The sequence below is a fragment of the Dufourea novaeangliae genome, unplaced genomic scaffold (assembly GCF_001272555.1).
Source record: "Dufourea novaeangliae isolate 0120121106 unplaced genomic scaffold, ASM127255v1 scaffold141, whole genome shotgun sequence".
Classification (NCBI taxonomy): Eukaryota; Metazoa; Arthropoda; class Insecta; order Hymenoptera; family Halictidae; genus Dufourea; species Dufourea novaeangliae.
The window spans coordinates 1,447,553-1,513,800 of record NW_015374017.1 but is presented as its reverse complement, the minus strand read 5'-3'; the positions used below and the strand labels follow the sequence as shown (position 1 = coordinate 1,513,800).

The 66,248-nt window shown below is 37.6% G+C and overlaps 7 protein-coding genes across 10 annotated transcripts in view; 4 read left to right on the top strand and 3 right to left on the bottom strand.

Annotated features, from left to right (window-relative positions):
• The first annotated feature begins 11,939 nt into the window (after positions 1–11,939).
• Positions 11,940–15,557, top strand: LOC107188824 (alpha-N-acetylgalactosaminidase). The gene is made up of 8 exons (XM_015577188.1): positions 11,940–12,205; positions 12,694–12,855; positions 13,819–13,993; positions 14,068–14,242; positions 14,326–14,420; positions 14,493–14,852; positions 14,987–15,151; positions 15,242–15,557. Exons 2-8 carry the CDS (start codon positions 12,695–12,697, stop codon positions 15,428–15,430), a joined length of 1,320 nt encoding a protein of 439 aa, XP_015432674.1. The 5' UTR covers positions 11,940–12,205; position 12,694; the 3' UTR covers positions 15,431–15,557.
• Positions 15,558–15,599: 42 nt separating this feature from the next.
• LOC107188825 (phosphoribosylformylglycinamidine synthase) lies at positions 15,600–21,941 on the bottom strand. The gene is given in 19 exon segments (XM_015577189.1): positions 15,600–15,826; positions 16,070–16,351; positions 16,457–16,618; positions 16,745–16,924; positions 16,995–17,211; positions 17,285–17,550; positions 17,629–17,827; positions 17,899–18,126; positions 18,243–18,368; positions 18,454–18,690; positions 18,775–19,121; positions 19,206–19,436; positions 19,503–19,763; positions 19,843–19,955; positions 20,019–20,409; positions 20,479–20,629; positions 20,704–20,845; positions 20,922–21,203; positions 21,897–21,941. Coding segments are annotated over 18 exon segments (3,981 nt in total). The 5' UTR covers positions 21,191–21,203; positions 21,897–21,941; the 3' UTR covers positions 15,600–15,647.
• Positions 21,942–22,348: 407 nt separating this feature from the next.
• LOC107188841 (mediator of RNA polymerase II transcription subunit 25) lies at positions 22,349–27,634 on the bottom strand. Of its 4 annotated transcripts, none has more exons than XM_015577212.1 (15): positions 27,577–27,634; positions 26,738–26,869; positions 26,597–26,642; positions 26,331–26,455; positions 26,046–26,265; positions 25,380–25,974; positions 24,624–24,940; positions 24,294–24,475; positions 24,056–24,218; positions 23,787–23,978; positions 23,520–23,714; positions 23,130–23,315; positions 22,993–23,052; positions 22,801–22,914; positions 22,349–22,718 (listed from the first exon to the last, which is right to left on the bottom strand). In XM_015577212.1, exons 2-15 carry the CDS (start codon positions 26,857–26,859, stop codon positions 22,572–22,574), a joined length of 2,664 nt encoding a protein of 887 aa, XP_015432698.1. In that variant the 5' UTR covers positions 26,860–26,869; positions 27,577–27,634; the 3' UTR covers positions 22,349–22,571. The 4 variants fall into 4 exon arrangements, with proteins under 4 accessions (XP_015432698.1, XP_015432699.1, XP_015432697.1 ...); XM_015577213.1 differs by lacking the exon at positions 27,577–27,634 and adding an exon at positions 27,330–27,459; XM_015577211.1 differs by lacking the exon at positions 27,577–27,634 and adding an exon at positions 27,180–27,237.
• Positions 27,635–28,597: 963 nt separating this feature from the next.
• Positions 28,598–34,329, top strand: LOC107188845 (retinoblastoma-like protein 1). Its single transcript, XM_015577220.1, has 8 exons — positions 28,598–28,735; positions 29,632–30,163; positions 30,251–30,547; positions 31,030–31,128; positions 31,641–31,738; positions 31,829–32,209; positions 32,287–33,681; positions 33,859–34,329. The coding sequence occupies exons 1-8, from the start codon at positions 28,598–28,600 to the stop codon at positions 34,042–34,044; spliced, it is 3,126 nt and encodes a 1,041-aa protein (XP_015432706.1). The 3' UTR covers positions 34,045–34,329.
• Positions 34,330–36,494: 2,165 nt separating this feature from the next.
• LOC107188887 lies at positions 36,495–37,719 on the top strand. The gene is made up of 3 exons (XM_015577272.1): positions 36,495–36,656; positions 36,741–37,326; positions 37,390–37,719. Exons 1-3 carry the CDS (start codon positions 36,511–36,513, stop codon positions 37,717–37,719), a joined length of 1,062 nt encoding a protein of 353 aa, XP_015432758.1. The 5' UTR covers positions 36,495–36,510.
• A 755-nt stretch (positions 37,720–38,474) lies between these two features.
• On the bottom strand, positions 38,475–41,268 carry LOC107188877 (abhydrolase domain-containing protein 4). The gene is made up of 7 exons (XM_015577262.1): positions 41,210–41,268; positions 40,394–40,470; positions 40,084–40,290; positions 39,265–39,594; positions 39,066–39,183; positions 38,798–38,984; positions 38,475–38,708 (listed from the first exon to the last, which is right to left on the bottom strand). Exons 1-7 carry the CDS (start codon positions 41,239–41,241, stop codon positions 38,475–38,477), a joined length of 1,185 nt encoding a protein of 394 aa, XP_015432748.1. The 5' UTR covers positions 41,242–41,268.
• A 3,682-nt stretch (positions 41,269–44,950) lies between these two features.
• LOC107188832 (synaptic vesicle membrane protein VAT-1 homolog-like) overlaps positions 44,951–66,248 on the top strand; it is a 35,886-nt gene continuing 14,588 nt past the window's right edge. Inside the window, exon 1 of the mRNA XM_015577199.1 lies at positions 44,951–45,534. Within this exon, the coding sequence (XP_015432685.1) occupies positions 45,230–45,534 (305 nt within the window). The 5' untranslated portion in view covers positions 44,951–45,229. The remainder of the gene's footprint in view (positions 45,535–66,248) is intronic.

Below are 66,248 nucleotides of genomic sequence, written 5' to 3'. Positions count from 1 at the left end.
AAAATGTTATATAACGTTACATAACATTTTTCGTTTTATATGTTATCTATCTAATGTGACGCCATTATTAATAATGAGACACGAAATGTTATACAAACTTGTTACAGACTCGTCTGAAAGGTGTAGTCTTGTAACAAGTTATAAAAACATGTTGTATAGCAAGGTTGTACAACAATTTGTTGTATAACACTGTTTTGCTATATAGTGTAGACGCAGCTTAAGGCATAAGAAACGAATGATAAGGATTCTCTTCAATGTTGGCGTTCGGTCGCGATAGATTCAACCTCCGAGAGATTACACAAACACGCTCGTGAAGACTCCACGGATACTTTTCCTTTTGTAATTGGAGAAATGTTGTTCAATTAACTCCCGTCAGGGAGAGTAAAGTGTATAGGCAACGTTCCTATAACGGAGCACAAAAAGTGTTCGTGTATTTTCGAATACAGACTGGTCTCGATTATTGTCCCGAACTCGGGTCCACGACGGGACAATAATCTTGTAGGGAGAAATGCTAACCAAATCCAAAAGAATTATTATTATTCAAGTAAGTCTATGCTTTATCTTTAATTTCGTCGTAACGATAGTGCAAACATAATAACAATTAAATTATAATTTAACTTTTCAAGTAAGTAACGCAAAGGGAACAATTTCGGATCACCTGAATCATACATCTGTATCTCACTCTGAGCTATCAAATTTTACGAATAAATTTCGAAATAGTTACTTAGTCAATTTTTGGAACAATCCTTTTGTCATAGTAAACTTGTTAGAGTAGTATCCATATACTAAACTGATCAGGAAGTGAGTCCGTAACGGTACATAACATCGTTGCTTCACACGAAGAATCAGGAGGATTATCACGTAAAAAAAAATTCCAATGGACAACGCTCATGCTCGATCTGGGTTCGTTGTCGATTTCGAAAAAACATTAGAAACGAGCGTTTCGATCGATTGCCAAACACACACCTGGCCGCCGATTTATCGTCGAAATTTCCCCCCCTCCGCCATGTTTTATCGCTCTTTCTTTATTGCTGGACCACCTTTGTTGCCGTCCAGCTTCGAGAAACGATGAAAAACAGACCGGAGCCGCACAACAAAATTCAAGGCAAAACACACATTTCGACTATTAATAAACCAACCCACGGTGAAATGTGAAAAACAGTGGGCCGAAGGACATCCGTGATGCCGATGTTCCGAGAATCGAAAATGTCGCTGCGCTTCTTCACTTTTTCTCTCTTTCTCTCTTACCTCGGCCCCAGGTGGTTCTCGAACGTTTAAAAAAAATGTTTCTGACATTCACCGCCGGAGTTTGTAAGTTCACGTAAAAACAACGGGGGAGGGAAGGGATGCGTTGAATTTGCATAATTCTCCCATATACGGATAACGGAGTCGGGTCCCCAAAACAGTTCAGTCGCGGTAGTCCAGGTCGAAAATAAAAAGGTGCAGAAAAATATCGTTTCGTTACGGAATCATGAATAATAGTTTTTGCATTTCTGGTGTATATTGTACAGGGTGATTCAAAGTGAAGACGTTAAATGTTGTTTTTTTTTCAGTGAGAAGATGAAAAGCATCTCGTTGGGGAAAAGCTACCGCTTGTCGGATCATTCAAGAATTTTTTTTCGAAATTTTTCATTTTTATTATAAGGGTGATTCAAAAAGCAAGTAGGGGTGTAACTCTCTTTAAGAGAAAGAACAAAAATTAGAAGAATCGAGAAAAGAGAATAATGCAGTGTTTAGAGAGTTACTCTTCGTTACTATTGTAAATATATTTTTGTATTGTACGGGGTGATTCACAATTTCTGTCAGGGTATACTTTTTTTTCTTAGATAGAAGTAACGAATATCTATAAAGGAAAAATATCATCTATCCGCTGAGGACATGAGATATACTTTCATGGTACGCTATAGGTTCATTCAAAAACTGAGTCAAACTACCATCGTGTGCGTTTAAATGAATCTAAGCAGGAAGGGCTACGGATAACTGTTGCGCAGGTTATTAAATTCTATGCTTTTGTAAGAACAAATATCGTAAATACTATAAGGGAGATTCAAAAGTTGGGCCAGACAATAAATGTCTCTTGACTGAAATAAGAAGGCTGCAGGTAATTATTGCGCCACTCAATAAATTCTATCCAATCATAAAGACACGAACAACCACCCCCCCCCTACTGTTCAAGTTCTTCCATTTCGTCGTAAAAACTAACGAAAATTCGCAGACTTTGTGATACTTTTAACGAAAACTGACGATTCACTTTATTTCCGACCATTAGACTGCTAATGTTTATGCAAATTTTCCGTGAAGAGTTAACGTGAGTATCGTTCGAAGTGTATTATCGTTTTGTTTTTTCTTTCTTTTTTCTCGAACGGAGGCGTCGTCTTGCGTGCGCATATACCGTGAAGTTTCAAGTATAACACACCCATTGTTAGCTTTAATACGGATAATGATCGTCCGGCCTGAAGGAAATCTTAATTCCGTCGCATGGCCGGGAATGATCGCCGCACGGTAATTATACGCGGAACGACGACGAAAGTAAAATGCAACGTATGTACACGGTGGATAAAAATATAAGAACCAAAATAAAGACGATCACAATTCAACGATTCGTTAAAGTTTTTAGTTCAATATTTAGGTGACAGTGTTTGGTACAAGCGTTTCAATAATTTTTTTTAATTACTGTCGTGTCAGTAATTGCTTACGAAAACAAAGCTTTACGCTATTAATGTCAACAGTACTATTTATATAGTGTTTGGTTAGGTGATAGTAATTGGGATGTCAGTAATTCGATCGAACACGTTTCACGGGTATCAGTAATAGCTTTCGAGCTATATTTTTGAAACTAATAAATTTATAAAGAAAAGTAGAGTTTCAGAAAGTTTCAACAAATTTTTCCTTCAATTAGACATATTAAATAATAATAAATACAAATAAAAACTTATGTTTTTGGTCAGTTAATACAAAAATTGTGCAATAATGTCAGTGTCATTTTTTAAAGTGTCAATAATTAGGTCTTTTACCTTAGGACAAGAATAAGGAAAGACGACAGAGTTGACTACAAGTAAGGATGACGTAGCGGTTAAGGTTCATTGTGACGCATGTTTGTCTGTTTTCGGAATGAAAAATCGAAAGTCTGAAAAATATCTCTAGATGACGAATAGATAACTGAGTAAGTACATCACATCGCTAAAAGATGGGCGTAAACAAAATTATATGTTTATCTACATATAAAAAACCTGAAGGTGACCTTGAAAGCTAAGTGGGCGTAAAACACCTTCGAACAGCCATTCGTTTCCCACCAATCTAAATATGATACGTACATCAAAAAATTTATACGAACGAGAAAAAAGTACCTGCATATAAATATTGCGATGCCATTAAAGGCTATCAGAAGCTTTCTATTCGTCTGAGGTTTAACGAAAATAATCCGAGGGAATTAGAAGTTCATCTACCAAAGACGTTCGAATACCGCAAACGACGTTTTCCCTCGATCGAAAATTACCAGTTAACGTTCCACTTGACGAGACGGTGGAAGAGGAAATCACGGGTGGTGACGCCCGATGGGTTCGGGGGCATGTTCGAGGAAACCACGACGGGACAAAGTGGGATAGGTTAGAAAGTTTCGGGAGACGGAAAATGGTTGACAAGTCGCGCCAACTAGATATGGATATGTTACAGTAAAAAAACGCGTTGATTCGGCAAATGTATCCATTTCCTAGTCAATGTATGCAGTTTGTTCATTCTACAGCTGCACAATTGTTCATTCTACGTCTGCTTAAAATATAGCGTCAACCTTGTTTCAATAAATCATAACTGTCGAACTAACTAACCAATCAAAATTTATTTTGCAATTGTTTTAAAGAAATGCAATGTTATAATAGCAGGGCATTATTTAATAATTTGAAAAAAATAATGAAGGTATAGTCCTAATTGCAGTTTGATAGACGTCATCAGAGGTGTTCGGAGTTCGAACCGAGTGACCCAGCCTACCCTGTTCTTAACCCGGTTGAATCTGTAATCGAGGAGGCTCCGATATCTCTCCGTGTATCGATGAAGAACGGGGGGTGGGATTACGGATCCGTACCTTTCTGTCGCGGAATATACAGGGTGGTCCACGCAACTTGCACACCTTACGTAACTTCGAAAGTATGCATTGTATAAACAAATTTTTTCTATAAAAGTTGCATGGTTTCGAGGGATGCATTATACAGTGCATACAATTTTTTTGTAAGTGGAGGCGTATCGGACATTTCAAGGTCAACTTCGTTATTTTAAATGGCATGTTATATTTTTGATGTCAAAATATCGAAGAGTGTTGAAATCTGAGTAAAAAAGTATTGACCTATATTAGCTGTAAACCTAATAATTAACGAATAATGTCACCTAATTTCTTGAAAATGTACTGTGCGTTATATCAAGGCATACAAAATATAGCATTCCATTTAAAATAACAAAACTGACCTTGAAATCTCCCAAATGCCTCCACCTATAAAAAATATTGTATGCACTATATAATGTATCCTTCCAAACTATGCAACTTTGGCACAAAAAATTGTTTCATACAACACATACTTTAAAGTTATTTAAGGTGTACGTGTTGCGTGTACCGCCCTGTATTCTAAGAATAGAGAGAAAACGTGCGCAATCCGAGGGAAAGATGGAAGACAGAGCACAGTGGGTGAGACCGGTGGTGATCCAATGACGTGTGGAAATAGTGATGAAGAAGGGTCAGGGCGAGGGCGGCAATGCCGGAAGTGGAGGGGGGGGGGCACGAACGTTACAGGACGATTGAAATACTCGAGTCGCGGGGGTGTGGAGAGACGTTGGCAGTGACGTCTGTGACGACGATACGCGCTTGATGGGATGAGGTGGGGGGTTGGAAAGGGGGATGGTATCGCTGTGATGATGACCAATGATGGCTCTGGACCATCCCCAATCCTCTGGTCGCGTCAACGGATTTCCGTTCCAACCCCTTTCGCTACCACCGGAATCAATGTGGTTCCATCGAATTTTCTACAGATTGGAAAAGTTCGAGATTATGTTTCACTGTTTAACCCTGGGATGCATATCGTGGGTATTTTAACAAAGCGTTTACGGTTCTGTGCTTCTTTTGATAGGACGATCTTTGTCAGCCACTCGAAGAGTTTTAGTGATACACGAAAATCCAACGTTCAATTTGATCCAATCGACGAAATCCTCTTATTTGCTTACACAATTCAGCGCCACCACTCGAGACAGTAGGGCCATCGAAAGCTACCTGTTACTTGCGTATTTAGCGTGGTAATGAACACGGTGCATGTGGAGGATGCTTCAGTGGAAAAAAAAGAAATAAGGGAATGAGCAAAACGATAGCTACCAAAGACAAAAAATCCCGTCTTGGTCATAAGGCGATATTGAACGAGAACCAAGTTCGGGGTGTCTTCTTTAACCTAGTATGCAAATAGAATCTGCAAATGTAATCCTATATAATCTCGAGTTTCTTTCCGCTCGTTTGATTCAGTGAATACCTTCGACTGGTATTATCGCGATGGCACTTGCAGATTCCCTTGAGAGCGCAACGAAAATGCATAAAAAGAGAAATACTGTAGTTAACAGAGACCCACTTCGATCTCTACGATCATATTTATTCAATCTTCGATTATAATCACGAATCAAATATGAAGCACACGTATAACATTACCTTTCCTTTAAACCGACGTTAATAATGCTTCCCTGATTCCACGTTATTTCCAATGCAGTCATATTGCAAATAAGGTATCCCGTTTACCATCGCAAACTTTCAGTCGCTTGCAATGCATTCGGAAGAACCGTGTATGCAAATATATTTTCTGGCCCGACAATATGTACACCGACGAGCAAGCTCGGCTTTTGCTAGGCGACAAAGTGAGGTAGGGGAAGGGCCTCCTACCACTGGGTTTTGGGAATTACTGAAAGTTATGACAAATTAACATTCGGTTTAACATTTGTTTCAGTAACTGGACATAAATCTACCAAATGGTAGGAGGCTCTTCTTCTACGTCACTGTTTCCCCTAGCGTAATCCGAGTTTGCTCGTGAGGGTACGAATACCGTTCGAAACAAATTCGATTCCCTTCTATGACGTCATTGTGTCGAGCGGAGGGGGGGGGTGAGAATTTGAGAATCACTGCGCGACAGAGATAGCCACTACGCCACTAATGGGCGAAATTGTGGTGGTGGAAGGTAGGGGAGGGTTCTCGGTGGTGGTACACGGAGGCAACGTGCCAGCCGTGAGGGGAGGCAGCCATGAATGAAAGTAGCGCGTATCGATTTACCCGTGCCGCCCTAGATAAAATATGGTAAATAGTGAGCCAAAACGGGCTGAACGAATGAAGAACGTCATCGCTCATAACGACCCCTCTATTTTTTTTTTCTTTCGACGACCAGACAATCTCTCCCACCGTGGTAAACATTTACCGACGATCTCTTTGACCGCACGTGTCCCATGATCCGTTCGAATTTCGCGTTTCAATTGTAACGGCCGCTGGCACTCGTAAAAACGGAATGTGAAAAAGAAACGGAATTCGTACCGTTCTGATTTCTAGTTCTGGCTGTGAACGTCAATTTTCTGAGCTGAACATCCCCACGAACATATGTGACCTCTGTTAGTTTGAACCATGTGTACTATAATGGTAGATTTCAAGTCGCTATTATGCTGCTGTAATTCATTCTGTAACAATAGAATTTATCGTTTAAGTATTTTAAAGGGAGTCGTATCGGATTTCGATGATAAAACACCATGGTGAACCTCTTGTTATTAAGATACTTACTTATCAATGACATTTTTCATAACTCCGTAGTATTGCATACAGTGTATATATACTACGTAAATAGTTGTTTGTAACTCCATTCGACTGTACGAAATTGCAGAAGTTATCGCGTCGCTCCATGTTTCGCCCTGAATAATTCACACAACTCGCGTAGTACACAGACATTACGTATCCACGGTAAAAGCGTGCGTCACACTTGTCATGTATACAGCGCGCCCGCGAGCTACTGTAATAAAAAGTAATTCAAGGTGGCGGCGGCAGCTCATGGTTCCGAGTAAACGTGGCCAACCTCATACGCACGCATTCGGCGGTAATTACCGTTGTCTGAAACTATTATTACCACCTCGAAACGCGATAGCCATCGTTAGGGAAATGTGTGTACACGCTTTCTCGAAATACAAATTCGACAAGCCCGCATTGAGATTCTCGTTGTTCCGATCGATCCGAGAGTAATTTTCGCTAATTCACATTTCATAGATCGGTGGAACGTGAAAATTGGCGAGCAAACTTAGAAAAAAAAAACTTACGGGAAATATAGAGCTTGGACGGTTACGCAGATCAATGGAACGATCGCAGCGCTATATCCGTGTCACTATCTAAAATTATTGTCTCGGGCTGCCGCCATTACCCATTCATGCGAACCGTCCCGAGCTCCTTGCACGTTAATGGCACCAAAATTCACCATTCAAATGATCCCTCAATCTCTTGGCAAATCACACGTAAAAGAGAATCCAAACCGTGGTTGAAGTTCAACAAATTCTTTCCTGCGGAAGTACACCATGTCCCGTGTGTCATTGATCTCACGAAGGATTTCGTGGGTGCTTATGCACCAATAGATTGCAGATGCACCCTACCACGGTTTAACGTGTCTGATGACTTGAACGCCTAAGAAACTTGACAAAAACTACCTACCCTAAATACGATAAAATACATCTACAGATATTAAGCCCAGTCATACGACGAAACACTACTGTCACACCTGTTAAATAAAACCGAGTCAAACAACGTCCCCTCGAAGTGTCTGTTCGCGAATCAAGGAACGTAAAATCCTTTCGTATAATGCATTAAACGGCGAGAGAAAGCTGTCAGTATGACGAAACGAGGCGCAACACCTCAATGAGAAATCTTGGTGACGAGGGGTTTCGCGGTGAACGGATCCAAGAATCATGACGTCCACTTACCTGGGTCATGACAGGGGTGGTATCTTCATGTTTCCACGGCGGAGAGGCTGAACACAGCTGGGCGTCGATCGGCCGATATATCCTTCTGTCGTGGGACGAAAACGACGGCACTGCAATGGTTGACCACCACTTCCACGCCATAACACGTACGGAAACGCGCGACGGGTTTACTCACATGACAGCTCGCGGGGGTGAGGGGAGGGGATACCTGGCGGATGACCGTGATAAAAACGTCGTTGTATATTGGCACACGGGACACCGGATAATTTTGTTTTTTTCTTCCCGGATACCGGGTGGTGCAAACGTTCTCTTCGTTGAGTAAAACCGACTGTCCCTCCGGCAGCCCCGCGGGTTGACGGTGGCTGCGGGATTGTTGGGGGTTCGCAGCGCCCGAACGAACTAGAACGAGGAGGAGGTTAACGGAGAAAGGTGTAACCAGAGTGAGATGGAGAACGACGAATGGCTCGGTGGTGCGACACGCCGTGGCGCCACCTTCAACCATCCCTAGCGTATACATATGTATATGTCACATGCAAAACTGGACGAGGGAGAACCAATATGATGGGCATTAGAATTTACCGTAGGTATTATACCGGTATTGTCGTTCGTACGTTCGCCCTATATAAGCCCTACCCTTATAGAAATCGAAAAAATACTGGTATCAAAATCATACCGGTTTAAATCCCTGTTTGTAACAGAATAAACTCTCGACTATTTTGTAAATATTATCACCTGTTCACCCAGAACCCTATTAATAGTTACTTGTTACTTATTAAGTAAGAAAGGAAATTTTCCTTTAAATATGAATTTCCAAAAGGTTTTGGTGTTACATTACATTGCTTGTACTGTCTTCTTTTGGTTTACAATTATTCCAAACATTAATATTAGAAAAATAACTGTAAAATTTTAATTAATAAACTGTATCAATTATGTTTATGGGAAAATTTTCTTCTTCAACCACCGAGAGTAGATGCGATTAACACTTCTACATATGTATAGATATCTCGATGTGTAACCACAAAAGTTTATTCGAAAATTGTTCAATGTAGACGAATATGTTATTTATAACTACTGCCATATAATTCAATTTTTCTGAAATGATTCTAATTTTACAAAAATACGGTAACAATATACATAATTTGATAAAAGAGGATATCAAATAATCAGATAAATAATTATCAGTATAATTTATCTGATTGAAAAACGGACTTCAAAATTTATCGAATTTTTACTCTCCGAAAAAATAATCTACATAACAGTAAACGAATTAATTAAGGAAAATTACTTCAAGCTGGTAATCAATTTTAAAAAATAACCTACATATGTACACATTTATATACTTATATACGATCTGTAATTTGAAATCGTCTGGAATTATGTATTTTTTTAATCGAAACAAAAAAATAAAAAATTCAATATCAATGTCATCGTTTGTGTATTATAAGAGAAAACAACAGAACAGATAGACGTTAGAAAAGTTCTTTATCTACGCGACATTGTGCGATACCAAAGAGATCATTCACTCTTCGTTTGCTCAAAATATTTCAAACAATCAAAGTGTATATTTACTGTCTACTTACTTGCTGTCAAAAAAATACATTTGTCAAGAAGCACAATTATTCGTAAATTTGCAAATGGATTGTAAAGAAACCTGATAAACATCTCGTCTTGGACTATTAATCTGATACCCCAAAATATTTATGCCTGCAGTGTAAAAGGGAAATATGCAAACACTGTACATAAAGATAGTAAATAGCAAAAAACACGTTTTTAAAAGGTTATGTGCTCATTAAAAATTGAAAGAACGGTACTCTGCGTCATCGATCTATAGTCAATAAAAAAAAGTATTCCCACATACCAACTCCTTCAAAACTAATTTTATAGACTGCTATTTTATTAGCAACATTTCTACCACGTTCCTCCATCTCGATTATTATCAACCTCCACATAATGTATGTATTTGACGAAGTAAGCGCCTTTTCACTACTTACGCATTATGCGCGCCCTCACGAAAACATTGCGTCATTATTTACTGAAGCGAGCTTTTCCTTGTTTTTACCAAAAGCACATGTGACTGACAGCCAAGTTTTTTGTTAATACATTTACTTGCTTACCGTTCGTTCATGGTCTTCAAGTGTTCACGCATTACGTTTTTTTTAAAATACAAATTTGGAATGCACACGATTGTTAAAATATACATTTAATACTGGCAAATATCTGTGTACGACTTTCCATAACCTATAACAATATTATTTACCATGTTTGGTACTACATATGTATTTCATATATTTATTACAAGACCTACGTGTGCACTTTTTGTATGTACTTACTTGTACGATAATAAACCGCCAATTTAAACGATGGTTATGGAGAATAAAGATATGATAAATCGTATGAAGTGAAACCTATCAATGGTACTCATAATTTTATAGATGTCTGGAGAAGATTCGTGCAATAGTAACAAGAAATCATAACAATCGAATGTGCAAATGTGACCGATAAGTCTTATCTAGTATGTACAAAACGAAAACATCTAAACGCGCGGATTTTAACGGGTGCATATAAGCAGAGGGCGTAACTGAAATTGTTGCGCAGTCTCTTCTTGCAGAAGTTGCCTCGTTGTCCGTTAAACGATCCGCCTACCTTTTTTAAAGATGTAAGTACATATAACCGTGCGTGACTTTAGGAACGGTAATTTTTGTTGAATGTGTCAGTTTAAATCATTTAAAAATATTAATAGTTTGAGAGATAGTTAAAAACTTTTTATGATTTGAATTTCATCAGAAATTATTTCCGTCATCCACGCATTTCGTTCGATCATAAGAATAAGTAAATTTTGTTATGAACGAACGTTTTCATACATTCAAACGTTATTTGATAAAAAGTATCAAATTGTAGGAATTCTACTATATAAAATTTATTAATAATCTTGATCAACGATATTAGGCGACTTTGAAAGTAAAAAAAAAACGTGAAGAGCGTTCCGTTGGATTCCAAGTAATTCGAGAGTATGCATTCTTCAACAATTTCAACAAAGGTCGAGATACTTTTCTACTTTCTACATAGACTACAATTTCTCTTGACTAATGATCGAGCTTGATGCTGTAACAAGTACTCTAAACTGTGGGTAAAAAATTATTTAATGCTAGAAATTGCAACTCACGAAATTACGAAGTCGAAAATCAAATCCAATTCAGCGTTTCATACCTATTCAGAATGTATTATTCGTTTTTGTACAAGAATATGCTGTATTATTTTGATTTTGCAATCGGTAGGTGAACAAAACTTAAAGTAACGATAAGCCAGTGGTTTTGTCATCGTGACAAAATAAATAAAAAATTTTGTTTCTAAGAAAGTCAAATTTGAAAACTTATATGCAATTATTCGTGCTTATAAAATATAGAAATGGAAAATAAAGGGACATGTCGAGAAAAGCAATTTTTAGTCATGTTTCTCGAAATGGTATCGTCGATCGATAAAGGAATACCGGAATCTATTCCTCGTGCGATTGATTTTTTCTTTTGATTAGGTAATCGGAATGAAAGTATGGAAAGTAATGCTATCGTAAAACCGGTGCTGATCGAGAATCAAGAATACTGTTCAGAATGGTTTCAATTTCTTATATTTCATTGATTCTTTCAAGGTATATGTTTAATATAGTAATTAGAAGGAAAGACGTTACCCTCGAGCATAGCTCGGTGAAATAATTATTAATTATTTGTTATTGTGCATTTTAAGCAGCTTTAGCCCATACCTAGTCTGTATCCAACTATTACTCGGTTCATTACTCTTTAAAATAATAAAAATTAAATAATCCATTTGTAGAAACTTTTCATCCTCTTTATGACTATCTTCAGAAGCTTTCAAAACAAACTTTACTCCAGACAGATATAGTGGCTCTTATTTAGAATATCCATTATGTACCACTGATCCGCTTATAGTCCAGGTAGCGTGGCTAATTATTTCTGTCACAGAAATGTCAAGTTTATCGCGTTCTACACGGTTTGTTTGTAAACACTTCCAATTATCCGAACGATCTTAATAGGAAGATTAACGATAATCCATTCGTTTGATCGTAAAGCATTACGCGAGTAACTCGTCTCATCTCTCCGCGAAACCATTCATGACAGAAACTTCAAATACCTATCTACGTGTTTCTTGGTTAAAACATAATACGTGGCATGTTCGAGCCAAGTTCAGGATAAAAGCAGGATAAATCGTCTGAGTTGACGGAATTTGCCAAGTACGTATCACGGTCACCCAATTACATAGAGCACGATGATTCTCGGTAGTCGAAGACAAAGGCGATATTTGCGGATAAAAATCTGCTCACGATTGTCTTTCGTAGGCGTAATTGTACCGTAATAGTTGCAACGGCGATCAGCACGTTAGTGTGCGGGGCCCCGTTCCTCGTACGAAAGGAAATCAATGCTCACACCACCAACGACAGTGATTGTGTGTAAAAATGAAATGGGGCATTGGGTGAAAGTACTCTTGGCTTGGAGGTCTTATATCAGATCAGTCCGCTGAGAGCCGTGCAGGATGTGGATGGGAATTTTGCTCTGCTCCTAATGACAAAATCTCCTACCGACTCTGATAGAGTCATGCAATTTTGTTAAAATTTATTGTTCAACAAAAATTATGACACCGGAGTCATAAAACAACAACAGTCGGTTCAGTGTCTGTGTGCAGTGTGAAAGGATTTGTAAAAAGAATTGTGCATTTTTGCAGAATGTTGCAGATGGTATGGATATGGTGTTTGCTTGTGTCAGTGCCAGATTTGACATTGGCCCTTGAAAATGGTCTGGCGAAAACACCACCGATGGGCTGGCTTGCCTGGGAACGATTTAGGTGTAACACAGATTGCAAAAATGATCCTGACAATTGTATCAGGTGAGAGTACTGATCTTAAGATAATTTAATTTTTTTTCTTTTTGAGTTCTCTATAATGTCGATCTGATTTTGTTTTATTTTAGAATCATTCATTGAATGTTATGTTACTATTGTGTTGTAATTTCTGCATAGTATTTCGTAGTATGTGATTCTTTATAATAAAGTGAAACTTCATTAGCATCTTTGTTATCTATATCTCTGAATCTAAGAACATTATTAACCAACTCCACTTGCTAGATGGCTATCAAAAAATGCAAAATCTGATTTCATTTTGAATACGACCTATATAAATGAATGTGTATAAGAAATATCAAACTTCTATAGAATCTTCTTCTTTGCGAGGTGAAGTGATAGAAAAGAAAACCATAAATATGTTAAAACATAGTATGAAATTATGAAACTAAATGTTCATTTAAATATTTAATCTTTGTAGTAACTGTTTAATGTATAAAGTATTCAAAGTGGTTGGATATATTTAACAAATGTGTTTAATTGTTCATAAAATTAATTATTAAAGATTTAAAAGTGAAATAAAAGACAATTCTATGTTTATGTATATGTCTTGACGAATATTTAAACTTTTGAAATAGTTTAAAAATTTAAATATTCTATTGTAAATTCTTGTTTCATAAGGTATGAATTAGAACAGAATTAGCACATGCAGATATGAATCAGGGATATGTGATCTCACAATGATTCTTAATAACATTATTTAGAGCTATGACATAGTTGCTATGTAAATTTGTCCTCCAATGTTGTATTATTATGAAAACTTGAATCTCTTGCAAAGATCAGTTATTTGTAATTAGTACATATTAATAATTAATTAATAAATATTAAAATTATATAATATTTCATATTATTCACAAAAATCTAAAGCAAACAGACTATTGAACAGTGTATTGCTATTGTCAGACTGAAAACTTTTAAAAATTGCTTAAAACTTCATTTTTACACGTATAGTGATCGGCTCTTTCGCACAATGGCAGACATTCTTGTAGCAGAGGGCTATGCTGCAGTTGGATATGAGTATGTTAATGTTGATGACTGTTGGTTAGAAAAAGATAGAGATGCTCATGGTCAGCTGGTACCAGACAGACAAAGATTTCCATATGGGATGAAAAGTCTTTCAAATTATGTATGTTTCTATCCATTGCTTCAGTATCAGATAGTAAGATCCTAGTCTGACTACTTTTCACTTCCCCTGCGTAGATTCATTCAAAAGGTCTGAAGTTTGGAATTTATGAAGATTTTGGTAACTACACATGTGCTGGTTACCCTGGTATATTGGGATACTTGGAAACAGATGCGCTTACATTTGCATCTTGGGATGTCGATTATGTAAAATTAGATGGCTGTTATTCTCATCCGTCTGAAATGGACAGAGGTACAGCCTACAAAAAATAATAATTATATATATTTCTCTTAGACAAATTCTATCTATATTTACGGCATTATGAAATATTCTAGGGTACCCCGAATTTGGTTACTATTTAAATCAAACTGGTCGACCTATGATATATTCTTGCAGTTGGCCAGTTTATCAGATTTATTCTGGAATGCAGGTTGGTGTTAAATTATAATACCGGCTATAGAATATTGTACAGATCAGTGTTTGAGGGTATATAATATTTCAGCCAAACTATACTGCCATAACCCAACACTGTAATCTTTGGAGGAATTTTGATGATATTCAAGATTCCTGGAACAGCTTAGAAACTATCATAGATTATTATGGTAACAACCAAGATGGGATCGTGCAGAATGCTGGACCCGGCCACTGGAACGATCCCGATATGTTAATTATCGGTAACTTCGGGTTGAGTTACGAGCAGAGCAAAACGCAAATGGCGTTGTGGGCTATCCTGGCCGCGCCTCTGTTAATGTCCGTTGATCTACGAACGATCAGACACGAATATAAAGCCATTTTACAGAATAGAAAAATTATTGCTGTGGATCAGGATCCACTGGGCATACAGGGTCGACGTATCTACAAAGTTAGTAAATTAAACGTGTATTCGTAGTCAGAGACTTTTTTTTCTAATGTAAAATACGAGCATGAAAATTTAGCAAAAGTAAGAAAACAGTGTAGGCTTGGAATACGTTAGTAAGAATTCTCTTCTGTCTTTAGCATAAAGGCATTGAAATCTGGGCGAGGCCGATAACTCCGGTCTATCAGAATTACTACTCTTACGCCATAGCGTTCGCGAATAGGAGAACGGACGGCACACCGTCCGATGTGTCCGTTACATTAAAGGAACTTGGACTCCAGTATCCCGGAGGATACAGCGTGGAGGTATGTGTACATATAAGAATGATGTTATTTTAAAAATTTTTCTTAAATTGAAATACATAAGCGGTCCATTTCAATGAATCGTACTTCCAGGACTTATACGAAGATGTGAACTACGGCGTGTTGACCCCACAAACGAAAATAAAAGTCAAAGTGAATCCATCCGGCGTTGTGATACTACGGTGCGACTTGCACTTAGAAGATGTTTTCGACACGAATCAATTTTCCCAATTCACGCCGTCGAATCAACTGTTCAAAGTTAGAGAAAATTCGTTCAAGTGATACGAATTAAACAATTAACGAATTTCTAACTGTAATTTACCATTTTTTTATAATATTTGACAACACAATGTTACCATACTTTGTTAAGAAAGTAGAAAATAAAGAATTTTATAATCTACAAGCCTTCTACAAGAGTTCGTTGAGAATGATTTATTTAGAAAATATATACTCTTATTATGTACACTATGTCCGATACAATAGTATGGAATGTGTTGCGTTAGCGTTTGGACGTGCACCAAATGTATGCGTTATCAAAAATACGTTGCCACGGCGAAAGCTCGTACTTATTCCAATCTATAGGTTTCCAAGGCCACTGCCACATTTTCGTGCATCGTTCAGGATGCGGCATCATCGCTAAATGCCGTCCGTCCGCAGAGCAGACACCAGCAATGCCATCTAAGATTGTACAAAAATATTTCAATCTTACTTTCATTTCTTATAATAGTATTTACTATTTTTCTTGTATACTGTGTTTCAGACTAAAGACGTTGAAGTAGAACTTCAGTGCGGAAGATAATTTGCTGGGTAGACGTTAAACTATTTCAAGGTCAATTACATTTTCGATCATAATTTCAATTACGATCGATTTAATCTTCGAATCGATTGGATTTTCATAGCTTGAATGACATGAACTCTTACCTGTACTACCATTGGGGTTAAGAGGATATCGTTCAGTTGGATTGCCATAATCATCAGTGTATCTAATGGCTAAGCAGTTATTTGCTTTCAGTTTTTTCAAAATATCATTGTTACGGAATGTAAATCTTCCCTCGCCATGCACACTCCACACACCCAAAACGCTGTTCTCCATTCCAGTCAGCATGATCGATGGGGACTTATCAATTCTGACGGTACTCCATCGGCACTCGAATTTTTCAGATATATTATGATCTAAGAAAATGTCTGGTTTTGTGGCGTCGCCTGTTGCAGTAGGAGGATATAATTAAACGTGTTAATTATATTCATGAATCTTAGAAGCATGAATTTTTTTTATACTAGACACGTTTGTTACTCAATAGAACATACCGGTTTCGTTCCCTATCCATCCTAGCAAAGACATTAATTGGCATCCGTTACAGACGCCTAAGCTGAACGTGTCCTTGCGAGAAATAAATGCCTGTAATTGTTTCTGTAAAGATGGATGGAAGAGGAGGCTCGCAGCCCATCCTTTGGCAGAGCCCAAGACATCTGAAATTTCCCATTAACATGAATCAGTTGTACTAAAAATAACATGGGACGACGAAGAATATTGAATATTTTAGACCTAGTAAATACTTTTCACACCGAACAATTAGATTTTATTGAATAACTTACCGGCGTAACTGAAACCGCCAGGGAATATAACACCTTGGAACCTATCAAATGTGATTTTATTTTCTAACAGATCTTGCATCGCCACGTCCCAAACTTCGAAACCAGCTAACATCAATGACGCTGCCATTTCTCTATCACCATTTGTACCTTCTTCCCTTATCACGGCAACCGTGATATTTGCTGTACAAATAACACAAAATATAAAATTTCATGGCAACGTAAGCATACGCAAAATTGAAATATTACATACAAAACATAGTTCTCTGAATTTCAGATGATCTGACATCTGGTTTGAATGTTAACCTATAAGCTGGCGCAGTTCTATCTTTCAATCCACTGAACTCTTCTAATGCACACTCGACATTCGTTTGACGACATTCTAATTGATAACTAGTTTCTTCCCACAGAGACATTAAGGGCAACACCGTCGTGTCCAGAACAGTTTGATCTTGTACTTTAATATTTATCTGAAACCATCAAATCAAAATATGTACTGATGCTTCTGTTAATGACTTCATACGCACAACTCTGACTATATACTTTCGAAGACATTCCGAATTCTCCTGAACGGCCAATTGAATATACAGGAACATTGAATCGTTTAAATATATCCAATGCATGATGATAATTATCTTCATCAACTTCCAGTATCCAGCCTACTTCTTCAGCGAATAAAACTTCAACAGGCGTTCCCGGTTTGTGAGAGATATTAACATTCATTCCAGAAATACCACCGAAACACATTTCTAAAAGACATGTGATAAGTCCACCGTCACTGACATCATGGCCCGCCAGTACTTTGTCCTCTGCGACAGGAAAAGCATTGAACATTATGTGTATTGTTTAGACCAATGAAATACATTTTTCTTCTGTGTATAATTCACCTGCAATCAATTGCTGTGTAGCTTTAAAAGCATTTTTTAATAAATCGGCCTGTTTCATATCCGGAACATCATTGCCAAGAGATTTGTAAACCTGTGCTAAAGCTGTGCCGCCGATTCGGCTTCGTCCATTTGACAAATCAACGAATAATAAGCAACCAACTTTCCCAGCTGCTGGTGCTTTCAAATCTGGCGTAACTACCTACAATAAAATGTCGACAATTGAATGTGAACATCAAAATAAAATTCTTTTGGAGAACACCCTTGACTTACTTGTCGGATGTCGGGACACGGAGCGTAACAAGATACTACGAGCGTTCCTGGTGCTTTAACGACTTCCTTACCGATTCTAGCAGCCATGCTAAGGGAATCTTTGCCTCCATCAATTGCAATGCCAAGTTCATTCATGAATGAACACATCGCAGAACATGCATCGTATAATGCTGCACCTTCTCCTGGTAATTTAGCAGCCCACATCCAGTTACCACTGCACTTGATGTCCTAAAAACAAAAGTGTAAGCTGTAGCACAGAAGACGAGTATCCTGTTATATTACTGTGCTCTCCTGTTATAAAGAATATAGAGGTTTGATAATTAACTTGTCGATGCAATTGATACCTGTATGTCTGAAATCCGTGCAAATACTAAGTTGCTTAAAGCTTCTGCCACAGTCATACGAGCCCCAGCTACGGCGTTCACCAGACCCTTTATTGGCTGTTCTCCAATGGACGTAGCGATTCCAGCCTGCGCAGAATGACATATGTAAATAAATATGTTGCTAACAGTGCCATTCCTAATGATTCTTCTTATCGCTTTTACAGTCTTTCACCGTTGAGAAATGAGAAACTGCAGTCACAGCAACATCGGCGAGTGGCGTATGCAGGGGACCAACACATTGCTGCTGTGCTACCAATCCGGTAACGCAACGGTCAACTTTGTTGGTTAAGTATCGTTTCCTCCCTACTGAAGGCAAACGTAACCCTCTTTCCAAAGCAGACAGTACTGTTAAATTCGTTGGCAGAACGAGAGAAGGTAAGTGAGTCTTCTGTCTTTGCAAATTGAACGTCTGAAAGAACATTGAAATGTATTCGATTTAAATCTTGCGAGATGTTTATTTATTGTAAGTTTAGAACTATTTACGCGTATGTACCTTACGAGGCATTTTTCCAAGTACCAATTCTAAATCTAAATCCACCGGATGCCTCGTATCATTTACATAGTTCTCATTCAGGTACTTCGACACGTCACAATCGTTCTCCTCGGAAAGAATGATCTTTCCGTTTCCGGTAACGGTTCCCACAAAATTAATAGGACATTTCTCCCGTGTTGCGATTTCCTTGAGCAAATCACTGTCCTCCGGTTTACATAGAATCGCATCGTTCTCCTGATACTCAGCACCCCACAACTCTAAGGTACTGATACTTGGATCACCTAACTCGAATTTCTTAGTGAAGATAACAGCGCCTGCGGGTTCTACAAGCTCCTTTAGAACATTACCTGATTGTAGATAAAACATTTATTAACAGTGAAATATTATCGCATTATTGTTTGTAATTACAACCACGTAGAAGTATTTCTTACCGTTGCCCCCAGCTCCTTGATCGTGTATACTGAGTATTGGATTTTTTTGTCCCATTTCCGTGCATGCACGAACTACTCTATTCATTTTTTGTTCCATTTCTGGATCACCTCTTTGAACTGCTCCAAAATCGAGGTCCGATTTGTTATCGCCTTGCACCTGATGACAATTAATTTAACCGCCTCCTACACCTATTCTATATACAGGACCACCAATTTTAATCACTTCCATACCTACAACAATTAGTCGTAAGTTTTTATGTACTGTATTTAATCATCTACGAAGTAATGATTTTTCACCTTTTTGCGGTGGAAGTTTATGCGACATATCAGCGTCCATTGTACCCAATCCCCCACTGAACATAATAGGTTTAATCCATTCACGTCGTACGCCAACATTATCCGTCATACCAAAGGAACGAGCGAAGCCAGATACAACTGGTTCACCAAATTTGTTACCATAGTCAGATGCACCGTTACTAGCTTCAATTAGAATCTCCAATGGACTAGCCATATTATTAGGGTATGGTAAATCCTTCTCTTCCCATGGTAGATCATACTCTACGAAGAAAACGAATTAATCGATGAGAAACGTAGACATTTCTTGGATTTCTACAAGCTCCAAGAAAATAGAACGAACCTGGAATATGCAGATTACCAACGGAATAACCAGCTGTTCCAGCAATATAATACCCTCCTCTGCCGATGCCTTGGACGTCTCGTAATCTCCCACCAGTTCCGGTTGTGGCTCCACTATAAATCACAATAACCGTATAATGTCTTCTAACTTCTATAGCCAATTTTTGAATTATTTACCTAAATGGAGCAACGCCAGTTGGAAAATTGTGAGTCTCTGCAGTGAATATAAGATCTTGGTCCACATCTTCTAAACGAAGCGGACTACATTTATGGGTTTCACTGGGTCTTAGTGTTTTCACTTGATGTCCTTTAATCGCACTGCTATTGTCGCTGAATTTAATTGTATTGTTCGGATTCGAGTATTTCTGTGTTTCTATAATCATGTCAAGTAATGACTTCTTCATCTCTTCACCATCGACAATCATGTGACCTTTGAAGAACCAGTGACGGCTATGTTCACTGTTCGATTGTGCTAAATCGAAGCACTCAACGCTGGTTGGATTGCGCTTCAATTTGTTGAGGAACAGGTCCGTATAAAAGTCTAAATCCCAATTGTCGAATGCCAAACCTACATGAAGAATATAATTAATATTTTATATCGTATAAAGTAACGTTGCAGTCCATTTTAAGTATATACCTAATTTTGAGTTTACTTCCTCCAGTGCTTTTCGTCCACCTTTTAGAATATCTACTTCAAACCATTCTGCAGGTCTAAAACCATGATCAAATGTTTCTATAGGTTTCGTGTACCTGCATTCGGTCATTTTATCGAGTAGCGCTTCCGTTATCTACAAGAAAAAAAAAATATGCACAGAATGCACCACTTCTTTCCAAAATACTATTATGAAGTTATTGCACGTACAGCATCTTCTTTGTTTTTATCAATTTCTCCAGTATGTTTGATGCAATATCGAACTGCTGCTTCGATTCTTGTTATTTTATGTAGATGCACAGACTTACAAATTGACACGGCATTGCTAGAGAATGCTGTAGAAAAGTTCAGCCTGCAAGAATATAAAAAAACTTTCATTATTATATTATTTTAAAACGAATAATTTTTCATCTACTGATCTGCCTTACCTTGGACCAATTTCAATAACTAAGTTACCATCTAGTTCCCCATTGAACGCACTAGAAGTCTTCAAACTGTGTTGTTCAAATGGAGGAATTAGAATCCATTTTAACAGATTTAATTCTTCGTTGGTTAAAGGTTCTCTAGTTTCAATGTAGTAGCACAATTCTGTCTCTAGGCTACTTATTGAATTCGATATTTGAACAAGACTCTTGAATTTGCTTTTAAGATGGCCAGATTTCAATCCAGGTACTTTATAGAATGTTATAATAGCCATGTTTTATGGATCACTGATCACAAACAAATAAAATAAACAAGAAAATTAAACAGATAGAATGAAATATGGAAACATCAGAGTATAATGATGCGTATAGACTAATACTGAGTTGATAATTATCGATTACATTCAGTCGGACCCCCTGGTACACTACCAATGAAGTCATTATGTTATCTTCATTTATCAGTATGGTAATTGCAAAATAGAGTATCCATGTTATTATTTCAAAATCAAACAGAGTTTACAGTAAGGCCAAAAGGATATCTTGCTCAATAATATTCTTATCTTTTCTGAGATGGTATGTGTATTCACATATTACTGTGCTCTGAAAACATTTGAATCTTTTTGTTTCCTGTAAGAACCCTGCAGACCTGACAGTATTAAAAAAAAATGTTTATCTCTTCTAAAATAATATGTAAAAATGTTCAAGTAACACCTATTAAATTTCCATATTTCAATTTCTTTAAATTGAAGTAACTTAAATTTGACAACTAATCTATTATTAGACTAATGCCAAAGCAAGCTGAAAAACATATTTTTGAATCTGAAATAATAATGTTATAGACAGTAATAACAGTTTACAATAGTTACAGAATAATTTTATATAAAAACATAATGATCATCACAACTGAATTATTCGACTTATTTATTATGATGGTGACTAAATGATTTAAATTGATTTTAATACAAAAAATGTACTTTTTACCTCAATGATTAACTGCAAAACTATTCGTGACAGTAACAAGTATTTAACTTGTAGACTTACAGTATTATATATACATACATATATATATATATAAAATCTCAAAAACTTGTATAGTTGACTCGCGCAACAGGTTTCTTAACTGCTACTATCAAATTATAATTGACGGAACGATACATAACCTTGCCATTTCTTACCACGTGCTTTTATGTGTAACAATAAATACTTTTTTCTAATAGAAATTACATTATTAAGATTCATGAAATTTGAATGTTCTACGAAAATAAAAATTCTTCGTATCTGATCAAGCATATGGAATGTAGGAATATTATTTTGTTAAACATTTGTTATTAAAAAAGCAATTATTTGATCACTATACATTCTGGTTAATTATCATAAAAAAATTAACAACAATCACTAAATGACAGTATAGAAAAGAATTCTAACCATCCGTCTTAAACTTTTATTTATTCTACAATTATGAACATATTACTCTTCTCCATTCATCGTAAGATGAAATATACACTTTGCAGTCTTAACACATAAATTTTTTGCACGTACGAGTATTCTGAAGGTCATAATGTATGTAAAAAGTATCAAAACCACTCGTACGTACTGGCGAATAATTTATAGCCTAAATAGTAACCTGTTAAAAAAGATATTTCCTATTTAAATTGTCTATCCAAGGAAATCATAATTGGGGACATCCTCGAACTGCTGATTTTGTGGATTACCAGGAGCCATTGGTCTTGTCGGCATTTGGCCCCTGGCTCCAACTATTTGTTGCTGTATTGCAAGTACTTGTTGCCTATATGGTGGTTGTGGCTATAACAGACAATTTATACACGTTACTAAATTGTCCACTACTCGATTTCTTTTAGTCGACAAAAAATATACGATATCATACTTGTTGTAATAAATGCCTGAGACCCAGATTTGAAACAGGTCGCATTAGTCTCGGTGGGTTCGCCTGTTGATTACTCATGCCAGCAGGATTTAAAGCTCTCTGTGCTTGCTGAGCCTATACAAAAATATTTTCTATTAAATTCCTTTTAAGTCAAAAGCATAAAATAAAAAATAATCTTCAAAATCATTATACCTCCATCTGTTGCTTGTATTGCATTTCTTGTTGTTGCGCTACTTCTAAATTTTGTTGTATCTGTAAAAGTAATTGTTACACGTGATACAACATTCTAATACCTCTTGTCATTGTATTTTGCCATTTTTTATGCTCACATTTACTTCCAATTGCGACTTATATTGCGCTTCTTGTTGCTGCGCGGCTTCTAATGTTTGCCGTAACTGTTGGATTTTTAATAGGTTTTGATGCCTAGCTATTTCTATATCATCGAACGGTGGTCTCTGTTGACCTATCATCGTGCCGGAGGTTGGAGCAACTTGGGGGCCATTAATTGCGCCAGGCTATCGAGACATTAAGCGGAATAATTTTCTCTACCATGTTAAAATGTCGAAAAGGATTGATGCTACATGCTTTTACAGTTATGGTTTCATTGCGATTGAGGGTCAATTTAAAGTCAGTCACATACTTTTTTTACATACAATAATAATTTTTTAACATAAACATCTATCAAAATGTACAGACTCTATTCCAATTGTGCAATTTACCTGCATATTCATTTGATTTTGTGGTCCAGCAGATGAAGTTAATGTTTGTTGCGGTGCGTTTGTGGGAACTACATTTTGTGTTATTTGACCACCTCCCATTGTCATCGTATTCGTTTGAGACATAAGAATACCGCCTTGCGATGTACCTGTGCTGGCCATCGATCCAGTTATCGGATTCCCTTGTGCAGGTCCAGCCTACGGTATTGAATCGTCATATCTCTGTGTTCAGAGATTATTCATTCGTCGGTTAAAAAGATTTCCACTCACTTGAACCTGTCTCATAGAAGCGTGAGATGTTTTCTGTTGCTGAATTACTTTCCGTAGACGGTCCACGAAACCCGACTGATCGTTTGGAATGAAACCTAGATAAGTTCTTTTCTCAGCCGTGTACAGGAGAATAAGTACTTTTATGTCGCAGGTCGCTGTTGACGGCAAAAAGGTAAAGTGAACACAGCCTGCCTGTAACACGATTGTTCTCAATGGCTAATCAAGACAGCTGTGTTTATAAATTATTCGAAAATATACTGAGTACTAACAAATCCGGAGCTCAGAACTTTAGTCAACGAATCCAGTGCCTCGCAAGGTGTTGGGTGGAACAGGACAGATTTAGAATTTTTCAAATAAGATCCACCAATGTTGCCAATCAAGTGCTTGGGCATCAATTGCATAAGCAACTTTTGTGGCCAAGTGTCGGCTTTTCTGCAAATCAAAGAAGCATGTGTTAATTAAGTGAAATGCTTACAATGCCACGATTTCTTCCGAAAAGGAACTTACAATTCTGGATCACCATCTTTAGAGTTCGCGGAAACTTGACAAGGAAGATGTCTTGTCTGTTTCTGTGTGTCTGCCGGTGCTTTAGCTTTCTCGACCCACTCAATGATACCCTGCCATATTGTATGCCTTTCCCTTGAGGCAGTAATTTGTGGACCAGCTACAGGTCCAGCACTCATATTACCCTACAAGATTAATCTCTCGTATATAAAATTTTCTAATCAGAATAAATGAAAAAAACTTGCGTGAAATATACATATACACCTAATTTTATTTTTACGCTATAGATACGTCCCTGTAAAATTCGTGTAAAAAAACGTGCAATTTAGATACCTGCTGCTGTTGACTGACTGATGACACTGATGCCTGTGTCTGGGAAGCAGTAACTGTTTGTGGGACTTGAGTGGGTACAGACTGACTAACGCATGACACAGTAAGTTGTGGTGCACCTTGTCCATGATTTGACTGAGGTGCCATGGGTATCGAAGCTTGTTGCTGAACATTTTGCTGTTGTTGTTGCTGTTGCTGTTGTTGTAATTGCATCGTGAATCTCACTTGTTGTTGCTGAGTCATTTGCTGCTGTTGCTGTTGTTGTTGCTGTTGCTGCTGTTGTTGTTGCGCATTGGCAGCCATGACATTACTGTTAGCCACTGTAAGTGCACATTACATGTATTTTCTTAAATTCCTGGAACTACTTGATCCAAGTAAAGGATATGAAATTAAAATAACGTTATGAAGAAAAATTATACTTTAAAAAGAAAGATCTTTTGGCATATCAGGCTACATATGAAGAATACGACAAACTGAACCTTTCACACGGATATAGAAAACCACTATGCTACTGTTACGCCATCTACGATTAAAAGCGGTAGAGTTTGAAACTATATACAACCCAAGAGTTAAACTTGGTAGAACACTTAAATTGTCTTTCTACATTTATGTAGTTCGTATTCTTGCTACTAATAATCTTTTCATTTTGTTTTGCTCTGAATCAATAAGGATGATTAATAAACCAATATACCACGAATCAAGTAAACAGTGTGTATAATAATTACGGTACCGATACTAAAATTATGAATCTCTTATTACCATCCATTCTCTGCCCAAATGGTGTTACGTTAAGTCCCAAAGAAGGAGGCTGATTTAATTGCGCTATCAAAGCACTACTCTGCGCATTCCCTGGCCCAGTATTTCCTGGTGTTACGAACGGTCTCCATCTGGTATGACCTGCTCTTGCTGCTACACTTGTCGGGTGATACGTCGGCGGAGCGGATATTTGAGGATTGTAGGGAGGTCGTCCAGCATTCATAGCAGCCGCGATTGGTACCACCGTCTGATGAACCGAGGTAATATTCTGAGGTGTTTGGTTCCTGAATGGAGGACCTTGTGGTTGGGATGGTTGAGCGATATTCTGTTGAACTTGGTTCGTGTTCGGACTATCGTTGCTTTGCAGTGGACTCAATGGAATTTGTGCGGCAGTACCCGGAGTAGTGTGTACAGATCCACCGATTGGAGGACTGACGGGTCTTTCCTTTAAGTTGTAATTGCGCAGTAGTACCAAATGTCGCGGATCTTTAGCATAATTTTTAGTCTGGGACGATTGCAGATCACCTCCAGCTTTTTCAAACAGCTTGTACATTGCAGGTATCTTTCTAGGTGACAATATCGATAGATTAATGTTTCTCTGAAATAAGCAAATTTTGTATATAAGTCGAAATTCACAGTTCGTATTGAGATTTATTCATATTCAGGTACCTCTTGATACAATGCAGCCAACTGCTCGATAGTATGACCGGCGAATTTATATGATTCTTGTATAACTGTCTGATACGGAGGAGAATTACAAATCAAAATACAATGCTTCTGTGACGCCGTGTTTGGTTCACGTCGTAATTGCAGATCTTCAAAACATTGCAATCCAGTAGCCAGACCCTCTCCAATATTTGCATAAGATTCTCCCTTTCCGCCAACCATGCTGTTTGAATGTAAGTCTTATTATTGGTCTTATTCTTAAGACTGGAAACACATGACGTTACTTACTCTAATTTGTCCAGAACGAGCAGTAATTTGTGAGGATTAGCATATGGCCCAAACGTCTCCGTACATGGCGCTGGCAAACAGTCAGCAGCATGGTAAACCACTATACCATATAATGTTGCGCTATTCTGAAGTAAATGAGATGTAAAAGTTTTGATGTTTGGAAATCTTTACTGAACTGATTTTTGTGGTAAATCTGTTAGTGTATAACATATTTAACACATTTAGCATAAGACTCTAATAGAAGATTGCATTACTTGTTATTTTACCTCAGAAACATATTCCCTATCTTCAATAGGACCTTGATTGAAGTACCTATAAAAATATTGCAAATGAATGAATTTAAATAAATAAAATATAAAAAGCTGATTAACAAAGCAGAAGAATGCAAGAGATGACTTAAAACTTACTCAAGTGTTGGAAGAAGATAATTTGTTCTAAGGTCATTGAGATAGGCTCCATTAACAGCTGTACCTTCAATGACAAATATTACATCTGCCTGTATGCCGTGTTCTGTAGGACCAGCCACCATTTTTAATTCTCTAAAATAATATAAAAAATGTTTAAACATACGCAAAAGGAATTGTTAAATTTTCTATTTTAGAAAATGACTTAGTTTTCAGTAATATTTAGCCTACAGATGTTTATACATTTATAATATTTATATATAATAAAAGAAACAATAAAATAAACTTTAACCAAATTTGCAATTTATTCTTAACTTAATAAATCATTTGTCACAAGAAATAAATTTCTATTCATATCAATTTTTGAAAATTTATACATGATGGTGTAACATAATACAAACATTTAATTAAGTAACAGATTGTACTAATTTAAAATTTAAAATACCTGCTTCTAACATTTAAGAAAATTTACAGTTCACTGAACAAGTTTTGTGTAACACATATTTCTTAACATCAGACTTGTAATCAATATGTTTAGAAATAATGGTGGCACAAGATACACAGAAAATGTAAAAATTGGATGTAGCTATCGTACTATTTGTCATGCTGCTTTTTTTAAAATGATTTGTCAATATTTACAGCCATTAGAAACAACAGCTGATTTTTTCGTTACTATCAACAGCTACATGAATCATGAGTTTGTAGGTTAAACATATTCCTGATTATTTAACTAAATTATTCATCAATATTATCATATTGAATTAGTAGTCAAATACAAAACGATGTGTAACGATTATTAAACACTGTATTAATGTTAAATGATTTGTAATAAAAACATTTACAAACATAAAACATCACAAACAGCCCAAACTTGTTTGAGATGACCTCAGATGACATCAGATGATCTATCAAATCATTTTAAGGGGTTGGCAACAAACAATGTTTCAATGAACTATGGAAATGCACCATCAGTAAGCAATTTTTAATTCCACACGCGTCTTTATATCTAATTAAATTGATAATTCAGGGTATGTTAAAATTAGAAAAATGTATATTAAAGAAAATAAAAATCATCAACGATTCTACGCAACATCAAATAAATAAATAAGCCCATCTTCAATATTAAATTTATAATATTTAAAGAGTGAATGCTTTAAAACCAATAAACGAAAAATAAGTAAAATATAAATTTCTTTGAACCGAACATTTGTCGGTGTATTATATGTATATTAGTTTTACAAGATACAAAATGGACAAGCATACAAGATCGATCATCAGAGTGCCAATGAAAAATGAGCATTTCAAATGAAAATTTTTTGATTGGATGTCACGCGCCATTCGTGTAAATATTCCTCATGTCCTGTCGACAAAGTGTTAACATGTTTAATAATTTTGTTTATTTTATTGTCTCTGTGTATAGAGGATGCGCCTAAATAATAAAACACACAGATATATTCGCTTTGTGGATGTGAATGTGATTAACTAAAAACTTTACCGCCTCTTTTAATCCCGCCGTTTCAAAGATCATAAAAGCGATTGCCGCGTAATCGATACTCGGGAACTTATTCAGAGCTCTATTTTCGTATCAATTGTATAAAGTAAGAAATATTGCATGATTTTTTTCACATTGCTTTACGAGTAAAATAAACGTCAAATGATCAACTATTTCCGTGCAAGATCGACCTAAGGATTTTTTTCTTATAATCGACGTTCTACATTTCCCGCCAACATGGCAAATATGGCGGAGGTCAACTCGTTTCCCGCCAAACCAGCGCAGGGACTTCGTATGGCGCAGCTCGGTCGTCCGTAGCGGTTTAAGGTAGTCGTGTTTCCCTGCGGTTTTCCATCGGTTTCCCGACGAAAATGGGGCAGTCGGACGACATTGAGGACTCTACTTATAGTAGACACCAGGATTTGTGTCAGAAATTGAATATGGACGCGACCGCCGCGTCCGAGGCCTGGAAATCCTACGAGACCATTCGACAGAATTATACTCTTGAGGTACTTTTTGAATCATATACTCCGGTGTCGTGGCTGTTTCGAACTGTGTTCGTTTGTTTAAATTCCAAGTCATGGTATCTTAGGCTTTTCACCTTGGATCACCTTTTAGTTGATTGAAATCGTTAACTTTATGACGTACTGGATCGTTTGACTTTTCTAGCGCGACGTTCGATGTAGTTGAGTTCGCGGTTTGTTTTAGCCCGTTCACCAAGGCGCACCAATTTGAAACAATAATAGAGAACGTTCCTTGAACGTATCAATTTCACGATGCAAGGAATGCCTTGGCGTAACAGGAACAAATTGGTGAAAAGACTCTACCTGCCACTGTTTGTTCCTGTTATTTATACTTCACATAAGCTCCAATTGTTGAGAATATCGTGTTCCCTTTCCTTTATTAGATTCTTACAGTATATTTTCTATTTCTCCTTTGCAAGTCTTTCATCTTTCTTTCTGAGACAATCAGAATTATTATCCAGTTTTCTGACAGTAGACTACTGTTCAGCAAAGATCAATGTGTCCTAGTCAACCTCTGATGGAACTAGCTGCAATGGTGGTGAATCATTAGGATGATTTTCTTTACAAGCACACAAAATACAGCCACAATTCATAGTAATAAACTTATGGTATTCAGCTATGGAAGCATTAAATATCTTAGATAAAGAAAAAATCTATTATATGTCCTTGGTTGCATTGATTGTAAATGTTTAACAATCATGGTTTAATTAATTGTAAGAGTTAGTGCTATATATTTTATCTCCAACAATCATCCATACATTTTATCTCGGATAAAATATCGACTATACTTCGACATTTTTATAGTTTCATTTGAAGTAATCAGACTTCTGTTTGACAACTTTTTGCTAAATTATATTAAAGGATATTATGATTGTTTTCAGGGTGATCAGTTACATTGGATAGGATGTGCACTGTATGTAGCGTGCCGTAAATCTTCTATACCCACTGTTGGGAAGACAGGCACTAATGTGGAAGGCAATTGTGTGTCGTTGACTCGTTTGCTACAATTGTGCAACCTTCCGCTAATACAATTTTTTATGAAAAGCAAATCTTGGGCAGACATGGCAAATATGCCATCGGACTTTCGTTCTAAAATCGAGAAGCTGGAGGGAAATTTTTCTGTTTCTATGGTTATATTTAAGAAATATCAACCAATCTTCACTGATATATTTAAAGATCCAGCGGATGATATTTCAAGACCGCCAAGATCGAGAAGACACAAAGCGATGCCTTGCACTCCAGCAAGAGTGTTTGAATTCTGTTGGACATTATTTATTTGTATAAAGGGAGCATTTCCTGATATCTCGGATGATCTAGTTAATTCTTATCATTTACTATTAGTCTGTTGTGATCTGATATATAGCAATGCTCTATTGGCTAATAGGAAAGACCTTTTGAATCCTAATTTTCCAGGTAAATTTATATTGTAAAATGGAACATTCGATTAAAAGAAAATCAGAGTTATTAATTGTTCGTTTGTGTGTTTGTTCTGCACACTAGGTCTACCTCCAAATTTTAATGATGAGAATTATACACCACCGCAAACAGCAAATTGTATAGTCAGTTTGCTGTGTGAACGTCACGAAGCTATCGCTGTCGAGGCTAAAGTCATTAAGGAATATTATCTGAAAAACCATATAAAAAAATTATTTGACGAAAGAGTACTACGAGGAGATCCGTCAAATTTTTCTGGTATTTTGGAAGCTTTAAATTTCGATGGCAACAATAAAGCCATCAATAGAGTATATGAGCAACATGTACTGAGTGTCGGTGATTTTGATGAAAGAATCTTCTTAGGTAAATATTTCTTTATCGATTTATATGTATTTAACAGTTCCAGCTATTAATTTTGCTTATTGAGGGAGAAGTGGTTGTAAATAAAAGAAAACAATACTGTAACTTGCATGCTTGTATGCTTACTTTAATTGTCTTTGCTTTAATAAATACAGCATAAGTTTTTGCTTTTCTCATTATATGTTAATAACTGATATTTAAACAGAAGTGTATAGAATAAGAAAAATTAGTATTTATATAAACTGTGGTATTATTGTATTCATTGTAAATAATTACACGATCTAGAATACATACTATGTTCTTCTATTGAGATAACATTATCTGGATATCTTTAAGTTTATCTTACCGATCTACTTATGTTTTTTGATTTGCATTTTGTTAACTGAGGACAGAATGCACGATTTATCACTATCATGTATGATAATAATTTTCATTTCTTGCTGTTAACCAATTTGTGTTTGCTTTGTCTGGGGTGTGGTTTGAAGCTGATTGGAGGCGAGTCAGACTGAATGGAGTGTCAAGCTTGGAAATAGTTGGAGGAGATATAGCTTATGCTAAATTAGCCAAACATATTTCTCTTAAAGGTGGGTTTATAATATGCAGGAAATTTCATTTTCTGCTGTAAGATACGACAACAATTCATCAGATGTAGAAACATGCAAATTTACATTTTTCTAGAATGTTACACAGAAGTTGATTTTCATTAATAAGGATTACATTCACTTATTGCATTTTACACACTTGTTGCATACAGACTATAGATTATGAGCAGTATAATTGAGTTGGTAGATGTATACATACACTGTGTTTACCTTTCGTATTCAGCTGTGTAAACAAAATAAGTACTGTGTGGATGCACATGCAAATTTCCATTTTCATAGTCAGTTTGACAGAGACCAATAGCAAGAAAAAAGTTTGTTTCATCTGTTAAGTGTTTGCTCAATTAAAGATAATAAGTGAACTTTATTCGTCATTGCTAAAATTTTCATTTCACCCTGTTAAGAATCATCATATTTGTTCTAAGTGCATAAAATCCGCCATCTAATTCTCACAGATTACGTGTCAATATTTTATGTCGGACTTTCTTTTGTTTTAGGTCATGATGCTAGTAATAATATTGGTTCTCCTACACAGATGATGAATGTTGGAGAACTTCAAGAACAGTTTCAACTAAAGAGGGAGCAATACAGTGGGGTACGTGCAATAAGTACTATTATACATCCGTTCTACTCGTAAACCATGATTTCCTTAACCGAATTCACATTACGAAATTTCTCATAGCAGATTCAACATTTGGCTCCGCCCACTCCATTAACTGGACGTGGTTATCTGAGACCAAAGGATATTACCAATGTAACACCGGTATCCACTGCGACGCAAAGTGTAATTCGGCTTCAAGCGATGCTGGCCGGTCAGACATCGCCGAGCGAGAATCTGCTGCAGATATTGAACAGTTGTTCTCAAGATGTGAAGTCGTTAGTGGAATTGAAGGTGAAAGAAATAGGGGAACAGTTCTGCGCAAATTACAATAAAAGTACAAACGCTAACGAGACTACTTCAGATTTTGGAAAGAAGAGGCTGTACCTGGGTCAGACTCTATTTTACAGACTTTTAGAGATGATTTTAAACGATGAGAAACGCAAGAAGCCGAGTTACGATGTGACGGTACATTGAATGATTATCTAAAATACACCTAGAAAGAACTATGGTCTCTAAATAACATATCTGTTCGTATGTTTCAGAACCTTCTTACGAACGAGGTTTTTATTCAGTGCTTATTCGCCTGTTGCTTGGAGATTGTTATCTACTCGTACAAGAGCAACGACAAAGTGTTTCCTTGGATCCTGAATGCGCTGAATTTAGACGCCTACTACTTTTATAAAGTAATAGAAATTATAGTCAGGGCGGAGGATCAGTTGTCGCGCGACGTCGTGAAGCATTTGAATCAGATAGAGGAAAAGATTCTAGAGTCTCTCGCGTGGCAAAGTGACAGCCCTCTGTGGGGGGCTATTCAATCCACGCCGGAAGGTGTTCCTAGTTGCGAAGAGGTCTCGCTGCCAGGAACGTTGGAGACCATTGACCCGAATATCCCCGGACAACCGGTACTAAGGAGAATCGCTTTAGACCGCGGTACCCATCACGATGTGCAACAGAGTCCTATTTCGTCCGCCTCGGAGAGATTTCAGTCGCCTGTCGCGGCTTCCGGCGTAGCCAAAAAGCGCCTGTTCAGTGACACTCGGATCGGTGGTCAGAGCGTATTGCGAGTAGCTGGCCAGAGCATGTTATCGTCGAAGGTCCTGGCGATCGATAATCCGATAATCGGTAATTCGAGAATACTGTTGTTACCTGATCAAATCACCGTTCCAAGATCGTCCAGTGTTCAGTCCGCAACTACGATGCAGACTGTAACGGTGAACCGGGAGCCGGTAAAGCCAAAACGGACCGGTTCCGTGGCGTTGTTCTTTAGGAAATTTTACAACCTCGCGTCCGTCCGCATGTTGGATCTGTGCGGCTCGCTGGAGATCATGGACATCGACCTGAAGAAGAAAATCTGGACGATTTTCGAGTACTCAATCAAAGAGAGAACAGAACTAATGAAGGATCGGCATCTCGATCAGATTTTAATGTGTGCAATCTATGTGATCTGTAAACTAGCTAAAATGGAGAAGAATTCGTTTACGGAGATCATGCGGTGCTATCGATTGCAACCGCAGGCAGAGTCCCATATATACAGGTCGGTACTTATCGCGAAGACACCATCAAACCACTCGCAATCGAACAACGAGGAGTCCAGTACGAAAGAAGAGACCGACAAGGAGACCAACGTGGCGCCGCCTACGCCCTCGAACATGGCGGGAACATCGCAGAGTTTCGGCGAAGAAATCCGCGGCGACCTGATCAAATTTTACAACACAGTATACGTTCCGCAAGTGAAAGAAGTCGCGAACAAATTGGGACTGGCGCGCGGTAGTGTCATGAATTTGTCGTTAAGCCCTTTGCCAAAGGGGAAACCACCGGCGAGTTCACCGGTCAGACACGTGACCAGTAGTATTATGACTCGTACGCTGGACCCGAAAGCAATTTCCGCTTCGCCAGCGCCGCAACTTAGTTATTGCTTTAGTCGTAGTCCCGCTAAGGTACATTGAAATTTTTATTAAAAATTCTCATATGGCACTAAATGTTAATGTAACGAATAGAATTTCTTGCCTTTCCATATTTCCTGTGTTATAATGGCCATATCAGTGACTTTTTCTTCGTTTAATCTATATAATTATGTGAAGCATATATTTTATAACGTTTCTTTTGGTTTACAGGATTTGGAGGCTATTAACAAAATGATGATCTCCATCGACCCAAAGCGATCGGTCGGTAAGAGACTTTTATCGGACGATACGGATGTAGAAATGTCTGAAGGTTCGTCCCCTATAAAGAAGACAACTGCCTTTGTTGCGCGTAAATTAGAGAACATAATCGGTGAACGACGTACGCAGAATCAATAGGAATTGCGGTTCAGAGTCGCGTGTGTTTCTCGAAGGAATCGTACGCGACGAGTAATGAATAGAGAACGTTCGGAGGACATTTGAATTTCCGTCTCGAATATAAAACGTCATTGAAAATCGAACAAGTAGGGAAAATACATTTTTAAAAGTTGAATTTCTGTTTCTTGGCTGTGCGGCTTAAAGTAAATGAATTATTCGTTTCTCAGGTATGATCATGTTAGAAATAGAGAAAAAGCTCGTATGATATATAATCGTGTATAGGATACGACAATACTGTTGTGTCGAGTAAGGCCAAAATATTGTTTCCAGTACTTCTAAAAATTATTCGTAAACAAATAAAGAAAAAATTAGGCATTTTCAACGTATTCCTTTACATTTTGATATTAGTTGAAAAGTATGAATTATTGTATTTTTATGAAATCTAAAAAGTGATTTAAATCGTGATTGGTTCAATATATCAATGGAAATAATTCTGACTGTTATTGGTATCACTGATCAATGGTATTTTGATTGAGCTATGTACTCTCTCTGAAGTTATATATGTATATATATACGACGTACACATACATATAAAAACGTATATGATGAATTTGTAAAAGTAACGGCCATAAATGGTAAATGTACTTTATTTTACCAGTAGATTTAAGTATGTTCCGAGATTTAATAGAGTGCTCGGTGCATATAAACATGATTTGGGTGATATTTAATTAAATTTACTATGCGTAAGTTTTGAAGCTACAAAATTTTCGACAGTTCATTGTCCAATGTATTTTTCTTGGTCTTGAATGTAATAAGTTATTTGCGTCTCCCAGGACAATTTTTTTTTTTCGCTCGCGGACTGTTCCAGTTCCCGGCCGCACGTGACGCGTGCATTTAGGTATAAGTGTTTTTCAAATTTGACTTTTGATCTCATTAATCTGTTTTCCTTTCTTTTTTTATTACCAAACAATATATATAAATATATATAAATTACAAATGTTATAAATAATATCATTAAGATAAGATCGACATTCAACGAGTTAAGAAGATTGAAAAGGAAATTTCTTGTTTGTATTCAGGAAATATTGTACAGTAAAGACAGTATAAGTAAAGAAAAAAAGTTTGTAAGTGAATCTGATTAGTTCTCTCAGACAGATGTCGTAGCATGATCATATACAAATTTCTCAGTATCAACAGTCGCATAACAATTCTTGGAATCTATATTCACGAATGTTTTCAGTTAGACCGACGAAACTCTGTAAGAAAGTTTATGTGTCGAGATTTTGTTTCTCGTTTGCGCAATTATGGCAGTTCCTCTAACGACTTCTCCCTTTAGATAAAATGGAAGTGTAAAGTTTTATCGGCATATAATTAATTATTGATAGTTTATATGTACATAGTATTGTAACACAAAGTAAATTAGAAAAAATAAAAATTTTATATGTTACATCTATTTTAATATGATGTTAAGAGTAAATGTATATTAATAAATATTTAATAGATTTCCAATTTCTCTTCTCGTTAGTCTAGGATTCAGAGACTAAAATATATTTTCAACTAATGTGTGGAAGTAAAAACAAACACACTTCCTACATTACTATTAATATTTAAATACATATGATATACATAAACTTCACTGGTAACAAATTTATCCCTTACTGTATTCCTTTTTGATATTGTTGTTATTAGTTTAGTATACTGTAAATGTACATGCACTTCACATTATTGAACGTATATTTTAAAAAGAAATCTATTTTCCTTATTTATTAAACTCAGAAGAAGAATTGTATATACTATGAACTGTTATTGTTAGATTTAATTTATTTTGTTTTCTATAATAATTACATGTGAATTAAAAGCATAAGTTAGTTATTAATGAATCGTATGGATTATGTTTAGCATAATGAATCAGTTTCACTTAATGGTAGCGTGTGGAAGCAAAAATTAGCATAAATATTCGCAGTCTAGTTTTTAATAATAATTGTAAAATAACGTAAACCTAATAAGTCTAAAATTTGTATTTAATGTATTCACAAAAATATTCTACCATAATTAAACATTCCAAATAATTATCGTTAATTTCTTTAATATTGAAAGAATAATGCTAAATTGAGATATATGTATTATTTGAAAAACATAGGCATTATCAATCAGTATGTGTACACGTACTATCTATATAAACTATATATGGTATATTTATATATATATATATACATATATAACATGGGCCGTGTATGATATGTATGTATGTATGTAGTACACATATTACATATATATATTCACCTGGCGTATAACCTATCAAGATGAATAAGATCATTCCAATAGACACAAAATTTGATAAATACGTACTTGATCGTGTAATTAAAACAATTTAGATTATTTTCACAGTACTCACTGTTTTTCAATAAATGTAAAATTGCTTGACATATAAAATATACATATTCGTAAAATATCAATGTTTTGAAAGAAATCAGTGTCTCATAGAAGATGTATTTCTTCAGAAGCATGCAAAGTATACAAACATTTGTAACAATTCAAGTTTATAGACATTTCTTTACTAGTAGCATAAAAAGTAACATTTCTAAGCAAAGTAGGATTATGAACAAGATATTACGTAGGAATGATCAGGGCAAGTAAGTTTACATTTTTTGTTTCTTTACTGTTTAATAATGTTTGAAAAATTTTGTAGTCTCACGATAGACTTTATAAATTTTTAGAATCCAAATGGATGGTTACACTTTGAGCGAGATACCAAAGAAAACAATATCCAAACATACGCATCGAAGAATGACTGTGCTAAATAAAGTTTTCATGAAGCACATTACAGACTTTATGTGCACAGGGGAGATTGATCTTGGCCTTATGAATAAAAGCGTCGAAATTCACGATGTAAAAGTAACTCAAGATTTTAAACTTGTTAACATATATTGGTCAGACAATAGTCTTGATACATCTGACACTGAAGAAATATTAAAAAGATGTGCATTCCAATTGAGATATGAGTTAACACAGCTTCATGTCATAGGCAGAGTACCTCCCATTCAGTTTGTTCGGTACAAGCACATACATGCACAGAACGAAGTAGACAGAAGATTAGCAATTGCAGATTATGGGGAAGATTATATACCCAGTGTGTATCCACTCGCTACAAATTGTGTTGTAACATTCTCAAATTCTGTCAATACTGATGAAAAAAGTTTAGAATCTAAGAACACAGATAATTCTAATAGTAACTTCAGTGTAACTTTACCGATAATGAGGCACGATGTATTTGGATTAAATCATGCTAGGATAATGTCGAAGGTATAGTGTACGAATAGTTATCATTGTATTGATAATTTTTCAAAACACTTTCCACTTTTACAGATTAAGGCTTCGTTAAATCAGGCGAAACAAGTACACTGGAAGGAAAATAACAATCAGTTAAATCCGACTCCTACTTCTGAGTCCAGCTCACAGAGCATGCCAAGTTTCTTGACCACAGAAGAACAACAAGAACAGTTTAACAATTACTTGCGCGAAAAACAGAGACAACGGAGACTGAAACGTAATAACAGTCGTACTAATAGTAATATTATATTTGATGTAACCGAAGACACAGAAGACGATGTAGATGATGATATTGATATTGATGATACATATATTGATACTGATGATACTGATATTGAAAGTGATGAATATGTAGATAAATATTAAATAAATTTCTATTTATATTAGCATAAAAATTTAAATAGAGTAATTTATATGTATGTAATAATGGAACTATTAATCACAAGATGCATTGCACAATTCTTTTTTTTTTTATTATAATTTACATTTAATGAACAAAACCAATATCAACATTATTTATTCGTATATGTAATTTTTAGTTTTGTTTCATAACTGTACATAATGTACAATTCAATGTTCCTCTACTACATTTCCAACGTAATTTACATACGATAATTACTTAATTATTGATCTTGATTTTAATTGATTTTACACTACTACCATTTGTTTATGTTGAAAAAGGTATTACTGGTGTTTGTTTGAAAGTATTCGTATATTTGCTATTCATCTTTAATTCTCACCTTCCTAATTTATAATATAGTATTTATGTTACATCTCGAGAAACAAATCAAAACTCAACATTTTAATTAACACTTGGAAGAAAATATACATATTATATATATAGTCAACAAAGAAAATATGAACAGATTTGTTTTATACCCAAGATAGTTCAAGGAGTCATAGACTACACAACTAATATGACATTGCATAAATTAGAAATTGAAATACACAATAGACGAAATTTGTATGCAATTATTTGGTATGTTGCAGTACATGTACCTAATCTAGATCACATGACGCATGCAGTCCACCAAACCGCATGACAAAGTCAAGAAAATATATATATATATATATATACATATATAAATATAATTCAACAATATAAATTTTTGTACTAAATTTCAACTAGATCGTGTCTGTGTTGTATTTAATTCTTGTTCTTCCATAACTTTTAACTGAACTTCTTCGTCTGTAAGAATTACTGCCAATTGATCACTTATAGGCCTAATATTCAGACGAAGTTCCGACGCTGTTAACTGGGGTATCGAATCACTTAAATTACATGCTTCTAATACATATTTATTGAAAATGTCACTTTTATCCGCATAAACATGGTGACCTGCCCCTGTTATTGCCTAGAATAAACGGAAACACAATCTTAACAATTTAATCATTCATCTTGTGCCTTAAGCTTCTCTTTTTTAATTTTAATTTTTTTTTATACCTGAACATTGATGTAAGACGATGACCTAGCCTGCTTAAGTGTTTCCCAAGAGGAGTTATCGACCCACGATCGACTACCGTACAGTAAAGTTATTGGAATTTCTAAATTCAACTTATCTATTCTCCTGACGATAGGATGTTTAGCCCAGCCAAAACCTTGCATCATTGCATGGAATGCGCTTTCACCCCTATACATTAAGCGTATCATACATGTATAATTACAAATTTTTCATTTTCGTTGCTTAACATATTCTGCATTAAAGACTTACGTTGGTGTCTGTGCATTACATTGATGTATATACTGCGAAATGACAGCAGTATCATCTTTTAACACTGGTGTGAATTTTTTCACAATATCGGGTCTAGTTTTCTCAATGAGCCACTGTCCTAGAAAATGACAATATTTCAGTTAGAACTTATAGAGATCGAACAACCAATGCGTGGAAATATATTACAAAAATTACAAACCAAATGGACCAGCTACTCTGACCGCCCATAATGGGTTCAGTGGTTGGATCACATATGCTATAGCTTTCACCCAGAAAGGTATAGGTGCTCTGGAAGATGGTTCTATAGGCCTTTCAGGGAATCCCCAAGGATCCGCAAGTATAAGATGCTTAATCCTTTCAGGATGTTGAATAGAATATGATGCTGCGAGGAAGCCACCCATCGAGTGACCCAGCAAGACGAATTTTTCTAATTGCATTTCCCTTCTCCATTCTTCGATGGATTGGACCAGCTGGTTTTCGGCTTCTTGGGCTTCGTTACTAAAAACAGGACGGCTACTTCTACCGAAACCTGGATCGCGGAGAATCAATAATAAAGAAAACGAAAACGTCCAAGAATGTTATTTCGTCATTAATTTAGAAAATGATTTGGAGCAAATATGTTTTATGCGATCTTTCTGTCATGTTACAAGATATGCAAAAATCACTATACGAACAAAGAAAAAGAGAGACAAACATTACAATATGCATAAGATACAAGTAATTAATAAAAATTTTATGGCAAGAACACACAAAATATTCTAACAATGAATTGCAAAATTTTAGAAACGTGCAACATTATCTGTTTCACAGATTGTGAATGATTCCAAAGGTCAATCTTACTCATCTATGACTCATGTTTGATAATTGTTCTCAAGAACAAAGCATGTATTTAAATGCAACTAGCAAAATATTATTTCACAATGATTCTCTATGTACATAGAATATTAATAAAATAACATTCTACGTAATGTATTTGTTTCAAAGTTTTAATGAAGAATTTTAATAATTCTGAGTTTACCTAGTATATCAATAGCATATACTGGTCTCTGAGAAGCAAATGCATCTAAGTTTAAGCACCACAGTGCTACACCAGCTCCCAGGCCATGCAACAAAACAATTGGTGTTTTTGGTGACTCTTCGTTCAAAGAAATGGTCCATATTTTATCTGTTGTTCCAACAACAGGTCCTATGTCCACATACCATCCACGATATGCAGTTTTCAAACCTGTTTCACGAAATTATAACAATAAATGAATAATAATATCACTGCATAATTAATTGGGAACCAATATTTACATAAATTAGTAAAATGTTAAAGCTAAACTTACAGGAAAGAATTTTCTTCTCTGCAGCACGGAGCATAGTTGAAGATGAGACAGACCAGCTAAACCACCCCCAAATCCAGCTAATAAATAATACAAACACCTATGTTAAGAATATTAAAATGATTGGTAATAATGTATTTAATCATTTATGAATTATATGAAACTTAATTAACTTAATTATTCTCTATGCATTTACTTCAACTAGTTGCCTAACGTATGCAGAACACATCATTGCTACAGTCCATAATATTACATAGCAGTATAAATATTATTTTGTTTTAACTACAATGAATTCAATGTCATAGAATCATTACACAATAATGCTGATAAGCACGATGATAAACATGTTAGACGTGTATGAACACCGAATTAACGAAACTTGGACATAAGCTCAAAAGTAACTTACCCACTCAAGAATTATTCGAAACAAACATGAAGTTAATTCAAATACAGATCTCTTTGGTTATGAATCTTCGTACGAAAATAGTTTTAACGCGTGACCTTGAAACATGATCCAACTTGACATACATTATTCCTGTGCTTGGATCATTTACATTCTCTCTCGTCTATAAGTGTACACGTCAAAACGCTTTTACGCAGACATGTTGTTTGAGACACCTCGCATGAAAACATTATCGAGTAACGAATTAAATATCAAGAAATGTCAAAATATAACACGGAAAAATTGTGAAATCGGTGTAACGCAATATAACGAAAATGTGTACATTGTCGGCATTAGGTAGGCGGTCGCGAAAAAACGAAGAAAAAGATGGACTACGGATGACAGTTCGCAAAGGGGAAGTATAATGTAATACGTACCTTTTCGACTTGACAACTTCATGATCTGCCATTAGCTTCACAGATGCGACGGCTGTTCTTTCACGATGGCCTCTTTGTTGACAATGTGGAAAAACAGCGAGTCGACGCAGCCGATTCTATTATCTATGTAGTCAAAGTGTCGATTCGAGTACGCTGTCTGATGAAAAATGGTAGGGAAGGTGGGAGAATCAGCTGATGTATACACACAACGGCTGGAGAACTTGCTCGTTCGACTTTCGTGAAATATACGTTCTTGTATCGTACAATTTTACGTTTATCTTTCTTAATAACTAGAGATAATCTTTCGCTCTATCGAAATCATTTCATTACATTATGTCATTTAGATAAACATAACGTCAACTCTATTAGAAGCAATATAACCTAACATTTTTCGTGACCATCTCCTACGTGGATAAACATGGGCGGACCTTACGCGGTCAATAATACTGTCAGTATTTATTAGTACGAACATACATGTAGGTAGAGGCACATCGAAGATTTCAAGCATATCTGCATTTTTTAAAATGGTAAACTATATTATTTTATTCTTACAGTAGCGGGAATTTATATACATATGTAGATTGGGGTAAAATAGTAATTACGGTATAACAGAACTAGTATCTATTTATACAGATAGAACGTGACAATCGTTCAATTGCAGTTACATCGATAGATAGTATTAATGAAAAAAGATTTATTGAAAATTATTAACCCATTATTCATAAATACTGTAATGTTAATAGTGTGTGAAGTAGCGATGCATTGATATTTAAATACAAAGGCTGATCCGAATATTTTGATCCTCGAGCGTTAATATAGCTGACTGGTAAAGACACTAAATATTAAACTGTGGATTTTATGCATTTACGCTACACACGATTGTCTAAAATTGGATATAATAAAATATTTAAAGAGGTTTATACATGTGTACAAACACAAAGACGTCTTAAAGTTCATAAATCTGTCTTGAGCCGAGTGCAATAAAGATAACAAATCTGTCGTTCGTTATTATCGGAAAATGTTTGGGGTTAAAGGCCGTTACATATTAACAGTGGCAAGAGCATATATCGATTAACGTTAATTATAGCGCTAAAAATTTCCGTAAATAATCACCCAGTGAATGATTTGTTTGAAATATTGCGACTAAAAATTTTGTTACATCTGAAATTATGACATATATCTAGTATGAGATAAAATTAATTGAATGTTACATATCGTATGTTCGTAACGTGCAACAGACAAAGTGTAAGTATAGCACAATGAAGAAAAGAATACCAGACGAGGCATTTTATAATGACCAGAGAACCTCTGTATACAGGCTCTTGGTGCTTTTGGCTCTCCCGACAATATGAGCTATTCATCCCAATCAGCACATCCTCATTGCACTCATGCATGATTCTCATTACTCGGTCCAATTGTTTCGGGAATTCAAAGTTGTACGATAGCCGGTGAATTGCACTTCCACTCTCGTGTCTTTGATACGCGTTGGTTGATTGTAACGTGTTGAATATACATAAAAAAAACTCATACTCAAATACAATCATTATAAAACCACCCCTTAGCTTTTTTCTCTCTCGAAAAAAAATAAAATGCTCGACATTATATTATGAAAATGAAATGAAAAACTGAAGGTACTAGTAGGAGGTGTAAGTTTAATCCCCTAGCAAATATAAATTGATAATTTTGTGTGGCAGCAAAAATATATTATAAATACGTAATTTTCAATTTCTTTCCGAAACGATGAATTCCTAAAATGATCCCCAGTGATACGAAGAAACGCACGGAAAGTGTAGTCAGGTATGGTGATGTGAAAAATGAAAACGTAGACATCCCTCTTCCAAAATGAAATAACGACTGCACTATTTTTATTTCTTAGGCGTATGTATTGGAAGTACATGGAGGGTAGAGCGTTTATATTTCGAAAGGCGTGTTCACAGAAAGGCAGGATGTGGACTGTGCCTGTGTGTAGATTACAATATATGATGTATATTCGCGTGGCGTAAGGATACACGTGCAGTTCGGACGTCGTCTGCTGGCACTACTTTTCTGTCTGCCAGTTAGAGAAAAGAATCCGAAGTCCTAAGCAGAAACTTGGCAAATTCAGAACCGCCATCGTCGTTACATTTTCCATTTAAATAGTTTCTTAACTTTACATAATTTAACTAAAATAAATACGTAGCACTATATAATGTTAATAGTTCCACTAAAAATATGAAATTGTGGAACCGAAAATGTTCAGTACTTTTTTCACAACATTGGAAATATTTTTATATTTATGACACAATTATTATTTCAATTATGTTTATCGTAAAACGAAGTTTGTCTGATATCTAAATTCAATCGATAGAATACTTAACACAATGCAGTTTTATTTTCAAATATGTTAATGCTTGATTATGATCTATCGGTCATTCTCCATTGTTCTTCAACGACGCAATTAGCTATCTGCGGCAAAGAAGCGAACTGCTTTTCTTCGATGCACCCGCGCTAGTGATTCATAATACGAAGGCGTGCCCCCTTCAGATTCCATGCTTCTACGTCTCACTTCATATTCATTTTCATGGCCATTTTCCTAACGTTTTAACTACTTTTGTGTTTATATACCACTTTTCCACAATAAAAACTGATTTAATACGAAGAAAATCATCGCTAAACTGTGGTTTTTGTGCATTTCTGACAATGACAGTATGGAATAGAAGTAAACATGTCCATTTAAGAATGTTTAATACTTAATAAAGTTTCCCTTTGTATTTTTAATTTCGCGAGACACTTGATAGATAATAAAAGTTTCTTTTTCAGTTTTGATTTCCTACATTGGACTACAAAAACATAAATTTGAATAAACACCCGCAGTGTAACTGTCAGCTGTCACCAATTCAGAGAACACAAATTTACATTATAATGTTTGGTTGTATAATTTCATAATTTATGGACAGTAACAAATATCTATGCAAAATGTTATTCACGTTCCTTATCAGTAACGTGTCAGAAAAACATTATTGCGCAGGAGACCGTACAGGTTAGGTATTTTTCAGTTAACCCTTGGTCTCCAAATACAATACATATTCGGTTACGTTAAATCGTATACACCAACAATTGGCGGTTACAAAATTGATTCACTCGAATAAATACGATACGATATAATAGAATTAATAATAAAGTATACTTCGCAACTGCGTATTACGCACAAGAGAAAATTATTATTTCAAAATTTACGTACAAAATTTGAACCCTGGGTCAACCTGAAACTTTTAGCTCCTAATATATTGCAATTATTTTTATATCTAACCGAAATAAAATTACCTAACCGTTTTATTTCATACGAATTACGACCTGGGTCCGAACCATCATCATTCCGCAACAAAAAAAACAGTAGAAAAAGGTACAAAGGCATGAAATTGTGGGCCCACGTTTGTGTAATTTTTATCCATCGGCGAGTAGTACATTTTTTTGATTGATCGTTGAAAAATCATAGTCAAAGATGCGTGGATTAATACAGATTTAATGGGAGGGACAGAAGGGAGGGGGGACTACTTTTTAATCGCGAAGAGCAATGTTCCGCGACTCGCGGCACCTGTCGTACTATGCGCGATGTAGTTTAGCGTGACCGGCGAACGGTGGGACACAGAGCCGCGCCCCGATTGGTCGGTCGGAAGGGGCGCGCGGTTGCTAAGCAACGGCAACACCGCGCGCGTCACCGGCCGGCGTAGCCGGCACCAAGCATTCCCTGGTACTGTGACAGAAAATCGTGCAGAACGACGTTGGCTCTCGGCGGGTGCGAACGCGCTACGGTTTAGAAACGCGAAGTAGAGTAGACTCTCATCGAGGCTTTCCCTTCCTTTTTTCCCTTGTCTGTCTCTCAGTCTCCTTCGGGTCGTCGATCAGAGTAGATATATCGACTGCGTTCGTTTCGGGAGATTTAACAAGTAACCACAGAGACGAGGACGACGGTTAGAGGAGAGCGTTCCGAGTAACAAAAGCAGCAGCGTAGTTTGAAAGAGAGAAAGACTAAGAAGAAAAATGGCAGAGGACAAGAACGAGACCAGCCCGAGCGCCGAGGGTGAAAAGCCACCGCAGGAAGCGCCGCCGGCCGAGAAACAAGAAAAGGAGGAACCAAAAGAAAGCAAAGAGGAATCGAAGAAAGTGGAAGAGAATGGCGACGGTGAGAAACCGAAGGAGAACGGCGAGGAGAAACCCACGCCAGAGCCGAAGGACATGCGGGCTATAGTACTGAACGGTTTCGGCGGATTGAAAAGTGTCAAGGCCCTCAGGAAGCCTGTGCCAACCCCCGCCGAGGGAGAATTGCTGATTCGAGTCAAGGCATGGTAAGTTTTGTATTCCGTTATTTTCTTTTGGTTGTAGATCAATCGATCAGTTTCGGTGTGATTTTTCGAAGTGACGTTCAGTTTTTCAAACCCCTCCCCCTTGCGTTACCGTCGTGCATACCCGGCGTTGAATGAAATGACAGCCATATTTTCGTTCGTTTCGCTTTTTCGGTATCCCTAGGAATTGTATTAATTACAGTAGACGGGTTCTGTCGCGGTACCGATGAAATCTAAAGCGGAAGGAGTTAATTAAGATTGACGCAATGTTAACGGATAGGGTATCTAGAGCGGTTATAGAGACTTCGCGTTTTGACATGTACAGAAATTTATTATGTCGAAATTGTCTGCAGCATATTAATAGAGAAAGAGATTATTATGTCTATTGATAACTGACTGATCGGTAAACTTATACAGAGTCAATGTAAAATCGAATTAATATGCTATAACCAATGTACAGATTTGAAACTTTGGTTGCCTACCGCAAGTTTTCGTCCGTGTGAATTATTGCCGAAGAGCCTGATAATCGACTTGCACGGTCGAACCGATATGATTTCGAACGTGGTACGCTCGTCGATGTAACTCAATCTGGTTCGATTATCCGTTACTCGTTTCGACGAAGGTGAATTGCCGCGATGAAAATAAATAGAAAATACGTGCCGGAGTGTTTCTGACCCGAGCAAACAGACCGTTACAACTACGCCTGCATCTTTGAAATTTAAGGCGTGGTATCTGTTCCGAGACGCCCGTAATTAGAATTTTATCCTTACGTTACGGAACGGATGAGTAACTTTATAACGGTTGTGTTGGGGCATTTTAATAAAAGCATTTAATAATTACACGCGTGTGTAGGTTTAAAAGTTATCCGCAAATTTTTTTTGCATTGATTCGTGTTGGATTCTCGAATGGTCCGGAACTTTCTGATATTTTTTCAAACATACTTACATTATTCAATTACAGTATTACAAGTAACATTAACTTCGATCTTGTCTAATAATCGTTCTTCCAACTCGTGTTCTTAATAAATAAATATTTCGAGCTGGAAAGTGACACTTCGACCGTCGTATTATCGAGAAAGTTTTTATTCGATATTGTTCGACGAGGAAAGTGTTAAGTATTTGCCAGGATGGGACGCGGTCTGCGCGTTAAATAGGCGGCTACATTTATAGAATACTTAGCCGTTCCTTTAATGTCCGTGCATGCGTTGGCAGATACGCAAAACGAAGTTTGATAAGCTGTTTAACTCCGTCCAGCGCACTACGCTTATTGTTGAGCGTCCGTGCGTATATTTTTCTGTCTCTGTGTCCGTCGTGGACCTCCATTGTGTTCCTATAAGCCTATATAACACGTATTATATATATATTACATCGGAAGTTCCTGGGCTACGACAAACCGCGTCTGATGGCTCTACGTGTGCTGTCCATTAATTCCGACGTGGGAAAAAGGATTATTAGGTAGACAGCCATGCCGTTAATGCATGTACCTTCAACGATATTAGTGCTTTATTTCGTGTAGTATGTTCCCCACTATGTCCTGCGTCGTAATTCATGGCGATGGCTATGATTAAGATTAAATTATATTTTTTTATTCGTTGTAATAGTGCTATCAATTCTAAACAAAAATAGACTTTTAAACAGTGTTAGGAGAGGCTATTCTTTAGCGACAACATTCTAAGGTTATCCAAGGTGTTTCTTGCTTCGATTTTCAAAATATTTTTTGCGGCAATTGTATGTCGAAGGTGGCAGAAAATTCACGAAAGTTGAAGATCGTGGTAAACATTCCTCGACGATAACGAACGCGTAGCTGTTGTTCTTTTTTTTTTACACCTAGCAATCTCCGCGATAGCAAATGCTGCGTTCTATTTATTAATATTAAAGGAAGAAACGACGTTGTTTTTGATACGCTTTACCGGTATTGCGGTCATAAATCGTCAGGCCGAGTTCGCGAAGTTTTTGTTTTTAGAAAGCATATCATATATTCGTGAAATCCGTATTTCGCGCCGTTTGCGCAGGGACTCTCTCTATTTTCGACAATTCGTCATGAGACGCAAAAAAGGATGTGTTCGACATATGGTTTCGTGAATGTCTCTCCGCATCTCTCGCTACTTGTCAGTCTCCGTGAACTTAATTACTTCAAAATAATTTTCAGAATACGAAACTTCTCAAGAATATACGTTCTATGATAGAATTGTTTGAAAATTGAATATTTAATGTACTCTAACATTGGTTCAATACTCGGCTATTCTGAAATGTGTATACGAATTTTTTCAATTTCACTTATTATAGTCTTATACAAATTAATTTGAATTCAGTCAGGTTTTAAATTGTGATTCAATCGAACCTCGATTATCCAACAGAATCAGTACTAGTTCGATGTAAGTCACTGTCATACAATACACATTGCAGTATATAGTTTCCACATTTTATCATTTTCTCTATTCAACGCAGAATATATCAGATGTCCTGCACAAATAAAATTCCAATATTCTTAGGTATAATGAAGCATCAGGGAGTACAGAATAACGGATTGAGGTTTGTGCGTTAAGCTGTGACTACACTATATACCAAAACAATGTCCATATAAGAAATTATAATATAACTTTACTATACAATATATTTTTATAACTTGTTACAAGATTGTAACATCATTGTTCTTTCAATTTCTCTAAAAAGTTTTATAACTTTGCTATATAACGTGTTATGCTATATAGTGTAGACGCAGCTTTATATTGTCGCGCGAACCCAAGTCCATCGTATCGTAGGTTAGTTTCACCGTCGAGTTGACGGGCAAAAACTCTTAAAACTTCACTATGGAAAATCATTCTTTTCCCCTTCCCTGCATCTACACATGGAAATGCTTAGCATTCTACGACGTAGAACTCTAAGAATAAAAACATAACACACACAACAGTTCTAGGTATATAAACTTTTCTACGTCGGAGAAATAGTGTCTTCCCGCGCGTGCGCGTCTAGCCCCAGAGTAGAATCCTTTTTTTCTTAGAATGAAGTGACCACCGTCGGGGATCGTGCGAGCGAGACAGAGAAGGGATACCCACCGAAAAGAAAAGGGAACGGGGCGCGTTTCGACGTGCGCGTATATATGGTGGGGGGGGGGGCATCGAATTCGCCAAAGGCATGCGGACCTTTTCACGCGTGAGTCACGTTTCATAAAAGCGATTGGGATTGATGAGAAAATAGCCCCCCATAGAAAGATATCACGCTGCCACTGCTCTGCTTGCCTGCTGCTGCTGGGCTCGAGTGAATTTGTCTGCCTGCCGCGACTCTACAGTGAGAGACGTTCGTTACACGGCCCGGCACCCCCTGCTTCCATATACAGGGTGGCCTGGAAATCGTAGTACAACCGGGCAGGGGGTGATTCCATGTTAAAAAAGAAGAAAATATTTTGGTGTAACATTTTCTCATCAGAGGCTCCCTTTTCGAGAAAATCGACTTTAAAATTTGTTCAACTTGTAAACGATGTAGTACAATTTGCTTGTCGTGTATTCCACTACTGCGGTTGTCTCTGTCCACGACAGTGGTTACAAACATTGATGATTGTGTGGATAAAACAATACAAAGTGATTCTACTGATTACTCATTTTTTATTCTTTTTTACTACTAATACACGACAAGCAAATTGTACTAAATCGTTTACAAGTTGAACAAATTTTAAAATAGATTTTCTCGAAAACGGAGTCCCAGATGAGAAAATGTTATACCAAAATATTTTCTTCTTTTTTAACGTAGATTCACCCTCTGCCTGGTTGTACTACGATTTCCGGCCCACCCTGTATGCACGACGCGCCCAGAAGTGCCCCCTCCCCTCTTTTCGCTCGCTCGCTCACTCACTCACTCTCCCGACGTTGGATATTAACGAGAGCGGGTACACTACTCCGGCTCAATTGTCGTTTGAAAATTCTCGCCGATGGGAAAATAACGGCTTTCTTGTGTGTGTTACGCCTTCATTGTAGCGCGGCGGTGCAGAGATATTCTCTTCGTTTTTAACCCTGTAGAGATGAAAGGATCTTTTGTCCTTTGCGTAAATTTAATTGAATATAGTATCAGAGGTTATGTCGGTAACTTTACGGCCAGAAAATCGTAACGCTCAAAGTTATTGGTACACGGCGGAATTTTGTTTCAAGGTCACACTCTGGTGAATCGGGGAAACTCCTAATGAGAGTATATATTCTTCTTAGTTATACCATAGTTCTTTATGTTGATTATGTGAAAGTGAATTATTCAGAGAATTTTCGGTGCTGTAGACATATTTGTTAGCGTCGATTCTTTTATGAAAGGAGATGCACGTGGCGTCGGCTTCTTGAGAAGAGATTGTATCGCCGATAGTTGGATATGTCATCGATGTTTAGGTTCAGTGGCGGCTCGAGCAGGGCGCTACTTTGTTAATTCCTCGCGGCCTCGACGTCCGGGTGTTGCGTGTCGACAAAGGGCTCGACACCCTGTTGCCGGTCGCTAATGCACGTGCGATAAAATATTTGAAATAAAAGATCTGGCCACGGAGTGGGGAAGGCAGCGATGTGTTTTGGTAAGCGGACTGTGTTTGGCCGTTCAGCACTTACCCCATAACCTCGAGAAATCGCAGTCAAGTTTTATATAGAATTTCTAACATATTGTTTACAATATAAACGAGGTGCGGGATCATTGTGTATTTTACTTTGTATTCTTGGTGGCCTTGAAAAAAATGTGATATTTATGGTTCTGTGTTTTTTATTTAAATCTGTGTGTGACTTTTCGTATTTAATACAGTGTATCAAGTTGATCTTAGATAACCTTGACGAAATCTGTATTTTTACCAATGGTAATGTGACAAGTAGAATAAATTGTCCCCTTTTACAAATAGAAATATTTTTGGGATAGGATTTCTGTTTGTATTCGCGGATGTATGTGTGTGTGCGAACTGTCGAGTGAATAATCGTGGCCGCTTGTAACTATTTTAGACGGCACATGGGGCCCGAACGGGGTAAGAATCATTGAAGCCGCCGGTAGGCATCATTCAGATGTAATTATTTGATATCTAGACACAAAGGAGGTACGTTTAATTCTTGTGCACACACATAGGGTGTCCACATCGTGATGTAAATAGTTTAGTTCGTGCGCGAGAAGAGTATAAAGTATACGCACAAGACAAGGCCCTTCCTGGGGTGTTGCCGCCCCGACTGCAAAAACAGTATCGCCGCCCTTATTAGTTCACTATTATTTAATTAAGAATTTGATATGCAGTGTTTACTTTTACATCTACACGCGCACGCACGCGCGCGCGCAGTTTTTTTTAACATTTATCATATAAAAGGTATATTTTTTAATTTTTATTTTCATATAATTAAATGAAAGTCCTTAAAAAATAAATGGTTTTATATAAAATGAATATTTTATTCTACATATAAGTACAAAACTAACGTATAATGTTTGTAATCAATATGTTATAGTTGATAAATAGCGACCATTAATTACCTACACGAATGTAATCCAATAAATACGACTAAATATCATATGCTACTTTGGACTGTCCATAAAGATAGTTCATGTTCGTATATGAGTAGTGTTACAAAGATTACGTATAAAATTAATTTGATTGAATTCTGTTTGTCTAAAATTTTCATAATCACCAGAAAAGTTTTGATTCTTATACTTGCTAACTAGAATTTTACATATAATAAACGATCTGTGGCCGCCCCTGGGCCTGGCTACCCAGGTGTGGGGGCACCCTTTGCACCCCCATCAGGAACGGCCCTGCACACAGACCGGGTACGCTTCTCGAGAAAGTTGAACAATTTTCTTTATTTCTTTTAGTTTCTTTTATAATCGTTCTGCTTCTGACAACTCACTGGTCAAGCATATTCGGAATAGAAAATCGAATTGATCCAAGGAAGCAGAGAGTCCGTGAACTTTTTTTTCTGTTCTTCTTTAATATGTATAATAAGCTGAAGTGGGCACGTATAGCTTGTCGGTAGATAAAGGTATACAATGGAGAGTTAAGGGCAATAAAACACAAGAAACATGATGTGCCAGACCTCGTTTACAAAAGTGCGTCATCGCTATAAAATTGATGAGGCGCGCGCGCGGCGACTGTTTGAACAACAGTACCAAAAAATACCCTTCGATGAACATTTTTACGTTCGATTGAAACGGGGAGCACCGAATTAACGGTGCTCCTAAAAAACGGATGTCGTATAAAAGATAAATTTGCACGATTACACGATTCAGTTGAAAACAAAAATTGACGCTCGAGTCACGGGGAAATTTGAGTACTCGAATTGTGTCTGAAAAGAGAAGTATCGCTCGAATTTTCGCAGGACTCTTGTACGAAATATTTGCGAAAGTAAATGAGTTCTAGATGATTGCGTCAAATGTGGTGGTCTGTCTAAAGCTACGTCTACACTGTAGAGCATAATACGTTATACAATATATCTTCTGTTCCACTGTTCATTCGTACCACATATATATGGTGTTTCATTTTTCTCTAAACCGGGTTCCGAGTACTCGTGAGTATTTAAGTACCGTATGTCGAGTATTTCATGGAATTGTTTTTTGAAAAAAGAGTTTCTCAGTGATTACTAACGAATGCAATTCGAGCATTCGTAAGCGATCGATTCCCTTTCTCTTGCTTCGTAGAATCGATAACAAAACTTTTATCGTTCATCGACTCATTTGTTCTTTTCTCTCGCCGCCGTCGCGTACTTTCTAAGTGTTACACTTTTAAGTTTCACCGTTTCGCGATATCCCCGTGTAAAAACCGGCGATTTTACACTAAAGGTGGCTGCTGTTGGATGATGCCCGCCGCGTTGCCCGCCAGGCGAAAGTTCCAGAAACTCTATCGGGACCGCATAATAGCGGAATCAAGAACTCTGGATCAACGTCGGCCCGCTCCTCCCGCGTCTCTCGGTATTTCAATCGGTATTCAATCGATAACGAAGGCGATTCCTTTCAGAGATATTATTAAACTTCGCGAACTATCTAATAAAGACTTTCAAAATTGGTCTGGGAAGCTGTTGGGCGCCGTTATTTTATCGAAGTCCTCTTTCTGTGTCATCCTTTCACGACTGCATAAAGCCACAATTATCCTTGTTCATTTTTCTATTTCGTCTATCGACTTTCGTTTCTTCAAATAGAAAGCGATATACTGAAATTCTCTGTGGTTTAGTATATTAAGGACATGTGAAATTGCGTGACGCGCTTGGAACCGATAGGACGCATTTGGAACCGTTATGGATGGACGAACTTGGAACCGTTACGGACGGACGCACTTGAACTGTTACGGACGGACGCACTTGGAACCGATACGAACGCGCTTGGAACGAATACGACTGAAGAATTCTCTCTTATTAATACGACAATTCGAATAACACGGGAGGATGGGGGGTAGTTGGTGCAGTGAAATGTCATATGTGAGTTACTCTGCCGCAATAATTCATCCGTGTGCTTGGAACCCATATGGACGCGCTTGGAACCAATACGGACGAACGCATTTGGAACCAATGCGACTGAAAAATTCCATCTTGTTAATACGACGATTCGAATAACACGGTACGATGGGGGGGGGTAGTGGGGGTGGTGAAACGTCATACGTGAGCTACTCCGACGCGATAATTCATCCGCGTGCTTTTCTAAGATGCAATTTTCCACAGTGTGACCACACGGTCTCTCCGCGTTCCCCCGGTCAGGTTGTGTGTCACAAGTGAAGCGCGCATGATTCACACGCTCATGATTCTTGATCGTGCGGCGCGCTGACGGGTGGAGGGAGAGGACACGGCAGAGTACCACCGTGTGTGTGCTGATCGGAATATTCCAATAAAGGGACAAAAACAACACAGATGATTGAGAATGTACTTTAGTCGATAAAACGTTCGCGATAATTGCGAATCGGTCGATTTTTATTTTCGAAAATTTGGAAAAAAAAATGGGAATTACTGATGTTGAAAGCATTAAAGGAGGACGATTGTTGGTTCCTATAGGAGCTCATTGTGCCTTCGGAAACAGAAAAATCTTGAATGATGCTTGCGCCAGAGGGGGGAAAGATTACAGTATATCGACTGTTGAATGGTGTCCGTTCAGTTTCCCATAGCCGTGATATTAAGACCTCGTTAACGTGATAAACCCCGGCTAGTCAGATATAATGGTGCCTTTCATTAAGCACGCTGAAAGGTTTTCATGGTGTACTCGAGGCGCGAACGCCGAATCTCTCCGTGAAGCCTCGTATATACGTGTGTATAATCCAGAACGCATTCCCGTAACGTCATAAACAAATATTACGTTTGGGTTTAAGGAATTACGTTCAGTTCTTGAATGCCCGGACCTTTAAATCGTTATTTAAAAATTATGAGACTGATATCTTGTTATTTTTAACTCGAAAATAACGATATCAAATCAACCTGTTTTTTGTATTTTTTTTTTACTTTTTTTTTTGAGGGATTACTTATATTTCCCAATTCAAACCGTTGAGATCTACCTCATTGTCAGTGAAATTACGAATCGTTACTGACAAAAATTGTTAACTGCCGACAAAATTTTGACACATTTTTAAAATAAGTGTTGCACCGGTGCAACACTGGGCATTAAAGTGACAAATAACCGCACAATTAAACATGAATTCCCTCGATTTCCTCTATAACAGGAAAACTTAATTGCATGTCTCGTAGAAATATGATCGTGTATCCAGTATCCATGAGTACTCAATTATTTCAGATTGAGTACACATCCATAAACTCTTTCTATTATACTTTTTCCTATATCACGTGAGCAAGAATTACGGTGTATTTTATCGATCTTTTCTTCTAGAAATACCATCTAGTATTAATCAGTATTCCAAATAGCCATAAAAGCACAAGCACATTTCGAGGTACAAGAATTTCCTTATGTTTCGCGCGTTAAAGAATTTCGTTATGAATACTTAGATGTATTAGAAAACATGAAGTATCGTTTGGTTTTATTAATTCGTTGCGTAATTACGTGTTACGTAACAGTGAAAGAACATTGCATTGTATAACAGAGAGTGGTTAATGTTTTCCCCCGTGTATACTGGGTGTCCCATTTAAATCGAACCACTCGAATTTCTCCAAAACGATTAACGATATTAAAAAATATTTCAGACGATAGTTAAATAGTATCAGAGGGGGGAAGCACACTTTCTGATGTAACTTTTTTCTCTGTGGACGCGTAGAGGTCATACGAAGGTCAATTTTGTTTTTTGAAATGGAATCGTATATTTTTTAATGCACTACCCGATGCTAGTCGTGATTCTCCACATAAAGTACTAAGTCACTTATGGCGAATTTGTGGATTAAAAAATAGACGATTTCATTAAAAAAAAAAAAACAAGGTTGACCTTCGTATGACTTCTATGCTTCAACATAGTAAAAAGTTACCTCAGAAAGTGCCCCCAGAAACCATTTAAATGGGACACCCTGTATATAATACTTCGTAGCCCAGGGAACTGAAGAAGGTCGAGTCTCCACTGTTTGCGCTCACCTAGTATTCAAATATTAGATCGGCAAATATTGGGGGCGTGCGTGTTCGGTATACATATTCCCGCGAAACGTGCACACTGAACGATAATTTCGGGCCATTGTAATTTATAATAACAATTTCTCCACGGGCGTGACTGATATACTATATACACGGTGTATATAATGTGTCCGAATCGAAATGTATCGCGTCGGTTACCGAAAGTACATATAATATTCATGGGCGTGCACGTGTAATGCAACGACTGTGTTGATATGTAATGATTATCGCACGAAACACGAAATAACAATTCCAATAAACGGTCGGAGCGAAAATCAATTTTGAAACTATCGCGCGATCGTTAAATCACTTTGAAATCGTACCTGGCTCGCTTTCACGAACGGGGATTACGGTAAGAGGATCAGAGAGACCGCTGACGGTGTAGTTTGCTACTTTGTGAAATCAATTGTTTAAAGTTCCTGACATGGGGGTCGTGTAACCCCTCTCTCGAAAATCGACGTTATATTTACCTTCGTGGCAATTACTGTGTTGGAAAGTATATACAGGGTGTCCCAAATGGAAGGACGAGTTCAGTGACCCTTAGCATGGAAGAAGTATTAACCTTGAAAAAAGTCAAGGTCACCGTGATATCTAAAAAAAAATGTGCAAAAAAAATCAGATTGTATCCATCCGATACGTCCCTTAAAATGCTACATAATTTATTAAAACGGTTTTTTGATATCCAATAGGAAACGAGTTCTTTCAGATAGTAGTTCGTATTGACACACCCTATATATTACAGCGGAAAGTCGTTAAAACGTGAGTTCCGGAAAACCAAAAATATTTGACGAATACATTTCATTTTTGTGGTACTATACATATTCGTAGGAGAATCTGTTGAATCTGGATAGAAGCCCAGACAAGAAGGGCGGCGGCGGTTCGGTCTATCATGGGGGTTTCACGGTGTTCCCGTGAAATTTTGTGCGCACGCACGTGTACGTGTGTTGCGCGTGAGTGTGGAGGGGGTGGTAGGAGTGTAGAAAATACGGGTGTGGTTCGATCAATACGGACATCCCATGGATCTATCGGTGCGAGCACACAGGTATAGAAACCGAGGTGAATCACCTCCTATTATTGTAACTGCCTGTAGCGAACTGTTCAACGACAACAAAACGGGGAGGGGGGATACTACGTTGGAAAATCCAAAGTTGAGAATTTTCCGAAAATCTTCTATAAAAACACCAACGAATCATTCCTCGAATTGAAAGACCGTAGCAGAAGATGATGTTAACATTGTCAGACATAAAAATCAGCTAAGTATGAAGGTACGTTTTCACGTGACAGTAAATTGTGGCTTTTATGGTCGTGACATTAAATGCTTTTTGATTTTTGTCGTTGTGAATATTAGATGTCGCGTTGTCGTGACATTGGTTTATATTGTCCATACAGTGTCACGACAAGAAAAGTCATGACTTTTACTGAAAATTAATACACTTTGACATTGAACCCTAATACAGGTGAGAAGAGTTACCCTGTTTCGCCCTCCGTAGAAGATATTCTTATTTATCCATAACAGTGGTGTCATGAAACATTTTTACGCATTTTCAATAGTTAGAGAAATAATAACTGTGTGTATATACACTTGAGACGGACATACTTTATATACAATTGCCCGAAAGCCGCGTGGCTCAATGCGGGGTTTCTCGTGCTCAGCGCGCCCGCAGCGACACTTCTGTTGACATTCCGCTAGTGCCACTCTCCATGACTCACAAAAACAATAACAGCTCGCATTTGGGATCCGCAGCTGTTCTTACCGTTTCACGATTCTTGGTGTCTACATCTGGCCGGTTGTGTACCGGGTGTCCTGGTACGATTCGATCGACCAGAGACAGGAACTTCCCTAAAAATCGAACACTTTCTACGGGGAATCGTTAAAGGACACCGTAAATGTTTCCCTAAATGGAGAAATTACCGTCGCTGAAGAAGTAATTTCAAGTACATTTCATTTTTAAGCCATGCACGTAAACGGGCGATTTAACTAACCTTTTAACGCCTACACCCTTTAATCGTTACTTCCAAATTATAAGACTGATATATATGTTGTTTATTGTTACTTTGAAGACGAAAATATTAAAAATTAAACAAATTAATTTTTTTTCCATTCTTTATCTATTTCTAAATATTTGAATTTTTCAACTAAAACCGGTGAAAACCTAGTTCACATCAGTGACGCTACAGATCCTTGCTGGTAAATATTAAATATTAACCGGCGACAAAATTTGACGCACTTTTCAAAAAAGCGTTGCAACGCTATTTAAACGTTAAAGAGTCAAGTCGAAAGACTTCCGAATGTTTAACATCGCTTGATTAATTTCTGAGCTACGTTCAGTTGTTATTTAGTCATTATTTCAGTGTCTACGACGGAAATGATTAGTGATTTGACTTAATATATTGCGTTAATAGAGGGTGTTCACAAGTGTCTCGATTGGGGTGTAAAATTAAGAAAGAAGTCAAATTGTCGTGTCTGACTCTACAATAATTGATAATACAATTATTGTATAATAATGTTGAAATATGAGAAGTAACAAAATACTACAAATACATTTTAGCATTTTTCTCCTCCAGTATTTCGGATATTGGGTCGTGATATACATGTGACAAGAAGGGTTTTTAGGTTAGGTTTACTTAGGTATCCTCCGTCACGGTTGATGTGTACAGAATTTTAGTCATCTGATTAATCGAGGATACCGTTTTTAATGGCTCCGTCTATTCTCAATTAACATCGATGCCTCTGTTAAACTGGCAGGAAAATATCTCTATGATACATTACCATGAAATCACCCTGTCCATTCCATGTTTCTACGTCGAATTTTTCATAATTTTTTTTTCATAATTGTCATCTTTTTTTCCATACTTTCATTTCACAATTGTTTTTCATATTTTCTTTTTATAATTTTTTTTCATACTTTCTTTTTATAATTCTTTTTCTTAATTTTTCTTTTCATGCACATGTTCTATTATTCCGTCCATCCGTCTCGTGCCTCGGCGGACAATCAAAATTCCACTAGCACCTACACGTATCAACGCAATTGCGATATAATACTTCTCTCGTCGGACGTCAGCGGGGTACATTTCCATACTGTTGTTATAATTTATGATACCGTCACGTGTTAACATATTAGAATAATGTACATCTGTTTCTAATTGCTAAAGTAATAATATCCGTCACGATGTAAACACGTCCGTTTACCGTATTCACCGCGTGGAGAAGAAGAATAACGCCAATCGATCGGAACGAGGAATATAAAATCTAGAACTTTTTGTTTGTCAAACGATGTATATAATCAGTTCTGTATGAATTACCATTTTTGAATTTAACCAAATCCGTTGAAATTTGCGGGTGTTAGAGATAATCGAAAATTTGCAAAAGTTTTCGAGAAAGGAAAACTTAGGCTGCGTCTACACTATATAGGATAACACGTTAGTTATATAGCAAAGTAATACAATTTTTTAGCTCTCCTGGCAAGTGCTTAGGAGCCTTCGAACACTCATTGAGGATTTACTGTAATTCATTAAAACGTTTTCTGTATTTACAACCAATAGCTAACGAGCTATTTTAGATAGTAGTTCTTAGTGAATCACCCTATATGCAGTTACATATCGACAAATATCGTCCCCCATCACTAACGTACACACCTAGAGCCCGTGACCATCGTGTGGCCGTCAAAGCCGCGCTAAACGAGCACCGATAAAAAGCAACAAAGAGCTGCTGTATCGGCATTCTCTCGCCCCGTTTGAAAACAATTGATAACTCCGTGGTGACGGCGGGGTCATCTATTGTCGTGCAAAATAATTATTGCCCTCCGTATATTTTCTCTCCTGTCTCTATCTGTCTCATCCCGGTTTCTCCCGTGTTTTTCCATTCTTTCTGCGTGCGCGGTGGTGTTTACCTTAGTTTTAAAAGACGCAATTTAGTTACACGGAAATTTTTTTTCTATAAAATTCGACGTTGTAGTTTTATTTTAGTTATTGTTTATTCTCAGTCATTTCACGATTTAAAAGTGGTACAAATAATGTCCCACTATATGCAAGTTCAAGTACTGAAAAAGTTGGACCTTTTTTGCACCACTATGCATCAATCTGGCCTGGGGCGCCGTATGGCCCTTTATACTTTTTATCAATTTTACCAATTTAAACGCAGAAAGGGAGTTGCAGAAAAAGTGTGAAATGATTTTTCAGTGGCTTGAAAATCAAATTCCTTGACCCCCTGGCAACCAATATTTTACTACTGAATTTACGTCGAAATCGTGGAAAGAAATACATATACGGATCGCGGATCACTTTAGTCGCAGTTTAATAACAGATACATCCCGTCACGGATATAACGGTCGCAATCTCAACTCGACACAGCGCAAAAACAAAGTGTCGTCGCGATTGGAGACCCCTCTCGTAAACAAATCGCCCGCGTCCTCCTTGTCGCGACGAAGTCCGCCTGATTAGGACATAGGGTATGTGTCCCAATTACTACGGAGGCTTCAAGCCAGTTTGTGCAATCGTATATTATTTAAAAAATACTACTACATGAATTTCAGATTCTGAATATTAATATCTGTCGCTAAACAATTCCTTTTTATGGAGGAATTTTTTTAAAATAAAAAAATGAAATCTTTAATGTATTTAATTAATTAAAAACAGATGTTCTTATCTGTATTACGGAGCCCTTTTAAGTAGCTGCAGATGTATTTCGGTGCTCCTTAGTTTCAGTGTCTTTGAATGTCGTTCCTAACTTAACTTTTGTGAAGTAGGGCTATTGTGTTCCAAATATTGTAGAATTGTGGTAAATCATTTAATACAAAAACAAAGGTGATTATGTAATTTAATTGATGTAATATTTAGTATAATTCACTTTTGGTTTAACGCTTGCCACCAAGTCTTTTAGATATTACTCCCGAAACTCCATATCCATTGGAACTCTAAATTTTGTTTATACTCTCAACAAGTGTATTAATAAATAGATAACACGTCATTTATGTAGAACATTTCGTTCACTGAAAAAAAATTCCCAAACAATTTTTCAAGGCTTTACAGTGGTAAGATCCCTTAAGAAACCGGCTCCCGACACGCGACTAATAATATAACTTGATACATATATACCGTTCCAACCGTGCGTTTACGTCGACAGGATATCTATCAGAGAGGAGAAATTTTCCCCTCTAATTGCTTCGAACATAAGAGAGACGTGGAAATTTTAGAGATCTCTGGAGTGTATACAGGGTGTCCCACCAAACTTGAGTACCTTCAATATCTCACTTGTTTTCAAACATACAAAAAAAAACGTTAGGGGAAAACATTTTCCCATGGTCATATTTTGTGAAATTTCAGGGTCATCGATTTTTTTTAAAGGGCACACTAATAGTGTGACCTTGAGTACAAAAAAACCACAAATGTAAGAGAGTAGATTTGAATAATAAAATAACTACGATGATAGAGGGATTAGTGCAGAAATGTATCAAAGTTGGACATCAGTTTGAGCATTTATTAACATAAATTTTCTGCAAACCACAAGCAAGTGAGGTATACTAAAGGTGCTCACGTGAGGTGGGACACCCTGTACATGAACGTTTCTATCCGTGGATTCTCCTTTCCGGGGCAAAGGACCATTTTAAATCGCATCGTTTCTCGGGGGAACTGAAAATTAGTAGTAGGGGACATATATATATATTTCTGCCGCTTTAGGGAATTCCGTGGAACGTCGCTCACGGACCGCGATAATTGGGACTAACGCGTTTCTGCTCAGAAGCACATTGTCTCGAGTTAACTGTCTTCCTGGCCCCCAGAAGCAGTGTTATCGCAGCGATGATGATGACTTTAGAAGTGAAAAACACCATGACGTCGTCGTCTATCTCCTTAATTTCATGGGAACGACTAGAAAGAATGTAGAAGCTTCCAGATACTCATTCGGCGAACTGGATTGTGATACGTAGATGAATACTTCGTTTAACTAATACTACTTGAAAGGAATAATTTCAACGTTCAGGAAAATAGATATCGCATAAAGCTGCCTTGGTCCGGAATATCTGTGTCGAATATAATTGTCGTTCCCGTAATGCTTTTCCATGATCCCATCCAATAATACTTTTTTTATGCTCAATCGTTTCACGTACTGACACACTACGACTACACGCGAATTTTGTGTAATCAACGATCAAATGTAGGTACATACCTACACTATGTTACAGCGCACGCAAGAAGGTTATGTTCATTTCGAACAGAGCGCGCCAAATACACCGTCGATCTTTGTGCAACGCAACGTATTTAGTATACAAGCACACGCCGGTAGCCATTTATTTATAGTTAGAGGTAGGACACGCGACAAGATCAGCATATGTGTGTATGTGCATATGTGTCTCCAACTCGGAAGATAAATGACGGTTGAAAAGAAATTAAACCCGGCGGAAAGAGCACGTCGAATCGATCCGTGGCACGGTTTTAATTCTTCGGTGCCGTGGCGTCGGGAGTCCTCCTCTTGGACATATGGACGACGACGGGGCCTCCGTGACGCGTTTTTCTCTCACACACATACACGCCTCTGTGGGACGACGTGCAGGAATCGCCATTGCGCGACCCCGAGCGTCGCCAGACGCGGAGCAAGTCGACCAATCTCTTGCATACACTTTCGCTTCGGGCTCGATGAACGGGATCGGCCCTGATACATACCGTCCTCTCGAGTAATGCTCACGTGAGAGAGAGAGAGAGAGAGAGAGAGAGAGAGAGAGAGAGAAAGAGAGAGAGAGAGAGAAAGAGAGAGAGAGAGAGATTCGTGCATGTGATTTCATCGCTGCCACGGGGCAGCTTATAGTTTCACAGGCGCCTCGATGTCTTCCTCGACGATCGATCGGACCCGCCACGGCTCCTGCAAGTACACCTTTACCCCCCACCCCCTATTTATCACGTGACTGACGCGTAATAGCAATTGGAACGACGGGGCGACGCTGTTGCCTCGAAACGACGATTCCTTTTCTCTCTGTTTTTCGCGCACAGGTTGTCTCGGCCTCTCCTGTTATTGGATCAGCAATTAACGCTTCGTAACTTGATTCCAAAGATAGGTACAAAATCATTCGTGCTGTGAATCGTATAGTCAGGTACTGTTAATTGAATTCAACAGTTTAATTTTCGAAACAGATAAAGAGGAGTTAATAGATCCTTGCAACCCTCTTCGTTCAGCTTCGAAACTATTCAATTAATTCCTAGTGCCCCCGACCCACGCACGCCCAAATATTCGGGCACGGTCAAATAACCGGGCCGTCCGAAAGGTCTATTTTCTCTCTCCCACTGCTTTCGTTCTTATTTCCCCGATGCTTCTCTCGGGGGTTCCCTCTTTCGCCTCTTCTATCCCCCTTTGTTTTATCCGTATACTTCCTTTTGCAACTCCCTCGCCCCGATCTTACTTTTTTTTTTTTTGTTTCCTATCTCTTTCTCCGTCCCATCGTCCAAGAGCCTCTCCCTTCTCTCCCAGGCTATATCCCTCTTTTATTCGCGCCGCACATGGCGTGTGCGTGACCCTGGGGTGCGTCGTTGCATGTCGCGTCCGTGCTCGCGCGACGATCGCCCGTTCCCCTTCTCCTACCGGGGTACAATTGCCCAGTGCCAAGAATGGAGGAAAATTATTCCCCTCAATTCCGCGCAATTTGAACGAATTAAGCGATCGCGAACCGTTGAGCCCCACGTAGCACAAAGTCCTGTTGGAACTTCTGAAAACCCCTACCCCCCCCCCCCTCACTCGCCACTTTCTCGCCAACGAGAACCGGAAACTTTGTGCAGACATTGAAACACGAAAGGTCCTCCCCTCTCGAGTATTACTTCGTTGTCCAACAACCGACTTCCTATTCGAGAGAATATTCAGGGTATCCAATAATCGATTCGAAGAAACGAGGAAAATATATCCTCGTATTGAAGTTTTTTTGTTTGTTTGTTAAAAGCCTGTATGTGGGTATATATTATTTATCTTAACACTTAATAACTCTTTTGGAGTATCTGCTGCTATCCCGCTGTTTAGGATTACTCATAATTTCGTTTATCTTCTCTTCTTTCTTTTCCTTAGGCATAACCTAAATTTTGTGTTATTTATATCCTGTAATTTATCTTCATACTGTCGTGTAACTTAAATAATACGGTTAACGTAAACTTAACTAATTATATAAGTGAATTAAAAATGTTTAGAGTAAATTTTTAGTATGTAAATTAAAGTTTTAAAGTTCAAGGTCACTTCAAGGTCATACTATTATACATAGCTAAATGTTGGTTATAACATACAAAAAAAAAATTAAGTGCATATACGTTAGAAAACATTGGGTGACCTTGAAAAAAAACCATTAAAAAATGACACTTCTAAACAATTTTTGCCGTCATCAAATTCGTCTCTTCAAACCATTTGAACTGTGTACACCCACGAGCAAACTCTGCTTCCACTAGGGGAAAAAGTGACGTAGGAGAAGGGCCTCCTGCCACTTGGTAAATTTATTTCAACTACTGAAATAAATATTAAAATGCATGTTAATTTGGCATAAATTTCAGAAACTTCCGAATTCAAAATTGTAGAAGGCCTTTTCCCTGCGCCACTTTTTCCCCTAGCGGAAGCCGAGTTTGCTCGTGAGGGTACGTAGAAAATATTTCTCGTATGATAACAGATAAAGAAGATACTTAGGTGGCCTGTTTTAAGCGGAACACCCTGTATACCGCGTGTGACGAATGCGCGCGATACGACACGGTTCGATCATCAGCGATGTGAAACATCAGAGGCGGCAGGATAAATCGTGGCGAACGCGGCAGATGATTAAGCCACACACACACACACATAGGACGTCTTCCCGTGAATGAAAATGTTTCGTGTCACGCGATCGGCTTTAAATCACGTACAAGTTATCCGGTTCCCGGGCGAGATAATTACAAATGGGTCGAGGCCTGTGTCTGTGTGAATTCGACTGAATTTCATTACGCTTGTTCAAACACACTGGCCACTACTGTTTCACGATTTTCGATTATTCCGTGTTGGATATTCGTTGGGTAAAACATCACTGGAAAACTACTGTCCCCACGAACAATCGCTTTTCAGGGACCTTTTTTTTTATCCCAGATTTGATACTGTGTGATAGACGGTGACACTAAATTCTGATGCATCCTATACCGGGTGAGTCACCTGAGAATGACTTCTAAAATTTTTGAGTTGGGAAGAAATGTTTGAAACGAAAGTTTCAACGGTTCTTGTTGCCCTCCGAGTGGGCCCTCGTATTTCTCTCGCGAAATCCATTAAGGGGCTATGCTAGTGTGACGGTTTCAGAAATTCGGAAATTTCTTTTTTGCAAATTGCAACAATTTTTTGATGAAGAGCAAGGTGTTTTATATGGCCCGGAATAGGTGATTAACTATAAGTATGAAACATTCAATAGTGTTCCTTAAAAAAATTCCCAAAAATTGCCTTATTATATAGCTGTCACACTAGTATAGCCCCTTAAAACCTCCGCGTGAAGGTTGGAAGCCAAAAAGAACAGTGCCTCCTCCGCACCATTTTCCACCCATAGAGTCGCCGAATAAATTCGTTGGCCGTGAAAATATTGCGTTTCGCCGTTGATTTTTGTTTGACAAACATTCTCCGAGCTATTGCGTCGCGAACGTTACTACGTCGTTCCTGATAATAAGTGACGTGCAGAGGAATATGCCGCGCGTGGATCTTCCATCGATCCCATCGTTCCGTGGAATAGCCCCCGTCAACACGTTGGAGAACTCGACAGAGAATAGGTAGCATCGACAGTTAATTAAATAGCCGTACTTTTAGAAATTATAAAGACAGACATTTTTCTACCACGCACAGCACTTCGCGCCATTGTCCTGCGCGACCATAGAACACAGAGCCCTGATCTATATCTTTCGCCGCCGCTGGGCAAAAATGTTTTTTACCGCCTTGTATATTTAATTATAAAACGGAGGAGGTGGGTACTTATTTTCAAGCGTATAACAAGTAGTTAGTAACAAGAGAGTAATCACGGATTCTCTTATCGTCGCTTGACCTTGGATAGTTTCATTATATTCGGCGTGATTCATTGTGGCCGATTGCTGTCAGGAAATTACGCAGTGTGTGAACGTATTTCTGCGTGTGTCACCAAAGCGTCGATAAAATTTTACGACGACGGAACTTGGGCAGAACGGGAGCTGAAAAAGGGGGTCGCGAGTGATAACCGTGTTGTGGAGCTTTCACGAAGACTGCTCCCTACCGTTATGACTACAGCACAGATGATACCTATCCGGAGAATGGAACGGCACACGTAAGGTAGCCGTGGAGGAAAGATCTAACGCGAGTTTAATGTTCCCGGGGGCAGCTTGCTCACAACTTCCGGTGCGGATCGAACCGTAGAGAGAAAGAGAGAGAGAGAGAGAGAGAGAGAGAAAGAAATCTGTAAAGGATGATTCACTGGGGCTCTACAGATGTGTGTGTGTGTGTGTACATAGATGCTTAGTGGACTGCATGCTTCACTAATTCACGTGTCGTTTAACCCTTTCCATGTTAATGTCGAGTATACGTATTGTCATGAAAAGATGGCATTTTTTTGTTTAACGACGAGTATACTGACAAAAACAATTTGCTATTTAAAGTAAAATTTAGGCGAAACAAAGAACGTATGTGTAATTTTAACAAATGATAGAATATTTTAGGACGAAATGAAAAAAAATCACTCGAAAAGGAAGAAGTAAATTCCAGTCAAAAGGAAGTAAGGGTGAGGGGGTGGTGTTTCGACGTGTGTTTCCTGTTAAGCTTCCCCGTCAACGAGATCGATCGGGGAATACCAGAGAAGAAGAAACAAAAAACGTGTTTTTCATCCAATTTTAGCCATCTCCGTTCCCTCGGATTCCAGGCGCGAAAGTGTTACGAATGCTTATCGTAAAAGACGAAAATAGAGTGTGTTCAAGGAGGGGAAGGGAGAGAGGGGGGGGGCAGATTTTCATGGTTCCGGTCTCCCTAAGGAAAGTACAGAGCGAATAATCGTGTCGGCGCAGAAAGACGGACCCCTCCCCCCTCCTGGGTCACGCGTGAATGCTAGCACGTGAGTAGTCGACTCGCGCGCCTCTGTGCTTCGTACTGGTTCAGATGAAGGGGCTGGGGGGGTTGAAATAGAACGCGTGTTTCAGGTCCCGTGTACGCTGCGAGACCACCAAGCCGACGCGTGGCGTCTCCAGCGTATAAATACACACGTGTGGCGTGCGCGC

Coding starts and splice junctions, on each gene's coding strand:
- LOC107188841 (XM_015577212.1), bottom strand. CDS start 26,859: ATGGTGGCTGGTCCTACAGAACACGGCATACAGGCAGATGTAATATTT. Junction 23,715..23,786: donor CTTCTATGAGACAGGTTCAA/GTGAGTGGAAAT, acceptor TCAATACCGTAG/GCTGGACCTGCACAAGGGAA. Junction 22,719..22,800: donor TCAGGCATTTATTACAACAA/GTATGATATCGT, acceptor TGTCTGTTATAG/CCACAACCACCATATAGGCA.
- LOC107188824 (XM_015577188.1), top strand. CDS start 12,695: ATGTTGCAGATGGTATGGATATGGTGTTTGCTTGTGTCAGTGCCAGAT. Junction 14,421..14,492: donor AGATTTATTCTGGAATGCAG/GTTGGTGTTAAA, acceptor ATAATATTTCAG/CCAAACTATACTGCCATAAC. Junction 15,152..15,241: donor CCGGAGGATACAGCGTGGAG/GTATGTGTACAT, acceptor TCGTACTTCCAG/GACTTATACGAAGATGTGAA.
- LOC107188845 (XM_015577220.1), top strand. CDS start 28,598: ATGGGGCAGTCGGACGACATTGAGGACTCTACTTATAGTAGACACCAG. Junction 31,129..31,640: donor CAAACATATTTCTCTTAAAG/GTGGGTTTATAA, acceptor CTTTTGTTTTAG/GTCATGATGCTAGTAATAAT. Junction 33,682..33,858: donor TTAGTCGTAGTCCCGCTAAG/GTACATTGAAAT, acceptor TTTGGTTTACAG/GATTTGGAGGCTATTAACAA.
- LOC107188887 (XM_015577272.1), top strand. CDS start 36,511: ATGTATTTCTTCAGAAGCATGCAAAGTATACAAACATTTGTAACAATT. Junction 36,657..36,740: donor CGTAGGAATGATCAGGGCAA/GTAAGTTTACAT, acceptor ATAAATTTTTAG/AATCCAAATGGATGGTTACA. Junction 37,327..37,389: donor ATGCTAGGATAATGTCGAAG/GTATAGTGTACG, acceptor CCACTTTTACAG/ATTAAGGCTTCGTTAAATCA.
- LOC107188877 (XM_015577262.1), bottom strand. CDS start 41,241: ATGGCAGATCATGAAGTTGTCAAGTCGAAAAG. Junction 39,184..39,264: donor CAGAGTAGCTGGTCCATTTG/GTTTGTAATTTT, acceptor GTCATTTTCTAG/GACAGTGGCTCATTGAGAAA. Junction 38,985..39,065: donor TGTAATGCACAGACACCAAC/GTAAGTCTTTAA, acceptor CTTAATGTATAG/GGGTGAAAGCGCATTCCATG.